Here is a 72089-nt window from a genome sequence, read left to right as displayed (position 1 = left end):
GAGAACACCACAAAGACATTCCTCAAGAAGAGCAACCCCAATTCACATAATCATCAGATTCACCAGGGTTGAAATGAAGGAGAAAATGCTAAGGGCAGCCAGAGAGAAAGGTTGGGTTACCCACAAAGGGAAGCCCATCAGACTCACAGCAGATCTCTCAGCAGAAACCCTATAAGCCAGAAGAGAGTGGGGGCCAACATTCAACATCCTCAAAGAAAAGAACTTTCAGCCTAGGATTTCATATCCAGCCCCTAGGATTTCATATCCAGCCAAACTAAGTTTCATAAGTGAAGGAGAAATAAAATCCTTTATGAACAAGCAATTATTCAGAGATTTCATCACCACCAGGCCTCCTTTACAAGAGCTCCAGAAAGAAGCACTAAGCATAGAAAGGAACAACCAGTACCAGCCACTCCCAAAACGTACCAAATGGTAAAGAGCATTGACACAATGAAGAAGCTGCATCAACTAACAGGCAAAACAGCCAGCTGGCATCAAAATGGCAGCATCAAATTCACACATAACAATACTAACCCTAAATGTAAATTGGCTAAATGCCCCAATCAAAAGACAGAGACTGGCAAATTGGATCAAAAGCCAAAACTCATCAGTGTGCTGTATCCAGGAAACCCATCTCACATGCAAGGATACATAAATACAAAATAAAGGGATGGAGGAAGATTTACCAAGCAAATGGAGAGCAAAAAAAAGCAGGAGTTGCAATCCTAGTCTCTGATAAAATGGACGTTAAGCCAACAAAGATCAAAAGAGACAAAAAAGGACATTACATAATGGTAAAAGGATCAATGCAACAAGAATTGCTAATGATCCTAAATATATACGCACCCAATACAGGAGCACCCAGATACATAAAGCAAGTTCTTAATGACTTACAAAGAGACTTAGACTCCCATACAATAATCGTGGGAGACTTTAACACCGCACTGTCAATATTAGACAGATCAACCAGACAGAAAATTAACAAGGATATCCAGGACTTGAACTCAGACCTGGAACAAGAAAACCTAATAGACATTTACAGAACTCTCCACCCCAAATCCACAGAATATACATCTTTCTCAGCACATCACACCTACTCTAAAATTGACCACATAATTGGAAGTAAATCACTCCTCAGCAAATGCAAAAGAAAGGAAATCATAACAGTCTCTCAGACCACAGTGCAATCAAGTTAGAATTCAGAATTCAGAAACTGACTCAGAACAACACAGCTTCATGGAAACTGAACAACTGGCTCTTGAATGTTGACTGGATAAACAATGAAATGAAGGCAGAAATAAAGATGTTCTTCAAAACCAACGAGAAGGAAGATGCAACATACCAGAATATCTGGGACACATTTAAAGCAGTGTCTAGAGGAAAATATAGAGCAATTAATGCCCACATGAGATGCAAGGAAAGATCTAAAATCGACACCCTGTCATCAAAATTAAAAGAGCTAGAGGACCAAGATTAAAAAAAAAAACAAAACTCAAAACCTAGCAGAAGAAAAGAAATAACTAAGATCAGAGCAGAACTGAAGGAGATAGAGACACAAAAAACCCTTCAAAATATTAATAAATCCATGAGCTGGTTTTTTGAAAGATCAACAAAATAGACAGACCGCTAGTCAGATTAATAAAAAAGAAAAGAGAGAAGAATCAAATTGATGCAATAAAAAATGATAAAGGGGGTATCACCACAGATTCCACAGAAATATAAACCACCATCAGAGATGACTACATACAACTGTATGCACATAAACCAGTAAACCTGGAAGAAATGGATAAATTGCTGGACACTTGCATCCACCCAAGCCTAAACCAGGAAGAAGCTGAAACCCTGAATAGACCAATAACAAGGGCTGAAGTTGAGGCAGCAATTAATGGCCTACCCACCAAAAAAAGCCCAGGTCCAGATGGGTTCACAGCCAACTTCTATCAGACATACAAAGAGGTGCTGGTACCACTCCTTCTGAAACTATTCCAAACAATCCAAAAAGAGGGAATCCTTCCCAAATCATTTTATGCTGCCAGCATCATCCTGATATCAAAACCTGGCAGAGACTCAACAAGAAAAGAAAACTTCAGGCCAATATCCATGATGAACATAGATGCAAAAATCTTCAATAAAATACTGGCAAGCCGATTGCAACAGCACATCAAAAAGCTTATCCGTCATGATCAAGTAGGCATCATCCTGGAGATGCAAGGCTGGTTCAACATACGCAAGTCTATAAATGTAATTCACCACATAAACAGAACCAAAGACAAAAACCACATAATTATCTCAATAGATGCAGAGAAGGCCTTCAACAAAATTCAACAGCCCTTTATGCTAAAAACCCTCAATAAGCTAGGTATTGATTGAATGTATCTCAAAATAATAAAAGCTATTTATGACAAACCTATAGCCAATATCATACTGAATGGGCAAAAACTGGAAGCATTCCCTTTGAAATCTGGCACTAGACAAGGATGCCCTCTCTCACCATTCCTATTCAATATAGTATTGGAAGTTCTAGCCAGAGCAATCAGGCAAGAAAAAGAAATAGAGGGTATTCAGTTAGAAAAGGAGGAAGTCAAATTGTCTCTATTTGCAGATGACATGATTGTATCTTCAGAAGATCCCATTGTCTCAGACCAAAATCTCCTGAAACTGATAAGCAACTTCAGCCAAGTCTCAGGATACAAAATTAATGTCCGAAAATCACAATCATTCCTATACACAAATAACAGACTTAAAGAGAACCAAATCAAGAACAAACTGCCATTCACAATTGCTACAAAGAGAATAAAATACCTCGAATACAATTAACAAAGGATGTAAAGGACCTCTTCAAGGAGAACTACAAACCACTGCTCAATGAAATAAGAGAGGACACAAACAGATGGAGAAATATTCCATGCTCATGGTTAGGAAGAATCAATATCATGAAAATGGCCATACTGCCCAAAGTAATTTATAGATTCAATGCTATCCCCATCAAGCTACTATTAACCTTCTTCAGAGAACTGGAAAAAACCACCTTAAACTTCATATGGAACCAAGAGAGAGCCCACATAGCCAAGTCAATTCTAAGCAAAAAGAACAAAGCTAGAGGCATCCTACCACCTGACTTAAAACTATACTACAAGGCTAGAGTAATCAAAACATCATGGTACTGGTACCAAAACAGAGATATAGACCAATGGAACAGAACAGAGGCCTCGGAGGCAACACCACACATCTACAACCATCTGATCTTTGACAAACCTGATAAAAACAAGCAATGGGCAAAGGATTCCGTGTTTAATAAATGGTGTTAGGAAAACTGGCTAGCCATGTGCAGAAAGCAGAAACTGGACCCCTTCCTTACACCTTACACTAAAATTCACTCCAGATGGATTAAAGACTTAAATGTAAGATCTAAAACCATAAAAACCCTAGGAGAAAACCTAGGCAAAACCATTCAGACACAGGCATAGGCAAGGACTTCTTGACTAAAACACCAAAAGCATTGGCAACAAAAGCCAAAATAGACAAATGGAATCTAATTAAACTCCAGAGCTTCTGCATAGCAAAAGAAAACAATCATTAAAGTGAACCAGCAACCAACAGAATAGGAAAAAATTTTTGCAATCTACCCATCTGACAAAGGGCTAATATCTAGAATCTACAAAAAACTAAAACAGATTTACAAGAAAAAAACAAGCCCATTCAAAAGTGGGCAAAGAATATGAACAGACACTTTACAAAGACATACATTAGGCCAACAAACATATGAAAAAATGCTCACCATCACTGGTTATTAGAGAAAGGCAAATCAAAACTACATTGAGATACCATCTCATGCCAGTTAGAATGGCGATCATTAAAAAATCTGGAGACAACAGATGCTGGAGAGGATGTGGAGAAATAGGAACGCTTTTACACTGTTGGTGGGAGTGTAAATTAGTTCAACCATTGTGGAAGACAGTGTGGTGATTCCTCAAGGTACCTAGAAATAGAAATTCCATTTGACCCAGCAATCCCATTACTGGGTATATATCCAAAGGATTGTAAATCATTCTACTATAAGGACACATGCACACGAATGTTCATTGCGGCACTGTTTACAATAGCAAAGACTTGGAACCAACCCAAATGCCCATCAATGATAGACTGAACAGGGAAAATATGGCACATATACACCATGGAATACTATGCAGTCATAAAAAATGATGAGTTTGTGTCCTTTGTAGGGACATGGATTAACCTGGAAACCATCATTCTCAGCAAACTGACACAAGAACAGAAAATCAAACACCACATATTCTCACTCATAGGCAGGTCTTGAACAATGAGAACACATGGACACAGAGGGGAGCATCACACACTGGAGTCTGTTGGGGGGAACTAGGGGAGGGACAGCAGGGGGTGGGGAGTTGGGGAGGGATAACATGGGGAGAAATGCCAGATGTAGGTGATGGGGAGGAAGGCAGCAAACCACATTACCATGTATGTACCTATGCAACAATCTTGCATGTTCTTCACACGTACCCCAAAATCTAAAATGCAATTATATACACACACACACACACACACACACACACACACACACACACACACATATATAAAGAGTATAGAGACTATGTTCAAAGCGATGTCTGATTAGAATACTGTCAGCACTAAACAGGTTCAACAAGATGGCCTGGACATCATGGGTTGATATTTTAATGTTCTTCAAGTCATCTTCTACCACATCAGAGAACCTACCCCAAGATGACATATAATGGCATATAAAAATTTAACTCCATGAATTTTATCAGTTATAGTTAGAACACATTATTGACCCAATGTGACAAACAGCTGAATGAAACACAGATCTTACTTGCATGACTGTCAGCTACCTCTCTACTAGGTTATACTGGTAAGCTAGGAAAATTTATCGTTTGGTTCCATAATGTAAGGATGAAGGAAGAATACTTTATTACAAGTTCAGAACTCCTGTTGAATTCTGATCTTTGCCTATTCTGAATTTTATTCAATACCATTTGTTAAGTATCCTATCTCCCAGTAAGATAAGCCTAAAGACAAAATGTGAGTAGCATGCTCGAGCATACAGAGTCCTGGGCAGATTCTAGACAACCTGGGTTTGAACTATGCTATATGCCATTTGCTTACTATATATTATTTTTAGCTAGTTATTTAACCTTCTGGTCTCAATCTGCTCTTCTGTAAAGTAGGGATCATTACCAACTTACTACTTTATGAGGACCCAATGAAAATATATGCAGGAAATTGACTACTCTAGTGGCTTTCATAAAGCACATACTAAATACATATTTACAATCCAGCTACTGCTAAGGGAGGAAAATACTGCATTAAGTATTTTGAACTGAAACTATATGGCAATACTGCCTTTTGTAAAGAACAAAAGATTCCTGGCTCCATTATCTGGCTTAGTTAGGGAATATGACACATGGTTAATATCGTCTTGATATTTAGATCAAGAAGTTAGCATAGATGGAACGCATGGGTTTAAAAATATTTTCTAAAGAATATAATGCATCGAATGCATTTCAAGGTTTTTAAGATTCAAAGGTTTTCTTACTAATGTCAGCCCTTCAGTTCTCTTTTGCCATTATGAATATCGATAGTTACCTATTTCCCTGATTTGTTCCAAAAAAGGAATTAGGGAGGATTCTATTAAATTCATGGAAGAATATGAACCAGTAAGAGTATAATAGATGGAGATATTTGGATATGGCCAAAAGAGTGGGATAAAAAAGAAAAGTAAGGTCAAGAGAGGGATTAGTATGCAAAATGCATTTTCTGAATAACAGATACCTTCATTGAATTTTTATAAATATAACCATTTTGATGAACTATGAGAGTTTTGTTAAAATTGTTAACAGAATTCTCTAATTATCAACATTTATCATCAAAACCACTTTTAATTTGTGTCACCTTGCTTTATTATGTTCCAAAATATATATGATGTGCATGTATATGTGTGTACAAGTCATATGTTTAATATGAGCAATTCATATTTAAGTACCATTAGTTTATTTTTAAAAAATTGAACAACAAATACAATTGCACCAGTAGTAATCACTTCTTAAATGTTCGTTACAGAATAAGACTAGTGCCTTCCATTTTATATTTAAATATGCAAATATGTCATATGGCTCTATGTTTTTAGAAAACCCAATTTAAAATTGATTAATGATAGTGCTCGCCTCAGCAGCACATATACTACAATTGGAACGATACAGAGAAGATTAGCATGGTCCCTGCGCAAGGATGACATACAAATTTATGAAGCATTCCATATTTTTATACTTAAGAGCTTCTGCAGAGCAAAAGAAACTATCAATAGAATGAACTGGCAACCAATCTACCCAACTGACAAAGGGCTAATATCCAGAATCTATGGAGAACTTAAACAAATTTACAAGAAAAAAATAATCCAATCAAAAAGTAGGCAAAGGATATGAACAGACACTTCACAAAAGAAGACATTTATGCAGCCAACAAACATATGAAAAAAACCTCATCATCACTGGTCATTAGAGAAATGCAAATCAAAACCACATTGAGATATCACCTCACACCAGTTAGAATGGCAATCATTAAAAAATCTGGAGACAACAGATGCTGGAGAGGTTGTGGAGAACTAGGAATGATTTTACACTGTTGGTAGAAGTGTAAATTAATTCAACCATTATGGAAGACAGAGTGGTGAATCCTCAAGGATCGGATCTAGAACTAGAAATACCATTTGATCCAGCAATCCCATTACTGGGTATATAGCCAAAGGATTAGAAATCATTCTATTATAAAGACACATGCACATGGATGTTTATTGTGGCACTGTTCACAATAGCAAACACTTGGAACCAACCCAAATGCCCTTCAGTGATAGACTGGATAAAGAAAATATGGCACATATACACCATGGAATACTATGCAGCCATAAAGAAGGATGAGTTCATGTCTTTTGCAGGGACATGGATGAAACTGGTAACCATCATTCTCAGCAAACTGACACAAGAACAGAAAACCAAACACTGCATGTTCTCACTCGTAAGTGGATGTTGAACAGTGAGAACACACGGACACAGGGAGAGGAACATCACACACCGGGGCCTGGTGGGTGGGGGAATAGGGGATGAGTAGCAGGGGATGGGGGGATTGGGGAGAAACAGCATTAGGAGAAATACCTAATGTAGATGACGGGGCGATGGATGCAGCAAATCGCTACCATGGCACATGTGTACCTACGTAACAACCCTGCACGATCTGCATGTGTACCCCAGAACTTAAAGTATAATAAAAAAATTGATTAACAATACCTTGGTGTTTCATATGAAGTTTTAAAAAGGCACATCTATACTCTTCCATCTCAAGTTAGCTTTGAATTTAGATCAGAAATATGACATACTTTAGCAATAATATCTACAAAATTGAATCTACGCTGAACAGTTATTCTGCATGGTACATCAAAGCTATGTATTCTTGGGGTCATACCTATAGAATTAGAGAAATTTTCACCTAGTGGGAATGATAAGTATGGTATTTGAGAAAAATCTGATGAATAATTGAGTAAGTAAAATAACATATTCACTGTTTTGTCTTTTTCTCCAGCTTCCCACCCACTGTGAGGGATAAGGCCTTGCCCTTATTTCATATTATGACTCAGGGCTTAGCGCAGTATCTGTATAATTTTATTAGGTACTAGATAAAATATTAATGTTTTGAAGACATGAATGAATTAAAGGAAAATGGTATAACTCATGTTCTGAAGCTGACTCCAGTAAAAAATACCTAAACTAAAACTCCACATATGTGTTGAATGTTTTCCAGTGTCAAAAACAAACCCCTTTAAAAAATGCATACCTAATGGCAACAAAAGCCAAAACAGACAAATGGTATCTAAATAAACTAAAGAGCTCTGCACAGCAAAAGAAACTATCATCACAGTGAAAACGCAACCTACAGAATGGGAGAAACATTTTGCAATCTATCCATCTGACAAAGGCCTAATATCCCAAATCTACAAAGAACTTAAATTTACAAGAAAATAACAAACAACCCTATCAAAAAGCGGGCAAAGAACATGAACAGACACTTCTCAAAAGAAGACATTTATGCAGCCAACAAACATATGAAAAATGCTCATCATCACTGGTCATTAGAGAAATGCAAATCAAAACCACATTGAGATACCATCTCACGCCGGTTAGAATGGCAATCATTAAAAAGTCAGGAAACAGCAGATGCTGGAGAGGATGTGGAGAACTAGGAACACTTCTACACTGTTGGTGGGAGTGTAAATTAGTTCAACCATTGTGGAAGACAGTGTGGCGATTCCTCAAGGATTCAGAAATAGAAATACCATTTAACCCAGCAATCCCACTACTAGGTATATACCCAAGGGATTATAAGTCATTCTACTGTAAAGACACATGTACATGTATGTTTACTGCAGCACTGTTCACAACAGCAAAGACTTGGAACCAACCCAAATACCCATTGGTGATAGACTGGATAAAGAAAATGTGGCACAAATACACTATGAAATACTATGCAGCCATAAGAAAGGATGAATTCATGTCTTTTGCAGGGACAGATGAAGCTGGAAACCATCATTCTTAGCAAACTAACACAAGAACAGAAAACCAATCACCACATGTTCTCATTCATATGTGGTTGTTGAACAACAAGAACACAGGGACACAGGAGGGGAACATCACACACTGGGGCCTGTCATGGGGTTGGGAGGCTAGGGCATGAATAGCATTAGGAAAAATACCTAATGTAGATGACAGGCTGGTGGCTGCAGCAAACCACCACGGCACATGTATACCTATGTAATAAACCTGCACGTTCTGCACATGTACCCCAGAACTTAAAGTATAATAAAAAAAAAAGTGCATACCTCGTGTTATAGTCAATGATTTCTTCATCTGGTTTCACAAATGTATCACAGACCAGCTGCAGTCTGGAATCAACCACTGTCACTGGAGTAAGTTCCAAGCTTTTGGTGGCATCACACTATCAAAGGAGAAATAACTGAACTTATATATCATACTGAGTAAACATACTTCAACATCTGGGCTCTTAAATGAATCTTTCTGTCTAGAATATATGACTTAATCATGTCATTCAGTTTACTAACAAAGGCCAGTGTTAATCTGATAATTAAGTAAAAGATGTTCCAAGCTTTAATTTTGTTTTTCTTTTTTCTTTTTTAGATAGAGTCTTGCTCCGTCGCCCAGGCTGGTGCCATCTCAGCTCACTGTAACCTCTGCCTCCTGGGTTCAGGTGATTCTCATGCCTCAGCCTCCCAAGTAGCTGGGATTACAGGTGTGTACCACCACGCCTGGTTAATTTTTATATTTTTAATAGAGATGGGGTTTCACCATGTTGGCCAGGTTGGTCTTGAACTTCTAACCTCAAGTGATCTGCCTGCCTCAGCCTCTCAAAGTGCTAGGATTACAGGCATGAGCCACTGCACCTGGCCTAATTTTTTTCTTTAATGTTGGTTGCTTTTCTGCTAATAAAATCATTTCATATTCTTGGCTTAGCCTTTACAATTGTTTTCATCACAGACCAGCACTATCCAATAAACCTTCTGCAATGATGAAATGTTCTATTTCTGTGCTGTCCAGGGTAGCCACTAGCCACGTGTAGCTATTGAGCGTTTGAAATATGGTTAGTGCAACTTGTGGAACAAAATTTTAAGTCTTATTTAATTTTAATTAAGTTAAATAGCCACACGTGGGTAGTGGCCGCTCTGTTGGACAATGCAGTGATAGACCTTGTTGAATGAAAAAAAGAAAATCTCTACCATAGCTATACAAACATGGCATCATAGAGGGTAATATAACAATATTTGATTTCTAAGCCAGAATCAGTATACATTGTTTCCAGTTAAAAATCTTAAGCTGGAAAACGGAATACTGTTCTCTACCTTTAGGATAAGGAAACGCCACAAATCTTCTTTCCAAATATACAACGGGGAATAAAAACTTAATTGTATACGTTTCGTTAAAGATGACTATTCATATGTTTGACATATACAACGCACTTTCCTCTATTTTAGCATATCTGACTTTCATAATCACTGTGGGGTTATTACTAACTCCGTAATTTATAGCTTAGAGAGCATCTAAGAGACTTGCTCAGGTCACAGCTGGTAGAACTTTCCAGGTCTTGTAATTCCAAATTCTGTTTTCCCCTCTTTTTAGCATTGATGCTCATATAAAGGAACATAAGTCCCTATAAAGATTTTACTGTCTCTATAAATGATTTTTCCAAAACTATTAAAGCCTTTATGCTGATTATTTTTCACTCACATAATTTTAGCAATTTAATGAGTAGAACTACCACTTACATATTTTAGAAATTTGACTGATAAAAAGATACTCATAGAATGGTTCCTGGCTCCATTACTCTAGGTGCATAAACTTAACCAATTCACTAACCCTTCTCAGCTTTAATGGCTTCATCTGAAAATGTGTAAACAACCAATGCAGCACTGTGTCATCAAAAATAAGGGCCTGGAAACCCTCATACCAGGTAGACTGCTGCACAATCATTCAGCCATAATAACCACAATAAAGTAAAATATAAAACCAACATACCACCTCCCAGTTTACTGCAAACACACCGTGATTACCATTGGTAGGTAGGACCTTGACAAAAGTCTTCACAAAGCCCTTTAGGTTTTCTTTCTGGTCATGAACGTGAAGCTGAAACAAATGTCAAATAAATGACTGTTTTTTCTAACTACAATGAGTCTCCTAAAATGTTATCAACTGAAAATTAATGTTTTCAAATGCTTAGTGATCACCAAGGCCTGTGCTGGTGGCTACAATTTGACTTCTGAAACAGGCAGCATTTGGGTGACAAGTCCTACCTTGGTAATCTGACTCCCAGGGGACCCAAGAAAACCTCCACAACAGCTCTATCAAGATTCAAAGCCACTGAGAACTGTAAACCAACCAAAAATAAAAATCCAAACAAGCTTTACAAGGCAGGGTGACTAACTCTCATGAACATGCATTTCCTTTGACCCTCAAAGATATTTAAGGACTCCACTGTACAAGTATTTTTAAGTTATCTCTCCGGTTACTTTTATAGATATTACATAATGAACAGAAAAAAAAATCTCCTCCTATAAGCAGAGTTCTCAAGGGCCATGCTCTGAAGGTGAATAACTGCTAATGTTGTAAACACCTTTCTTCCCCTCTTTCCATCATTCGCCCTGGTCCATCAGCTCCCCTCTGGCTTCCTTACTTTATCTTGCATTGACTGGTTTGACAGTCAAACCACTTCAATCATCCTCTCAACATCTACTCTTACTCCCTGACCGCTTCTCTCTGCTAGACCCCTCTGGATGACTCGCTCCAACTACCACCTTCTCCATTCCTGTATCCGAGATTTTTATCTGACCCAAGAAAAGTCAACCAGTTATGCAGACTGAGACCACAATAGAGGTGCTGGTTCCACCCCCGGTTGGCCCTCCAAAGTCCTGATGCCTTCAGCTCTTGCATTCTTGGCCAGGCACCTTGTACGTTTTTCACAGCAGTAATTCCAAGCCTTCACATTTCTTTCCTTAGCCAGCTCCCATCATTCAACTCCTCCATGTCGTGACCCTCTCTGAGCCCTCTGTCTGGCCCTAGGTAACATTCTCCCAGTTGCTCCCTAACAAGTCCCTCTGCCTCCATGGTTTTTGCACTAGTTTTTCTAGTAAAAACTGCCACACAAAGCCCTTTCTACAAACAGAGTAAGAAAAGCTCAGGGTGTAAAATAACTTGCCCAGGAAAGTAGGCAGCGAAACGACCCCAAATCTGAGCTCTGCTGGCTCCGAAGTCCCTGTTCTGCTCATTACGTTGTATAGTCCCATCAGCCCAACTAGTTTATATTTGCTACACTTATTCTTCCTCAGCATCTTCCCTCCTTGTTCTTATTCTTGCAATTCAGTCTCCCACTTTCCCAAACCAAGCCCTCCATACTTTAAAGATAGGTTGAACTTGTCTGACTTACAACATTATTTATTCACCTATTTTTTCTTCTCATGGTTCCCCTCTATTCCCTTTCCTTTGCTTTGTTTTTTTTCCACAGTGTTTATTACGATATTGTCCATAGTTATAGCCACACCCACATAAATAGTTTACCTTTTCACCCATCCAAATATTTATTGATGGCCTGTGTGTATCAGAAACTATGCTAAGTGCTGGAGGACAATGGGGAGGAAAAATGCTAGTTAGTCCCTCCAGAAGCTTGTCATTTTTTGAAGATGGCAGTCACATTGCTAACTTATTACAAAACGTAGTCAAGTGCAGTGGAAGAAAGAGACAGGGTGCTGCAGAAGAGAGAGGCCCTATGTAGAAAGTATGGTCGGGGGGCTGGGCACAGTGACTCGCGCCTGTAATCCTAGCACTTTGGGAGGCTGAGGCAGGTGGATCACGAGGTCAGGAGATCAAGAGCATCCTGGCCAACATGGTGAAACCCCATCTCTAAAAATTAGTTGGGCATGGTGGCACGCACCTGTAGCCCCAGCTACTCCGTAGGCTGCGGCAGGGGAACTGCTTGAACCCAGGCAGCGGAGGATGCCGTGAGTTGAGATTGTGCCACTGCACTATAGCCTAGGTGACAGAGCAAGACTCTGTCTCAAAAAAAAAAAAAAACAACCAAAATACAAAAAAAAGTACGGTCAGTAAAAGACCTTGAGGATGTGACAATTAAGCAGAGATCTCAAGGTTACAAAAGAACTAGCCATGTGAAATGTTGAGGGCGCAGCAGGCAAGAAGGCTCTAGAAAGGTGGGCAGTGTGGTGTAAAGACAGCAAGGGAAAGGGCAGAAGAGGGGGAGGGGCCAGACCAGAGAAGCAGCAGGTCTGGGATATGCTTGTGACATCGAACAGTGGGACTTGCACACTGTCCAGATGAAAGGGTGTGCAAAAAGGAGACAGTGAGGGTGACACCAGGTTTCTGGCTTCAGCAAGGGAACAAATACACCTAGACAGACCACAGGGAATTTAGTGTGGAGATGACTCCAGCGTGCGGAGAGGATCAAGAGCACATCTTCATGCAGGTGATGCTATGGTACCTGAGGGAAACCTGCATAAGCAGGCAGATGGATATTCAGCGAAGCCGGGAGTCCAGGGGAATTGCTTCTTTAGAGATACACATTTAGGGGCTAACAGCAGTTAGAGGCTGTTTAAAGCCATGGGAAAGAATGAGTTCATCTAGGGAGAAGGAGTAGATGAAGAGACAAGGCTCCCAGAAGCAAGCTCTGAGAATTTCTGCAACTAGAGGCTGGCGAGGAGGAATATTCCGCAGAGGAGGTCGAAAGGAAGTAGCTAGAAAGGGAGGAAGAAAGGCAGAAGTGTGTGTTGTTACAGAAACAGAGAGAAAATACCATAAAGTAGGACGGTACTGAAAAGATAAGTAAAGTGACTCACAAATGAGTCTATTAGATCCAGCAGCCTCAAGGTCACTGGTGTGAGCTTCAGTGGTGGGTGGAGAGAGTGAAGCCAGCTGGCATAGACAACCCTTCACTGTGCATCAACTGTATGCAACAGGGAGAGAAATGAGAGTAGCTATGCAGCAAGAGACCTGGGGCCATGGAGGCTTAGTTTGCTAAAACAAATGGGAGATAGCAGGACGGTGTGTTGAGGAACATGCTCATTTTACAGAGAAGGGGAGTCTGGTGAGTCTGTGAGTAGGTGCAGGAGGACAGGACGCAGATGCACATGCAGAGGAGCTGTGATGGAAACAGGGATGCTTCCTCCATCATGACTCCAGAGAGGAGCAGATGTTGGTGAATCCACTGGGAGGGAAGAGCAGGGCACTATTTCCCAAAGGCTTTGTTGTTCAGTAAAGCATAGGTCAAGGCCACCTGCAAGGAATTGGAACAATTAGCAAACAAACAAACAAAAAAGGCTGCAATGCTGGCATGGGGAAAGGGCAAGGTTAGGAGGCAGCTGACTGACTTGAGCCTTTTAAAAAAAGCAAAATTGTCATGCCCTGAGGCTTCTTGAGCCAATGAGCTATAAGGGTAAGATAGGTGGTGGTCAGAAGTAGATAACTGTAATAAAGGTTTTAGAGTTGATACAGTTTTTCTTTATTGGACTGCACTGAACAAACATACTGAACTTAACACTTCATTCCACTTTTCTCTGAATATCTGTGGCACTGCCTTGTCAAACCAAAGAAAACTACCAAATACTTACCTTCTTCTACCCTGCTGTGTCTACCTGAAGGAGTCACACCATGTATTTTTCCATATCAACAACAGATCATCTTAGACGCTGAAACAAAACATTAAGTAGGATTATTCCAGACTAGATGGGAGAGAAAAGGTAAATGAGCCAATGTGGAGACTTGCCTTTGCATGCTTGATCCTGTGGGAAGCACATAGCCAGTGTGATTAGAGAGTAACAAGGGAAGTTACAGGATTACTCAAAGGAGAATTTGCAAGGAGCCTGCCTACTGCACCAGGGCTGCTGCTGCTTAAACAGGCGATCCCCCGCCCCCCACCCCCACAAAAAAACAAAAACAAAAAACAAATCCAACAAACAAACAAAAAAACCTACCTCCACGGTCAGCCCAATGCCAGACAATTGCGGTTTTGGTGTTACAACTTGACTGTAACCAACTTGATCAATCACCTACTCTAGGACATAACAGCTCCCTGAAATAGGAGAGACTTGTTATGTCTTCTTTACGAGTTTATCCCTTCAAGAGTCTCCTACAATAATCTTTACGTTTGCTAAGTTATTAAGAATATATCTGAGTTTTTCATTAGAACCCATTCATGAATATTTTTATTAATAAACCTCAGGCTGGTTCTGACAGTGATAATGATGGTGATGAGAACAGCAATTCTTCTCTGAGTATCCATGATGAGATCAGATTATGAGGCAGGCTCTGTGTCAAGCACTCTATATGCATTATTTTAACGGATTTTTTTTTAACAACCTGACAGGGTAGTTAGCACTATCCTCATCATTCTGAATGAGAAAACGGAGGGCAGCAGAAAACTTATCCAGCATCTAAACCTTGACTAACACTTCAATGAGAAAACAAAGCCTTTAGGAAGCCTGACTTCCTCCTTCAGAGCCCAAATTCTTACGTGCCAAGTGCCTTCCACTGAGGGGATTTGAAAAAACAAAAAGAGAAAAGCGAATGGTGAAGATAATCCCAAGGGAGAAGTCCTAAAGATGCAGAAGATGACAAGTATTTTCAGGTCACTGTAAAATATTTGTGTAACCGTATTTCATATTCTGATCATCAACTTGAAGTTTGTCAGCTGTGATGTTTAGCACCTTCTTTCTCTCAGTGGGGATGAACATAATAACTAATTATGCCCAGTATTTGGAGAACATGCAAAATAAGACTAATTATAAATCTTTGTATACGAATTCACAGGGAGAATGTATACAGTGCTTAAAACATGGCATTGCATATGTAAAGGAAGAGTGAGTAAGAGTAGGAGCTCAGGAGTTGGCTACCTGGGCTTCAAATCCTGGCTCCCCCACTTATTTTCTGCGATCCTTGACAAGCTATTTGACCTCTCTGAATATCAGTTTCCTCATTTGTCTAATTAGGAGAATAACAATACTGACCTGAAATGGTTTTTGAGGACTTAATAAAGCAGATCACTCATAAAATAAAGCACTTAGATAATCGAAATTAAATGAAAAGGGAAATGAAATACAATACAAGAATGCTTTTATCAGTGGTAAAACTATGCTGGCCAAACATCTCATTTCCACTAAAAAAACAAAAAATACACACACACACACACACACACACACACACACACACACACACACACGTGAGAACACTGGGTGCCCTAGGTTTCAGTCTTAGCATGTAGAAAGGGTAATTTCTGAACCCATCCACTTACCATCATTTGCAAGAGTTTTTTTCATACCTGAATTTAGAAGAATACTTCCTGGTTGGTTGGGTTGTGGTCTAGGGTAGTTACTTTCATGCAGCTGTTCTTTGGTTAGCAGGTAGTCTTTAAGATGTCTACAGAGAGTAATTCCTGTGAGCACTAAGAAAAAAAAGAAAAGACATTCCATAAAATTTAGATAGTACTTTTTTCTTCATGTTGTGATAAGGTGAGAGTTTACTAACCCTTTCGGATATGAAATGCTAGGGTTCTGATTAATATTAAGTAAGGTAGTGGCCTAAAAGATTTCTAGGACTTCATATCCATCATCCAACAACAGCAACAAAACCAATATTGTTCCCTACACCATGTGACATCATATGCTTTGGGTGAGAGAAGGGAATAAGAATCATATCAATAATAGCTAGTGTGTATTAAGCATAGCACCTTTATTTAAATGTCACATTAACTTAGAAAGACAACTGTATTCATTTCATTTTTACAGATGAGAAAAATGAGGCTCAGAAAAATAAAGACACATGACTAAGGTTACACAGAACAACTGACACACAAACCCAGGTCTTCTGGCTCTAAATCATGTGAAGTTATTCTTAATATTCAGATAAGGATACTGCAAATGCTTATAAGCAAGGTCCATAAAGGGAAACATGACAAGTCTCTCATGGCAAAAGAGTTAAAGTTCAGGTTCCATTTTCAACATCATTAACCCAGACCAAGATCCCCTCATTCTTATGGATTCTTTTAAAATTTTATCTAATTTCTTATTTAAAACTTGAACAGAATTTTCTAGATATTCTTTGGTAAACCCTTTTGCAAAAGGAAAAATTATTTTGTGAGAAATATTAGGAGATTCAAAAAGCATCTATTTTGTTTTCATTCATACACACGCACACATTCACACACCCACACACACACGGCTTTATTAGAGAAGATGCACTACCATTTGGTTTTATTCAAAATACAGCCACATTCAAATTCTGTAGCTTCTTGCTCCTTGGAGCTTGTTATAAATTCAGGGTTTGAGGTTCTTCCCAGACCTACTGAACCAGATTTTGCATTTTAACAAGATTCCCGGGTAATTCAAATGCATGTAAAGTTTGAAGTTTGAGAGGCATTGCTCTTGCTGACTGGACATACATTAACCAAAAAATAAAATATATGTTAATCAAAAAAGAAAAATAGGTGAGAATTCAATCCAAATATAGCTTAAATTTAAATTCTTTCCCCTCATTTATACAATTTTTAATATTTCACTTGAAGTTCTGGGATACATGTACAATGTGCACGTTTGTTACATAGGTATATATGTGCCGTGATTGTTTGCTGCACCTGTCAACTCATCGTCTAGGTTTTAAGCCCTGCATGCATTAGGTATATGTCCTAATGTTCTCCCTCTCCTTGCCCCACACCCCCGACAGGCCTCTGGTGTGTGATGTTCCCCTCCCTGTGTCCATGTGTTCTCATTGTTCAATTCCCACTTATAAGTGAGAACATGTACTGTTTGGTTTTCTGTTCCTGTGTTGGTTTACTGAGAATGATGGCGTCCAGCATCATCCATGTCCCTGCAAAGAACATGAACTCATTCTTTTTTATGGCTGCCTAGTATTCCATAGTGTATTTAAACTGATTTTTTTAAAAGGATGGCAAATATGCATACTATGCAGTTGACCCTTCATAAACACAGTAATTTAATATTTGTGCTATACCAAGTTTACTTTCCCTTTAAGGTAACAATTACAGGGCTTATTACTATTATTACAGTAAACTTACCATTTTTCTGCTGATACTTTCTAAATCCAGTTGTCTTAAATGTCATTACTGCTTCTAGGCTGAATAAAAGATACAAGAAACTCTCTGAAAATAATGATTATTCTTGTCTGATCCATAAAAACACATAGCCCATTTAAAAAGTTATATAAGCTTAGTAAAACATTAATTTTTATCTTAAAACAAGTATCCAACATGTATGTCCAAATATCTTCACAACAAATTCCAAGCTGGGAAAAAATGAAATCTACTTAACTATTAACAAGGTCAAGAGCCACCGGCAAGATGGCTGAATAGGAAAAACTCCGGTCTGCAGCTCCCAGCAAGATCAATGCAGAAGGCAGGTGATTTCTGCATTTCCAACTGAGGTATCCAGTTCAACTCACTGAGACTGGTTAAACAGTGGGGTGCAGCCCACAGACAATGAGCCAAAGCAGGGTGGGGCATTGTGTTACCCAGGAAGCACAAGGAGTCAGGGGATTTCCCTCCCCCAGCCAAGGGCAGCCATGACAGACTGTAGCTGGAAGAACAGTGCATTATGGCCCAGATACCACGTTTTTCCCATGATCTTCTCAACTGGCACACCATAAGATTCTCTCCAGTGCCTACGCCACCAGGGCCCTGGGTTTGAAGCACAAAACTGGGTAACCATTTGAGCAGACACTGAGCTAGTGGCACGAGTTTTATGTTTTGTTTTTTTTTAATACCCCAGTGGCACCTGGAATGCCAGCAAGACAGAACTGTTCACTCTTCTAGGAAGGGGGCTGAAGCCAGGAAGCCAAGTGGTCTGGCTTGGTGGATCCTACCCCCACAGAGCCCAGCAAGCTAAGATTCACTGGCTTCAAATTCTTGCTGCCAGCACAGCAGTCTGAAGTCAACCTGAGATGCTTGAGCTTAACGGGGTTTGGGGGCATCTGCCACTGCTGAGGCTTGAGTAGGTGGTTTTACCCTGACACTGTAAACAAAACCTCTGGGAAGTTCAAACTGGGTGGAGCCCACATCAGCACAGCAAGGCTGCTGCGGTCAGACTGCCTCTAGATTCCTCCTCTCTGGGCAGGACATCTCTGATAAAAAGGCAGCACCCTCAGTCAGGGACTTATAGGTAAAACTCCTAACTCGCTGGGACAGAGCACCTGGGGGAAGGGGTGGCTGTAGCCTCAGCTTGAGCAGACTTAAACGTCCCTGCCTGACAGCTCTGAAGGGAGCAGGGGATCTCCCAGCACACTGCTGTAGCTCAGGTAAGGGACAGACTGCCTCCTCAAGTGGGTCCCTTACCCCGTGTATCCCAACTGGGAGACACCTCCCAGTAAAGGTCAACAGACCCTCATACAGGAAAGCTCTGGCTGGCATCTGGCAAGTGTCTTTCTGGGACAGAGCTTCCAGAGGAAGGAACAGACAGCAATCTTTGCTGTTCTGCAGCCTCCACTGGTGATACCCAGGCAAACAGGGTCTGGAGTGGACCTCCAGCAAACTGCAACAGACTGCAGCAGAGGGGACTGACTATAAGAAGGAAAACCAACAAACAGAAAGGAATAATATCAACATGAACAACAACAAAAAAATCCACTCAGAGACCCCATCCGAAGGTCACCAACATCAAAGATCAAAGGTAGATAAATCCATGAAGATGGGGAGAAACCAGTGCAAAAAGACTGAAAATTCCAAAAACCAGAATGCCTCTTCTCCCTTAAAGGATTACAACTCCTCGCCAGCAAGGGAGCAACATTAGATAGAGAATGAGTTTGACAAATTGACGGAAGTAGGCTTCAGAAGGTAGGTAATAACAAACTCTCCCGAGCTAAAGGAGCATATTCTAACTCAATGCAAGGAAGCTAAGAACATTGAAAAAAGGTTAGACAAATTGTTAACTAGAATAACTAGTTTAGAAAAGAACATAAATGACCTGATGGAGCTGAAAAACACAGTATGAGAACTTCGTGAAGCATACACAACTATCAATAGCCAAATCAATCAGTGGAAGAAAGGCTATCAGAAATTGAAGATACACTCAGTGGTGAGAAGACAAGACTAGAGAAAAAAGAGTGAAAAGAAACTAACAGTCTCCAAGAAATATGGGGCTGTATGAAAAGACCAAATCTACATTTGATTGGTGTACCTGAAAGTGATGAGGAGAATGGAACCAAGTTGGAAAACACTTTTCAGGATATTATCCAGGAGAGATTCCCCAACCTAACAAGGCAGGCCAACATTTAAATTCAAGAAATACAGGGAACACCACAAAGATATTCTGTGAGAAGAGCAACCCCAAGACACATAATTGCAGATTCACCAAGTTTGAAATGAAGGAAAAAATTTTAAGGACAGCCAGAGAGAAAGGCTGGGTTACCCACAAAAGGAAGTCCATCAGACTAACAGCAGATTTCTTGACAGAAACCCTACAAGTCAGAAGAAAGTGGGGCCCAATATTTAACATTCTTAAAGAAAAGAATTTTCAACCCAGAATTTCATATCAAGCCAAACCAAGCTTCATAAGTGAAGGAGAAATAAAATCCTTTATGTACAAGCAACTGCCGAGAGATTTTTTCACCACCAGGCCTGCCTTACAAGAGCTCCTGAAGGAAACACTAAACATAGAAGGAACAACCAGTACCAGCCACTGCAAAAACATAAAAAATTGTAAAGACCATCGATGCTATGAAGAAACTGCATCAACTAACAGGCAAAATAACCAGCTAGTATCATAATGACAGGATCACATTCACATATAACAATATTAACCTTAAATGTAAATAGCTAAATGCCACAATTAAAAGACACAGACTGGGAAATTGGATAGAGTCAAGACCCATCAGTGTGCTGTATTCAGGAGACCCATCTCACATGCAAAGACACACATATGCTCAAAATAAAGGGATGGAGTAATAGATACCAAGAAATGGAAAGCAAACAAACAAACAAACAGCATGGTTTACAATCCTAGTTTCTGATAAAACAGACTTTAAACCAATAAAGATCAAAAGACAGAAGGGCATTACATAATGGTAAAGGGATTAATGCAAAGAGAAGAGCTAACTGTCATAAATATATATGTACACAATACAGTAGCACCCAGATACATAACACAGGTTCTTAGAAACCTACAAAGAGACTCAGACTCCCACACAATAATAGTGGGAGACTAACACCCCACTGTCAATATTAGATCAACAAGACAGAAAATTAACATATTCAGGACTTGAACTCAGCTCAGGACCAAGAGGACCTAATAGACATCTTCAGAACTCTCCACCCCCAAATCAACAGAATATACATTCTTCTCAGCACCAAATCACACTTATTCTAAAATTGATGACATAATTGGAAGTAGAACACTCCTCAGCAAATGCAAAGAATGGAAATCATAACAAACAATCTCTGAGACCACAGTAAAATTACATTTAACTCAGGATTAAGAAACTCACTCAAAATAGAACAACTACATGGAAACTTAACAACTTGCTCCTGAATGACTACTGGGTAAATAACAAAATTAAGGCAGAAATAAAGAAGTTCTTTGAAACCAATGAGAACAAAGATGCCACATACCAGAATCTCTGGGACACAGCTAAAGCAGTGTTTAGAGGAAAATTTATAGCACTAAATGCCCACAAAAGGAAGCAGGAAAGATATAAAATCAAAACCTAATGTCACAATTAAAAGAACTAGAGAAGCATGAGCAAACAAATTCAAAAGCTAGCAGAAGACAAGAAACAACTAAAATCATAGTTCAACTGAAGGACACAGAGACGCGGAAAACCCTTCGAAAAAAAAAAAATAGATTAATCCAGGAGGTGGCTTTTTTTTCAAAAGATCAACTAAATAGGTAGACTGCTAGCCAGACTAATAAAAAACATATGAGAGAGGAATCAAATAGATGTAATAAAAAATGATAAAGAGAATATCACTACCAATCCCACAGAAATATAAACTACCATCAGAGAATATTATAAGTATCTCTAGACAAAAAAAATTAGAAGATCTAGAAGAAATGGATACATTACTAGACACATACACGCTACCAAGACTGAACCATGAAGAAGTCAAATTACTTAATAGACCAGCAACAAGTCCTCAAATTCAGGCAGCAATTAATTGAGTCAGCAATTAATTGAGGCAGTTAGTTACTTAATTAACCAACCAAAAAAACTCCAGGATCAGACGTATTCACAGCCAAATTCTACTACAGGTACAAAGAGGACTGGTACCATTCTTTCTGAAACTATCCAAATAGTAGAAAAAGAGGGAACCCTTCTTAACTCACTTAATGAGACCAGCATCATCCTGATACCAAAACTTGGCAAAGCCACAACTTAAAAAAAAAAAAAAAAAAAAAAAAAAAAAAAAAAAAAAAAAAAAAAAAGAAAAGAAAAGAAAAGAAAATTTCAGGTCAATATCCCTGATGAACATTGATAGAAAAATCCTGGCAATCCAAATCCAGCAGCACATCTAAAAGCTTATCCACCATAATCAAATCAGCTTCATCCCTGGGATGGATGCAATACTGGTTCAACATACACAAATCAATAAATGTAGTCCATCACATAAACAGAACCAATGTCAAAAACCACATGATTATCTCAGTAGATGTAGAAAAGGTCTTTGACAAAATTCAACACCCCTTCATGCTAAAAACTCTCAATCAACTAGATATTGATAGAACATATCTCATAATAAAAGCTATTTATGACAAACCCACAGCCAATATCATAGTGAATGGGCAAAAAACTGGAAGCATTAATTTGAAAACCAGCACCAGGCAAAGATGTCCTCTCTCACCACTCCTATTCAACACAGTATTGGAAGTTCTGGCCAGGGCAATCAGGCAAGAGAAAGAAATAAAGGTTATTCAAATAGGAAGGGAAGAAGTAAACTGTCTTTGTTTGCAGATGACATGATTCTGTATTTAGAAAATGCCATCATCTCAGCCCAAAATGTCTTTAAGCTGATAAGCAAATTCAGCAAGGTCTCAGGATACAAAATCAATGGGCAAAAATTACAAGAATTCCTATACACCAATAACAGACAAACAGTCAAATCATGAGTGAATTTCCATTCACAATTGCTACAAAGAGAATAAAATATCTAGGAATACAATTTACAAGGGATGTGAAGGATCTCCAAGGAGAACTACAAACCACTAGTCAAGGAAACAAGAGAGGACACAAACAGATAGAAAAACATCCCATGCTCATGGTTAGGAAGAATCAATATTGTGAAAATAGTCAGACTGCCCAAAGTATAGATTCAATGCCATCCCTATCAAGCTACCATTGACTTTCTTCACAGAATTGGAAAAATGACTTTAAATTTCATATGGAATCAAAAAACAGACTGGATAGCCAAGACAATCCTAAGCAAAAAGAACAAAGCTGGAGGCATCACACTACCTGACTTCAAGTTATACTACAAGGCTAAAGTAACAAAAACAGCATGGTACTGGTATTAAAACATATATAGACCAATAGAACAGAACGGAGGCCTCAGAAATAGCACCACACATCTACAACCATCTGATCTTTGACAAACCTGACAAATACAAGCAATGGGGGAAGGATTCCCTATTTAATAAAAGGTGTTGGGAAAACTGGCTAGCCATATGCAGAAAGCTGATATTGAATCCCTTCCTTACACCTTATACAAAAATTAACTCTAGATGGATTAAAGACTTAAACATAAGACCTAAAACTATAAAAACCCTAGAAGAAAACATACGCAATACCATTCAGGATATAGGCATGGGCAAAGACTTAATGACTAAAACACCAAAAGCAATGGGAACAAAAGCCAAACTTGACAAATGGGATCTAATGAAACTAAAGAGCTTCTGCACAGCAAAAGGAATCATCATCAGAGTGAACAGGCAACCTACAGAATGGGAGAAAATTTTTGCAATCTATCCATCTGACAAAGGGCTAATATCCAGAATCTACAAAAAACTTAAACAAATTTACAAGAAAGAAACAAACAACCCCATCAAAAAGTGGGTGAAGTATATGTCTTCAAAAGAAGACATTTATGCAGCCAACAGACATATGGAAAATGCCCATCATCACTGGTCATTAGAGAAACGCAAAACAAAAATACAATGAGGTACCATCTCACGCCAGTTAGAATGATGTTCATTAAAAAGTCAGAAAACAGTAGATGATGGAGAGGATGTGGAGAAATAGGAATGCTTTTACACTGTTGGTGGGTGCGTAAATTAGTTCAACCATTGTGGAAGACAGTGTGGTGATTCCTCAAGGATCTAGAACTAGAAATACCATTGGAACCAGCAATCTCATTACTGGGTATATACCCAAAGAATTATAAATTATTCTACTATAAAGACACATGCACATGTATGTTTATTGTGGCACTGTTTACAGTAGCAAAGAATTCGAACCAACCCAAATGCCCATCCATGATAGGCTGGATAAAGAAAATGTGGCACATATACACCACGGAATACTACACAGCTATAAAAAATGATGAGTTTATGTCCTTTGCAGAGACATGGATGAAGCTGGAAACCATTATTCTCAGCAAACTAACACAAGAACAGAAAACCCAACACTGCATGTTCTCACTCATTTGTGGGACTTGAACAAGGAGAACACATGCACACAGGGAGGGGATCATCACACACTGGGGCCTATTGGAAAGTAGGGGGCTAGGGGAGGGATAGCATTAGGAAAAATACCTAACATAGATGACGGGGTGATGGATGCAGCAAACCATCATGGCACACGTATACCTATGTAACAAACCTGCACGTTCTGCACATGTACCCCAGAACTTAAAGTATAATACAGGAGTGGTGGCTCACACCTGTAATCCCAGAACTTTGGGAGGCTGATGTGGGCAGATCATGAGGTAAGGAGTTTGAGAGCAGTCTACTCAACATAGTGAAGTCCTGTCTCTTCTAAAAATACAGAAATTAGCCATGGTGGTGGGCACCTGTAGTCCCAGCTACTCAGGAGGCTAAGTCAGGAGAATTGCTTGAACCCAGGAGGCGGAGGTAGCAGTGAGCTGAGATATCACCACTGCACTCTAGCCTAGGCAACAGAGCGAGACTCCATCTTAAAAAACAAGAAACAAACAAAAAACTCAAGCAAACGTGAAGAAGAACATGAAGAAGAATACATGTTTCCATTTAATAGTCCTACTATGTATATTCCTGCTAAGTGTATGGAAGAAGCAAAACTGTTTTAGGTAAGTTATATCAAAATTAAATTAAAAAGTAATTTCAAGTGTTAAGTTCATTAGAGGTAGAATAAACACAAAGTACAAAATGACCTACACTCACAAAAGGGACCAGTGAGACTGCCATGTCTGTGCCACTACCTGCATGTACACGGTGATAGCTAATCACTCATCTAATTGCAGTACTGTTTCCACATCCAGATTCCTAAAGCTGGGATTTACTCCTCTGAATCAAATATAGCAAAGTTTGGAGGCTGCCATCCTTCAACGAATTTCTGATAGCACATCATGAAGAAAAATTCTTGGACTTAAAATTTATGAAGGACTTGAGTATACTCAATATTCCAGTGAGAACACCGCATGTTCTCACTCATAAGTGGGTGTTTAGCAATGAGAACACATGGACACAGGGAGGGGACCATTACACACCAGGGCCTGTCGGGGGGTGGGGGGCTAGGGGAGGGATAGCAGGGAATTGGGGGATATGGGAGGGATAACATTAGGAGAAATACCAGATGTAGATGACAGGCTAATGGATGCAGCAAACCGCTATGGCACCTGTATACCTATGAAACCAACCTGCCCATTCTGCACATGTACCCCAGAACTTAAAGTATAACTAAAAAGCTGAAAAAATAAGATTAAAAAATTAAATGAATGTAAATAAATTACATTAAAAAATAAAGATTAACAGTAAAAAAAATTAAATCTCATACAAAAGTGATACTTTGCATGTAGATGGAAATGATAATAGAATAGCTAATAAGACATATCTACTAAAATTATTAGACTTCGAATTAAAGGAACAATCCTTTGGATAATGAGACAAAAGTATCAATCGACTCGAGGGTGAAACAGTAGGCAAGCATCAGACTTCTCCACAGCAACATTTGTCATAAGAGAATGGAACATGAAAGAATGTTTAGCTTCACTAGTAATTAAAGAAATGTAATGTAAGATAAGGCAATAAAATTTTAACCAGATTTGTAGGCTTTAAAAAAATAATGTGCATTGTTTAGGTAAGGGTTTATGGGAAGAGAATGCTGGAACACTGAGTAGGACTATAAATTTCAAAACCCTTTTGAAGGCAATAAATCAACATGCTTTAAAATTTTTAATATTCTTTATCTTACTTGGTCCAATTACTTCAACTTGTGAGAATTTTAAGGAAACAATTATTTGCAAAGCCAAAAATTATTTGCATACAAGAATTGGGGAGGGGAGTTACCTAGCACAATCAAATCAAAACTGTAAACACCACAACCTTTACAGTTAAAGGGAAATAATGCAGCCATGAAAAAACTTTCTAAGAAGTAAGAGGAAATTTTGAATTAATGATTAAACGTTATAAGAAATAAGAGGATTTATTAAGTACTTATATATTTGACTCTGGGGTAGGCACTCAATTTTCCTTTCATAGATAATGAAACTGAAGCTCAGAAAAATTAAGTAACTTGCCCAAGTACTTCCAACTATTCTATGAAAAATTGAAATTCAGGTTTTCATTTTGTGATTTGGAAATAGAAAGTCTTTTTCTGCCAAGCAGAATGGTTTTGTTAAATATCACTTTTTAAACACAAAAGTGTTAAAGGAATACTACTCACTGAACTCCTTCTTCAGTTTCTCTTTTGCATGTCGTAAAAGAACTTCAACATTTACAAATTACAAAAATTTCAAATCATTTTAAAAAACTAACGCCGATTCTTATTTGAGGTAGTAATACCCTATAAATCACCGCAAACTAAGAATTAGTGAATATTGAACTCTTTGCTCCTAAACAAAGAAATATGAAGTTAAGTTCAGGTAAATCTCCACTCACATTTTTTTTTTTGGTCTATCAATGTATGACCTTGCTTTATGTATGTATTATGTTTAAAGACATATCATTTAATACACTCGTGGCCAACAGCACTAAAACTTATGCCTGAACAAAGCTTAGCTACAACATATTTTCTCTGTAAGGCACATCACATCCTTTTTACGCTTCGAGGTACTAGACAGCCCTACAATGAGGGGCAATTTTCAGCACAAAATTGCTGAAAAGTACACCAACAAAAAGTGCACAGATGCAAAAAACCTGGCACTAAATAGGCTTCAAAAGGACATTTGTTTAGAGTCTGAGAGCTGAAGCAAGAAGGCTGTGGCCTTCTTCAGTCTTAACTGGGAATGTGCACGTGGGGCAATTCAAATGTGTTGCCACTCAATGTTGTCTGTGAATGACCTCATAAGCACAGCAAGACCCGATTTTTTAAAGGTTACAAATCAATTTTAGTGAGTGGGTGAATTCGCAAATTTGGAACCTGTAAATAATGAGGATCGACTATTAAAATTTATGATTAAGAGGCTATGCAATAATAATATAACTACTTTTAATGAAAATGTTAGATCTGTGGGTTGTGGGGGGAATGGACAGGAAAACGCTAACAAGTGGTAATCAATTTACTGACTGCCAGTAAATTGTGCCCCCTAGTGGACGAAAAGATTAAGTAGTCCTAGAATAACAAAACTGGAAATAACAAGGTATGCACTTCATATAATATTTTGGCCTGGGTGGACAAGAGGCACTAAATAACTCACATCACATTTGCCAGGGTGTGCAATTCTCTTTTCCGGTCCAGAAGTGTTTTTGTAACATAGCATATGTGTTCCGAAGCCTAGTGGAAAAAAAAAATTATGCAATTTCAGTATGGTAAAGACAAATTTAGCATGTTTCTTGAAAAGCCATGTGAATCTAAGCAACCAAGTCGTGGGCAAATTTTTTAATAAAAATTCACCAAAAAATTCAATTCGAACAGTTTTACATGTGTAGATTCCTATAAAAGAATCCTCTAGGCCAGGCACAGTGGCTGCCTGTAATTCCAACAGTTTGGGAGGCCAAGGCAGTTGGATCTCTTGAGGTCAGGAGTTCAAGACCAGCCTGGCCAACATAATGAAACCTCTATCTCTACTAAAAGTACAAAAATTAGCCAGATGTGGTGGCATGCGCCTGTAGTCCCAGCTACTTGGGAGGCTGAGGCAGGAGAATTGCTTGAACCCAGGAGGCAGAGGTTGCAGTGAGTCAAGATGGCACCACTGTGATCCAGGCTGAGTGACAGAGCAAGACTCCATCTCAAAAGAAACAAACAGGCAACAAAAAAAGAATCCTCTAATCTGAGAAATCAACTATAAGTTACCATATATACTACTATGGCCTCTGGAAACTGTCAACTCTACTAGACACTATGGCTGGCCATTTATCAAGGCTTTTGTCTTGTTATCCCAATACATTATTAATCAAAAACGATTAGAATATATGTATTACATACATATATATCATATATAATTTAGAATATGTATAAAACATGTATTTAAGCAAAACTCCCTTAGATTTAGGAAAACAAGAATAAAAGAAAAAAATGCTAACCTGTTTAGCAGTCTTTTCCTTATGAGATTCACTTTCTGTGAACTCATTAGAAACCTGAAGACATTCTTTTACAGTATCATCAGAATCAGAGGGGGTGTCATCTTCAGTAGACCTCTTATCAGATTTGATCTGAGGTGTGGCGTCAATTATATTGTTTATAACTCTGAATTTATTTTAGATAACCTACATGTGTCGTTAACACACACATGCTTCCTCTTCACACAATAAGCTTTCTCCCGGCTCAATAGCCTTTCAACTTAGCATTCCTTTCCTATTAAGAAATTAACATGATTGAAACCCGAATGAGTCTAGTGGAAATGTGACATTTTTATAGAGGAGGGGGAAGGAGAGGAGCATGCATAAGAATGAGAATTCTCTTAGGATCCAAAGATAAAGGACTGGATCTAATATCTCTTTAAATTAACTTGGAAAGGGCAGTAAACTCTAGAGAAGCAGGGCGGAAGGGCCTTTTGGCTTAAGCTGGGTTGTATTTGGTTGCAATGATTTAGGAACGGTTGTTAAATAGTGCTTTGGGGGCACTACTGAAAAAACATGATTATACTTTCCTTCCACGTCACGAACAGTTAACTTCGCCAGAAGCTAGATTTGGAGGGTTAATTTTGAAGTCTGAAGGCACACTTAACAATCTTTTCTCAGGCTAGAGCTGATTGGGAACAGCTCCTTTGATTGGTAATTACTCCTTGCCTTCACCAGAATTAACAGAGGCCTAGGAGCCAGTTTTGGTCCTTACCTCTCTTCCACCTGTCACAAGACCACAGAAAGCTCCTTACAGTAATTCCAAGTTGGGGATGAGTGACAGGGAGACAGGATACCTACCACCTCCTTGCACCTGTTTCTTAACCAGCAAATCTCGTGCACGCCATCCTAGGCGCCTTCCTAAGATCCTGCATTTCCAAGAAGTGGCATTTAGTGGTCCTTGCAAAGAGCTCAGACGCCTATGCAAGTCCCTGGCCCACGACTTCCTGACCTGGTGACTTTGGCCCCGCCCCCATCTGAGCAGCGCAAGGGTCCACCCACGTGGGGAACCGTGAAGCCCCGAGGGCCCAGCAGTTCTCTCGGTTACTGGGGAGCTGGTGCCCATTCCTCCTGAGGGATGGAAGCGGCGCTCTTGACGCCTGCCCAAGCCAATCGCCTTTCCTAACAGCTCTGGGACAGCTTCCCTCTACAAACGAGCGTTTCAGGAACTGAGGGACCACCCAAAAGGCCTGCAAAAAGCACCCCCAATCAGGACCCCTGTAGCACCCTCGCTGTTCGGCATGTTTAGGACACACTTGCGGCGGGAGGGAGGAAGAACGCGGGAATAGGGGCTAGAACCTAAGGCTGCCGATCACGGGTGTGTGAGGCTGGGAGACTTACTCCTGGGCACTTTAGGACTTGGTTGCCAGTTCTAGGGCGAGTGCTGCTGCGTCTCTCCAGTCACAGCCAGTCCACAGGAACGGATCCTAAGTTCCTCTGCAGCCGGGAGGTAGATCAGCAGGACTTGTTTTTCCGGCACCAGTAAGGCTCCTGCGGATCAAAAACGGGATGTAGCAGAGAAAGCTCTCGGAAACCAGAAGAGGGCAAGGAAAGCAACCTGTCTGCTCTCACTGGTCGTTATTAAAGACACTCCCGCCAGAGCTGAGGCCGTTTACAAGTGCCTTGGCAACGCCTGGAAGTTTCCTTGCATGGTTACAGGAACTCTCTGCCCCTTTTCTAGAAAATTTTCCAGAAAGACCCCTTAATTAGCATGTAAGTAAGAGTGAGCATAAACGCAGCAGCAAACCAGGCTGTGGCTCCCGCTGTGGCCTCTCCATTTTCACGCTGAGACGCTCCCGCCAGCACCGTGACAGTTTACAAATGCCATGGCAATGGCAGGAAGTTTGTGTGGTTCCACAAACTCCCTGACCCTTTTCCAGAAAGTGTGTGAACAAACTACTCCTTACTTAGCATGTAATCATAAGTAGGTATAAACAGAGCTAGCCGGCAGCCCACAAGTGCTGCTCTGCCTCCGGGTAGCCCTGCTCTATCTGTGGAGCCGCCACTTTTGCTGTGCAATGTCGCTGTGTAAAACCTTGCTTGCTTTCACTGTAGGCTGGCTCTTGAATTCTTTCCTGAGCAAAGCCAAGAACCCTCCCGAGCTGAGCCCCAGTTTGGGGGTTCACCTGCATCACTGTGAGTAGTTAACGCAGAAGAAAACACACAAAGCAGCAAAATACGCCTATGGGGATGAGGGAACAGAATTGAGAGTCCCTTTTGAGGTTTGGGGAAGAGGATGATTAGGGAGCATCAACTAAAGGAAATAAAGTTTCAGAATTGGGGAGGACACTGATAGGCTAAAAAGGAATTGGTTGTATGATGCCCTTCCAGGACAAATAGGTCAGAGGGCCAGAAAACCTGTTCAGAAAATGAAGGTTTAGCTATGGACGGCATAGAGGGTGAGCAGCGGACAAACAAGAAGTCCTTTCCCCAACCAGCACTGCTGTGAGACCTCTATCTCACTTTTAGAGCAGAAGAGGGAGGACAAGAAACCACAGACACCAGTACCTCCTGACATTCTTCATGTACCCACTCCCCTTGCAGCCCCCTCAAAACACCTTCATTGCACTTTACAAGACAAACTACGCCACCTGTCTGAGGATGACTACCGCCTTTAAAAATACATACTTTACACATCTCTTTTGGCCATTGTAGATATTGTAGATGGAGGAATGCCATACTCAACTTTCTACAATGCTCTACTTTAGTATCAAAGACAAGTATTACTACTAGAGACCTACAACTACTTTTTACATGACTAAAAAGGGGCTCTTCCACCTCTTTCCAATCAGGAAAATTCTTGGTACCTCCTAAGCCAGGGTGGAGAGAAAACGTGGAAATAGTTGGTTATCAACCTCTCTCCAAGCCCACCTGACATTCTCCTCGCGTCCCTTTCTCACCTGTGGACCCAGCGCAACTCTTTGCACCTGGAGCACCGCCAAGCAACTGCAACCACCTCCCTCGCTTTCCTGCCAGATCTGCAGGTGCCTGAACTGGCAGTACAAATGCTGGCTCCATCCCTGGGGCTGTCAAAAGGGCACAGAAAATGACAAAAGTAAGTGGCAGAGGGTAGCTTGGGTTGCGGCTCCAGGCCACCTCCTCTGGCTCAGAAACTGAGCACTGCTGGCAGAAGTCAGACAAAGGCGAGCGCCCGTCCTGCTGCCTTTTCCCTCAAGGGTGCTATCTGATATAGCCAATCACTACTCAAGGGCGGAGCTCGGTAGCTTTCCCAACCAATGGTGAGTGAGACTGGGCTAGGGTCTGGGGCGAAATTTGGGAGTGAAGGACTCTGAGAATGGGTAGTACGCGAAGTGGCAGGTGAGAGTAAAATGTGTGTTTATTCTCGCGGGGAAGAAGGATTATAGATAAATAATAAGCTAAAGGAAAGGAAAACAGTTTCCTGAGAGCCGAAAGAACACCTGAGTTAAGGAACCTTTTGTGTCTTGGGTACTGGGCCTAGGTTGTTCCTAAAGACATTTGCTGCAAGTGTGACTATTCACTTTCATGGATCATGGAGAGACCCTCAGATTGGAAGCATATCACAGCAGGTGATCTTAGGCAATTTATCTGACTTATCTGAACTTCTGTTTCTTGATCTGTAAAATAAACTCACCTTTCGTAGGGTAGATTTTAATGTGATAGAATGTTCTAAAGTGACTTACTTTATTTTTTGAGACGGAGTCTTGCTCTGTCGCCGAGTTCAGTGGCACTATCTCCACTCACTGCAACCTCCGCCTCCCATGTTCAAGCAATCCTCCTGCCTCAGCCTTCCGAGTAGCTGGGACTACAGGGGCACGCCGCCACACCCGGCTAACTTTTTGTATTTTAGTAGAAACGGGTTTCACTGTGTCTGTCGCCCAGGCTGATCGCGAACTCCTGAGCTCAGGCAATCCGTCGGCCTCCGCCTCTCAAAGTGCTGGGATTGCCGGCGTGAGCCACCGCACCTGGCCCTTAAAGTGCCTATTATAAAGTAGGTACTCAGTAGCTGAAAACTATTGGTATGGTAAGAATTGAAGAGGGCCATGAAACATGCCCTGAGTTCTTCTCCCATATCCATATATATCCAGAAAAGACATGATGCCTGTCCCTAAATTCCTCCACTTGAAACTAATTTCTAAAAAGGAAACATTATCCCTATTTTTGTCTTCTTTGTAAATCGAAATATTTTTGGTATGAATAGCCACAAAGGTCACTAATAAACTTGAATAAGTCTTTCAAAGGCATTGCTTTTCTTTCAATGGAACATAATAATCCTGGATACCTGGAAGAATAGAGAAAGAAGGGCACTTCAGCGCTGAAAGACTCAGAGTCTGTGAGTCCCCATCTGCTGGAATTCCCCTCTGCCTCTCTCTTCTTCTGGAACACCATGTTGTCTCAAACAATTATGGATACTTCAGAAATGGAAAAATTTTTATTGAATACATCCTTCTTTTAACACCAGAATCTTTGTCTCAGCGGAGTTTCAAAATCATGACATTAACAGAAGACATGAAGAAAGGTCTTTTGAGGACAAAAGAATTAAAGTTATCTATTCATCAGTATGATCTCTTCATCAGGTTCATTGATTTCTTCATCGGGTAACTCTATCACGTTGTTTACGTCCATAGATTTTGATATTCTTGTGCCTGATCTTCTCACATCTGAAGAAGTGGTGCCCCAAAATGTGCTGCTCTCTGCACTCTTGGAAAAGGATGTATCTGATACACCTTCTGATGGATGAAAGTAAGACATCGAGGCCAGCTCAGGATTGATGGAATATTGACTCTCACAACCTTTACGACTGAAAAGAAAGAATATATATCAAGAATTGATTTTAATTGTATACATTGTAACTCAGCTTAAGACGCATTCAAAAATTAAAAATTTATTAATATTGCCCAATGTATTACTTAGTAACATTATAGAAATGATATATAGTTTTTCTTTCATTGTAATTTGATTACATTTAACACTTTATGAATGAAGCATGTTTCAAATCTCTACTAGAATTTATAACCCAGTTTACTAAAACAGTAAAAGTTGCCTTAATAAAAGTTTAATAAGAAGAATGTGCAAGAAATTGAATGAAGGCGAATACATACCTAGGAACACAGTTTTAATGGACCAGAGAAATACACCATTCATCAAAAACACCATAATGAAAAGAATGGAATTAAGGATCATTGTGAACATTAAGCAACTCTGTTAGGATTTTTGAAGGTAATCTTCAAAATTTTACACTGTGTGAACATTTTAAATAATTCCCTCAATCAGGCTTGAGTTGAATTTAATATTTTTATAAGAAAGAGCACATGGACAGGCCTCACAGTTTAAAGGTGACAGGGATTGGCTGTTTTTAGAAAGTCTCAAGGCTTGCTTGAATGAAAAACATTAGACACTAAACAGATATGCTATTTATTACAGAATATATAGCCCTTTTGTTCCAGGGCTACATTAAGAAAAAAAAAAATCTAGATTCTCTATATCCTTTCCAATTGACTAAGGTTTTTTCTATCTCTGGTTGACTATTGGGAAAAAGTTCAAGTAGGATATTCCCTTAAAGACAGTCCCATCCTCCATCTGAATAGGGTAAATGGAATCAATTTGAATGCCGTATGGACAAATTTGGTGGTCGTACATTCCTAAGATCTGCTAAAGAGGAGAGGATGCGATACCATGCCTCTGTTGTAGACGGAGAGGTCTGCAGACTTACCCCAGGTACTTCAGTCTGTACAGTGTGGCACAACAGAATGCCAAGAGGACCACAAAGAGGAGGAGGGTCATCAACGAGATTCCCAGCATTAATTTTATCTTCAGATCCTCCAGATCGGGCCGATTTTCTTCCTTTGTAGCATTCACGTCGGATTCTGAAAAGAAAGAAAGAAAACCCAATGGAAAACAGGGTGTTCAGTGTGTTTTCCTTAAGGAGTAAAGATTACAAAGCAAATACAGAGAAGCAAGCCCTCCCCCATCCAGAGTATTAACTGCCCAGTCTCCCATCCTGCAGGCAATGCAAAAGAAAAAGCAACTCTCTAAAGCCAAGCGCTCTTATCTTTTCCCTTTAACCTTCGCAGCCATCCTGAAGGAGCTGTCCTTAGCTCCATTTTATAGTATTACAGAAGTTTCTGTATTTGCCCTTGGCACATAGTAAGTGGCAAAATCTGGTTTCAAACCCAGGTTACCAGATGTCAAAATGCATCTGCAGCAGATGTCTGAAGAGATTACTATTCAGAATAATTGACTTACACACCAGGGACCAGCCTTTCAGAGGGCAAAGGTGCATGCTCTGGTGTTGGGTCATGCACTGATTTTTCTTTTACGCTAAAAGGGTAGCATAGTGGATGCTTCCTCCATGAGGCTCAAGGGCTAGTTTTGCTGTTTTACTACTGAAAAGACTAATAAACCTAGTGCACTTCACATTATAAAAATAAATAGAATCAATGTATTTAACTTTCTAAAATAAGTTAAATATAAGATTATGTCTGGATCTAGAGATATCAAGAATTTTTTTTACTAAATCTATTAATAAAATGATAGCTTTACTGCCAAATTTTACATTTGCCTGAATATATATCTGACTTAAACATGGAATGATAACAATATGTTGTTATTCCCCCCCTTTCCACCAACTAACCCCCAGCCTCTGCCAACCCAAAAGGTCCAAGGGTTTTCAGTATTTTCTAGGTAATGATGTTGAGGTGATAAGCAGTGACAAGCTTCCATGTCTACGTTCTCTGATTTTTAAAAATTATAATTGTCAATGCATGATCTCAGACCATGAAATGTGTACAGTTGTCAATGACTCATTGAATGCTTTGAGGCCTATTATTTTGGGAATAATTAAACAAATTATGTTAAAATGGGCTGTGCTCCTGAACTGCTTTTCTGTCTCCTGAAAGGGTTTTTTATAGAGGGATGTGCTCATAGTACATTTTCTTTATCTAGGTGATGGTCAGAACTAGAGAAGGGCTTGGATTCATAATCACTGGAAATTACGGAAAAGCTAGTTACAAGTATGGGTGGCTTTTCTCTCTTAAGCCTCAGGTTTCTCAACTGTAAAATGAAGATAATACCAACCTCATGGAGTTGCCGTGAGGACTAATGTAATAATGTGTCTATAACATCTAACACGCAGTATGTGCTCAATAAATAATAAAATCAATCAAGCTCAATTTATTCACTTAAATATTAAATAAGAGCTTATTAAATATTAAATATTAAATAATTGGTCCATAAATCGTAACAAAGGTACCACACCCATGCAAGATGTAGGAGAAACTGAGGAGGGTGGAATATGGAAATTCTGTACTTTCTGCCAAAGTATTTATAAAATGAACAAGCATTTGTCATTCCTGTTTATATTTTTTTCTAAACAAAGAAGAATCACTCAATTTTCTTCCTTCCTCCCTTCCTTCCTTCCTCCCTCCCTCCCTCCCTCCCTCCCTTCCTTCCTTCCTTCCTTCCTTCTGCTTCTTTTTTTTTGTTTATTTTTTGATGGAGTCTCAATCTGTCGCCCAGCTAGAGTACAGTGACACAATCTTGGTTCACTGCAACCTCTGCCTCTCAACTTCAAGTGATTCTCCTGCCTCAGCCTCCCAAGCAGCTGAGATTACAGGTGCCTGTCACCATATCCAGCTAATTTTTTTGTATTTTTAATAGAGACGGGGGTTTCACCATGTTGGCCAGGCTGGTCTTGAACTCCTGACCTCAGGTGTTCCACCTGCCTCGGCTTCCCAAAGTGCTGGGATTACAGGTGTAAGCCACAGGACCCGTCCAAATCACTCAATTTTCTTGAAGCACCACAAGGCAAATGGCTACACTAATCAATCCAGTGCACAAATGAGGTGACAGGTCTAAGGTATATCATCAGATGCGCTTTTTCAATCATTTATTTATGGGACAGAGGTTTCTTTGGGGAAATTAATGTGATTTTTTTCATGAAATTTTGCATTCGAATCAGGGGTTTAGTCTTATTAATATAATTAGTCCATTAATGAAAACTGTATCCAGCAGCAGGAGCTCACATTCATTGCTGATGAAAATTCCAAAAATACTTTGGAAGATAGTTTGGTAGTTTGTTACAAAGATAAACACTCTCATCTTCCAACCTCACCCTCCCAAAGTGCTAGGATTACAAGCAAGCCATTGCACCTGAACATACTCCTATCAATATGATCTCGAAATCATATTCATAGATATTTACCAAAATGAGTCGAAAATTTATGTCCACATCAAAACCTGCGCACAAGTGTTTACAGCAGCTGTATTCATAATTGCCAAAAATTGGAGGCAACCAAGATGTCCTTCAACAGATGAATGAACTAGGGTATGTCCATACAATGGAATATCAGTGATAAAAATAAATAAGCTCTCAAGCTACAAGAAAACATGGAGGAATCTTAAATGTGTATTGCTAAGTGAAAGAAGCTAGTCTGAAAAGGTTACATACTATATGACTCCAACTATATGACATTCTAGAAAAGGCAAAACTATAGAGTTAGTAGAAAGATCAGCGGTTGTCAGGGGTTCAGAAGGAGAGAGGAATAAAGGGATGAACTGATGGGGGCAGAGAGGATTTTAGGGCAGTGAAATTTTTCTATGATACTGGGATGGTAGACACGTGACATTTTTCATTTGTTAAAACCTGTGTAATACAAAGAGTGAACTGTATTATACAGTTAAAGAGTTAAAGAGTTATTTGTATTATATAAGAACTGTGTAATACAAAGAGTGAGCCCTAATGTAAACTATGGACTTCAGTTAATAACGCATCATTATTGGTTCATAAATCTGTCACAAAGATACCACACCCATGCAAGACTCAGGAGAAACTGAGGAGGGTGGAATATGGAAATTCTGTACTTACTGCCAAATTTTTCTTTAAACCCAAAACTGCTCTAAAAATAAAGTCTACTTTTAAAAAAGGCTGCATTCTATATATTATTCACTTACCTCCTCCATTTGCTTTCTTACAAAACAGGAAGATGCTAATCGTCATCTGTAAATTATAACTAAAAAAGAAGGCTTAGAAACTATAACTCTCCTACACAGTAAATGTCCTCTCTGAGATGTCAGCCACCATGATACCCCCTTTCACACACCACACTTCACTAGGAAAAATAGTATCACCATGAAGACACTATGATGTGTAAGCATATTTATGTGTCTATTAATTAAAGTACATTGGTTTGTTTGTGTTTTGAGACAGGGTCTCATTTTGTCACCCAGGCTAGAGTACAATGGCATGCCACCATGCCCGACTAATTTTTGTATTTTTGTAGAGAAGGGGTTTTTGTGATGTTGCCCAGGTGGGTCTTGATCTCCTGGGCTCAAGTGATCCATCTGCCTCAGACTCCCAAAGTGCTGGGATTATAGGCATTAGCCATTGTGCCCAGCCAATTGAAGGATTTATTCTTACCTGGAATTGGGTGAAATAATTGATCTTTATCATCCATGGCCCCCATTGTTCCATTTATAGCTGTTAAAACAATAAATTGGTGTTATGGTAAACAACGTTCACTTACTAAAATTATTGCCTGTTTATCTGTGTGTGTGTATAATATATACAGTCTGTTCTCATTATTCACGGCACTATGTTCTATAAAGTGACGATAAACACTGTATTAGCAAGTACTGAACTGTTGCTCCCAGGGTAAATACAGAGTTAGATGCCTGCAAGTCTGGTCACAAGATTTTCATCAACTGATTAATATATAATCTTGTTTTATGTGTGTTTCTGTTTAAAGGTACTTCACTTAATACACATCTTTGATTCACTAACACTGAACCTATAGTAAACAGCACTGTAACTCTCGCCTGAACAAAGCTTCTCTAACACATGTTGTCTTCATAAGGAAACATCACAGCCTTCTTGCACTTAGGAACACTAACCAGCAATTTAGCACTACATTTAGGGGCCATTTTAAACACAAAATCATCAACAAAAAAAGCACAAAAAGTTCAAAAAATGACTTTTATTTACAGAACGAGAGCTGGAGAAAGAAGGCAGAATGATGCCTTGTTCTACTTCAGCTGGGAATGTGTGTGTCAGTCTATTAAAAATTTTCAAAGCTCTGCCAACGTCCATAAATGACTGTGAAGGTGCTGCAAATATTGATTTTGGTGTGACAAAGAAATATTAATGAGTAGTTAATACAGAATGCAAACACTAATCAATGGAATATGGTCTATATTTCACATATACAATGCATATATTTCTGTGTGATACATGCATTACCTTTATACGTGTGTACATCCATGTATGCATATTCATTTATACACAAATGCATAGAAATAATATGCACCTCATGCTATACATGCATGCTTATATATTTATGATACACTTTTATGCCTGCATATATTTTGATATATACTTTGCATTTATACATGCATCTCTCTGTGCTTTTGCACACACTGCTCCAAACACAAAGGTGGATGTTATTAAGCAAGAATCTTATTGAAAAATTTTAACCATGAATAAATTGAATAACGCTTAACATTAATAGGAGAATAAAACTTTTGTAGAGAGTGGGTAATCAGAAAATGTGTGACACTTTATCATTTTTCTGGGTTTGTTTTGCATTTTGCTGTCACATGTGGCAACAAAATGTTGACTTATTGACTCTTAGTATTAGAGGTATTTAGAATGATCTTAGCTTTAAGTAAGATTTTAGAAAACCAAAACATTTCCCAAGCTACCTAGCAGTAAGACTTTACCTTTAGCTAACAGTGTCCAAAATTCAGGCACATTTGGGGTTTGTTCTGTTTAAAAAAAAAAGACAACAACAGGATAACAAAATAATTTGGTTTGAGTAACATTCATTTGTTTGTTAGTCATTTAGCAGTTGAACTTTGAGCTCCTACCATGTGTCAGACCCTGCAGTTGGCACTAACTCATAGAAGTTAAACAAGGCACAGACATTACATTCAAGGAACCCACCTTAATTTTGGATGCAGACAAGAATCATTGCTGATTATGTAGCAGGATAGTGAAGGCTTTAATAGACATGCACAGGTGGTATGCACAGGGCTTAATTCTGTGAAGGCCAGAAACCCTTCAAAAGGGAGATGGTGTTCCAATATAAGCTTAGAGGACTAGGAATTGTTCACCAGGCAAACAAGGTGAGAGCGAGCTCATTCCAGCTGAGATCATCAGCAGGCTCAGTAAGCTCTGGGAGCTTGAGGTAAGTCTGGAATGAAGGGTGTGGATGGGGAATGTAACCAGAGATGAGAGTGGAAAATTTTCAGTGGCCAGATTGTTTCAGAATTGAATGCTTTGTTAAGGAGTTAAAACTTGATCCCAAACCTAGTAGTAAGTTACTAAAGACATTTAAGAAGAGGGATACCAGGATGATCGGGTTTTGATTTTTAAACATATCAAAAAAGATAGCTTTTTTTCCAGTAGTGTTAAAAATGCAAACTAATTCAGAGTAATTATATTAGAAACACATTACATGAACTGGAGAAAAAGATTGCATGAACTGGAGAAAATAGGGTTTCATATAATGACATGTAAGTATCCATTTTCTTCAATTAGACCACTCATTTAAGACTTTAGAGGAGAGCCATCCTGGGTGGTTAGGGCTCCACAATATAACGAACAATATTCTTGACAGGAAAGTAAAATGGTAATTTTGATTTTACAGACTCCCACTCCCAACCCACCTCAAATAATCTTAGGAAACACTAATAATTGACTCTAGATAATTTTATTCCTCAAGCAAGCAGAATATTTTCCATCACTAGCAAAATAAATTATATTTCAAATACATTTGATATATACTTATAAATATATACTAATTTAGAAATACCTATTTAATATAGACACAAATGTAATATATTTTATTAAAATAAAATTCTGTTTCTAAAAAAGCTCATTTCTATCCCTTGTCAGGTATACCTAAAGATTGACTCCTAGACATTCCCCATTTAAAAGATTTTAGTGACTTTAAATTGTAGCCGTATAAATTCTTTAGGCATGCTACGACTTTATGTAATGCTTAGAGTGGTGAAACTTAAATTTTTAAGTCACATAATGATATGCTCCAGGTATGAATACAGTGTAGTAATTTTAATACTTTGAATATTTTTATGAGAGGGTTCGTTAGTAGTTGTTTCTTCTTCATTGGAAGATTTTTCAGATGTAGTCGCATGGACGATTTTAACTAGGAAAAGAGAAAAAGGATTATCATCATGTAAAAATACTGAATAAACATCTGAGATTAGATATTTTTTAAACTAAAAATGGAACAAAGAAAAGGAGAGTAAAGAAATCGAAGAGAAAGACTAACATTTTCCTGAAATAAAGGAGAAAGAAGAAGATATTGAAGAATAAAGTTTTTGTAATCACGGGGTGCCTGAGGTGGGGTTAATATGACTATAACCTGTGAAAGAGAAAAAAAGGAACATGGGGCCACAGGCTTTCTTTAGAGGTAAAGAAGAGCTCTTGGAGGAGATAATTGACTCCAGATGGTTCCCTGCTCAGGGGGGGAAATGATCCTCTCTGTCCGGAGCAGCTTGGCTGCTGTTCAGTGAACGATGCAAGAAAGGGAAGGCCAAGTATTAAGGTGTGCATGTAAATTGGAAGCAGACATTTTGATATAAAGATTTTGGACTACAAATCAAGAATTTTCAGGTCTAATTTAGTATATATCTCCTTCTGTAATGGGTCCCTCTGGAGGTATGTCACTAAGGGAGTGTTTGGTAACAACTGTGACTGGAGAACCCTTTCTGCAAGTTGATGGATATTTCGGTTCACTGGTCAATACAGGAGGCAATAAAGTTCCATGAGGAGTACCGGGACCCATTGCAGGAGGACTTCCAGAGAGAGGCAGAAAAATTCACACTGAGCCCACGAACCCATGACAGGTGTCTTGTTGACAAGAAAGGTTGGGAAACGGAATCAGTTACTGGAGTTGATAGTGATTCAAGCAGAACTCAAAGAATTGGTAAGTCATCCTTAAATTCTGCTTTGCAACCCTTGTCCCCTGAAGAAAAGCATCTAGGTTGCCTCAGTTTATCCCTCTTGCCTTCAGAGTTTTAGGGACTCTACTTAAGCAAGCAACCTTTAGTCAAAGGTATCCACAGATCTCCATCTTCCTGAGGACTTGCTCCTCTAGAACGTCCCCACCCTGCTGGCAGGTCTCCTCTGTCAGAGCCCCATTCAAAATGGCAGGAATGTCTTATTCCAATCCCACTTTCCTTGACAATCCTCTGGGGCCTGGATTGTGGAAATGGAAGTGAGGGTTTTGCAGTCTCTTCCTTGGGGCCTGTGATCTGTCCTCAATAACTCCTATCCTACGGGAATCTGAGGTACCTGGTGCGCTTAAGAGCTGCCTCTCCATGTCTTGCCCCAGAGAACTCAAGAGGTTGTTTGTTGTGCACAAGCAAGATTGCCATGAGTGATTTATGGAATTAACATATGCCCTTGAAATGTCACTGTCTCATTTAAATTCCAAAGTCTGAAATTGCTCAAAATATTCCATTATTATCAAGTAGCTTTGTAAATAATTAGGCATTTCTGAGTTTCACTTTTCTCAATATTGACATTGCCATAGCTAGAAACATTCTCTCTTCCCCATTTAAAGCTGAAGATAAAAACCAGAAAGGCATTAAAAAAAATGTGGGTTTAAGAAAGACGTAAATTTCCTAGAATCCTAAATTTAGTTATTATTTAATTTTTCTTTCCACATAAATCAAAAGTATGAGGTTTAGAAATGCAAGCACCTCCCTGGCTTCTGAAATGATCAGGTAATGGATATGGAGCCTCAAGTGTATTCGTGTGGGAGGAAGTGTGAGAAAAGCAGAGAGAACAGCCACGACCTGAGCTGGATCCCAGTCATGGTATCTACTTTAGAGGGAAAATGTTAGTCTTGTTTAGGAATGAAGACTTCTTTTCTCCCCCACTTTCTAGTGCTGTTTGGAGATCCTGCTTTAATGGCTTTTACATGTACAAGGGTGCCTTTCAGTACTTACAGTTTTTTAGAGCAAAATTCAGATCAGTTGTGGCTCTCACAGTTATTTCAGACTCAGTGCCATTTGGATTTTCTGTTGTGAACACATCTAAAAACAAAAGCAAAAGTCTTCAGCAACTAGCTAGGTCACTGTTTTTATTTTACCTAGTTCTTCCTCTGAGTTTTTTCCTAAAACATATGCACTCATTAAAAAAAAAATACAGTCATTTTTCTATCTGTAAAATAAGAAAGTGGGGCAAGGGTAAAATCTAAAACTCATGGAAAAAAGCCAAACTAGTATCTTTATGCTAAATGACCCTTTCCAAGAAGCAATTATTGAGGAAATTCACAGAAACAAATATGTAAGCACATAACAGGTGCTGAAGTAGATTTGTAGATGTGCAATGTTATCACTGTTTGTACTGATATTATCAAAAAACGAAGTAAGAAGCATTTATCTGCCCTAGAACCGTTAATGTTTCATCATTTTTGAGCAATGCCTGAGACAGAGCTATGGAAAAATAAAAGGAAATCACAGTCCAACACTCATGCCATGAGTTATCAAAGTATAAAAGTTGAAACATTGGTACTTTTCTAGGAACAGACAGATTAAAAAAACAAGAAGTATAACAATTGGCCTAATTCCATCTTAGAGTTTTGACTACATTAAATGTGAGTTTCACATCAGTAGGGACTTGGTGTTTGACACTTGGCTATCATCCTTGAAAAATATAATGTTTTATCCCGACTTTATGCCATGTACAAAAATAATTGGATTTAAAGCTCAAGTTAAAAACAAAAGCGTATAATTATTTTTAAAAATCAAGAAAACAGTATTTTGGACTGGATAAGCCCTATTTAGGCAAGACACAAAATGCAGAGATTATAAAGAAATTAATAAACAAAATTGATATTATAAAACTTGAAATCTTCTCAGTTATTAAAGATACATAAACAGGCTTGGCCAGGAGTAGTGGCTTGCACCTGTAATCCCAGCACTTCGGTAGGCTGAGGTAGGTGGATTGCTTGAGCCCAGGAGTTTGGGACCAGCCTGAGCAGTATAATTAAACACCATTTCTACAAAAAATACAAAGATTAGCTGATGTGATGGCACGTGCCTGTGGTCCCAGCCACTTGGGAGGCTCAGGTGGGAGGACTGCTTGAACCCTGGGAGGTCAAGGCTGCAGTGAGCCATGGTAACGTCATTGCACTCCAGCTTGGGTGACAGAGTAAGACCTTGTCTCAAAAAATAAATAAGATACAATAAAATAAAATAAGCCTTAAAGATAAGCAACATGCTGGCAGAAAACATTTATTACTTTTACCATAAAAAGGGTTAATATATTCTACATAAGAAGGAGACCTTGAAAATAAATGAAAATACAATCTAACGGAAAAATTGGCAAGGATATGAACAGGCAAGTGACAAAAGTAGAACAAACACAGGGGAAAATGATGAAAGTTTAAAAAGGAGACTTAAGTCAAACCAACTTCTGCACATACATTTCTATTCACTTTAAGGATAATCAGCTTCTGCACATACGTTTCTATTCACTTTAAGGATAATCAGCTTCTGCACATACGTTTCTATTCACTTTAAGGATAATCAGCTTCTGCATATACGTTTCTATTCACTTTAAAGACTTACATTGTTTTATATCTTTATAATAATTGCCATTTTTCGCATTAGCAGGAGCATAATTTTGAATATGATCTTCATTCTTTTCTTCCTGTTTACTAACATCTTCATTTAAAGGCATCACATTAGGCAATGCTAAAAAAAAAGTATTATACATCATAGATCAGAAATATGTTGATTTCTTTTACTACTTTCTTTTTCTAATTGCATTTTTTCACAAAGGATTAGAGGCAGAGATTTAAGACCTAAAGCATACCATATCTCCAACAATAAAGTTTATATCATCTTTTAGAAAATGGCCACATGTCAATTGTTCATAATTATGGGTCATCCTTCTACCTACTATTTTTACAAAAGTTTTAAATGCTTTCTCACCTTCAATAGTAGGCTTCAAAGTGCTACTCTTTAGGGAAAAAACTCCAGGTATAAGAACAAACAATATAAAATTCATTGGGAAGCTGAAGTGATATATCCAGTAATCTAGTGCGTCTTCACAGAGCCTCCTTTCTGTGGCCCAGCAGGTCCTGTGTCTAACTAGGACTTTATGACATCACTGCCAGATGGGCATGAGAATGCTGGGAGGGGCCCCCATAGCTTTGTGACTCAGTCTGAAGACTGCTTTATCTCAGGTACTATAATGGTTTTTAGTTTTTTAAAAATAATAAGCCATTACAAGATTTTCTTTGAAAATTAATAAATGTGTTTTCATAAAAGAATGTTAATTACTTGGTTCTGGATTTTGAAGAACCATTAATATTGTTAATAGTAAAATGAGAACAGATTTTCCTGTTTCTCAAAGCATTGCAATATGATGTTTTTTTGGATAAATGCAATAAAAATATCTGTTAAAAACTAGTCAGAGGCTGGACGTAGTGGCTCACACCCATAATCCCATCACTTTGGGAGGCAGAGGCGGGCGGATGGAATTCAAGACCACCCTGGGCAACATGGTGAAATCCCGTCTCTATTAAAAATACGAAAATTAGCCAGACATGGTGGCCCACGTGCTTGAACCTGGGAGGCAGAGGTTGCAGTGAGCTGAAATCAAGCCTCTGCACTCCAGCCTGGGTGAGGAAGTGAGTCTCTGTCTCCAAAAACCAACCAACCAAACAAAACAAAATAAAACAGAACAAAAAAACTAGTCAGAAAAACCAAGTTTGGACACCAAATTCCCTATAAGTCTACAAGTTCTGGTTAATGGACTATTGTAACTGCAATTCTTTAAGTTTTCCAAAACTAGCCATATTTGGATTTTAAGACCTATGTGTATATATATGTAATTAATAATAACATATTATATATAAATGTTAGTTACATAAAAATATTCATGTAAATATTATATATTAATAATATAACGATATATATTAATCACATATATTAATAATACATAACATTATATATTAATCATGTATATTAATAACATATAACATTAATATATAATATAGGTCTTATATGTATTTATATTTCATATAGCTTTTGGGGTCCAAGTGGTTCTTGGTTACATTGATTAATTGTATAGTGGGGAAATGTGAGATTTTAGTCTGCCCATCACCCGAGTAGTGTATATTGCACCCAATATGTAGTTTTTTATCCTTCACCCCCCACCCATCTTCCCCGCTTCTGAGTCTCCAATGTCCATTATATCACTCTGTATGCTTTTGTGTACCCATAGCTTAGCTCTCACTTATAAGTAAGAGCATATGGTATTTGGTTTTTCATCCCTGAGTTATTTCTTGCTCCAATGTCTAGTTGTTGCAAAAGACATTATTTTGTTCTTTTTTATGGCTGAATAGTATTCCGTGATGTATATATACCACATTTTCTTTCTCCAGGCATCAGTTAATGGGCACTCACGTTGGTTTCCAATCTTTTCAATTGTGTGTTGGAATAAACATGTATGTAGGTGTCTTTTTGATATAATTACTTTTTTTCCTTTGAGTAGATACCCAGAAGTGGGATTGCAAATGGTAGATCTACTTTTAATTCTTTAAGAAATGTCCATACTGTTTTCCATAGGGGTTGTACTAATTTACTTTCCCATCAACAGTCTATAAGCATTTCGTTTTCTTCCTTTTCACCAATATCCATGGCAACATCTATTTTTTTTTACTTTTTAGCAATGGCCATTCTGGCTGGGATAAGGTGGTATTTCATGTGGCTTTAATTTGCACTTCTCTGATGATTAGCGATGTTGAGCATTTTCTCATGTTTCTTGGCCAGAAAACATATTTTTTTAGAAAATATAAAACATTTGCTGTTTTTAAAACATTTTTATCATGAAACTCATCTTTTACTTACATACAAGTGGAGAAAATAATCTAATATTTAATTAGTCACAAGAGGATGTAGGTATAGACAATATTATCCATGTATTAGTTATACAATAACTCAAGTAATAAAAAGTAAAGACAAGAAATCAAATGGGCAGCATTTCTCTTCCTGATAGGATCACCGAACTTCCCCACCCTCAACTGTGATTATTGTTGATGACAGCCTCTTAACATTAGAGAATATTCATAGTCAAAATGACACAATACATCAAGAAAAAAAGCATGACTTTAAAAGGATTTGATGATCTCTTCAAGTAACGAATGTTCACAAACGAAGTCCAACTTGTGACTCCCTACTGAACACACCTGGTAAACTGGAGATAGACTCATCAGGAGTCTAATTGCATAAGAGGATGAAGGAAGTTGAGAAGATTTATCTTCAGGGAAAAGATGGTCAGCAAACAAAGCTTAGCATCAAAGCTTTAGTCAGCCAAAGGGAAGTGGTCCTGTGTAGAGCTGTTTTTCTTTTAGATCTTAGCTTATTCTCATGTGAAAGCTGATAAGTGAAAAAAGATGTGAGTAAACAGCTGGTAGGCCTTGGGAGCCCTTTACTTTGTTCTCTCTCTAATGGGTGACACATAGAAAAGGAGAGAGACTTGAAGCAAGCATGCTCCATGTTGCCGCAAACCACCTCAGAGCTTTGAATGATGTAGCTCAGCCCTGGTGAAACTCGGAAGAAGTTGTTCCAGGGGAAGGTGGCAGCAATGGAATTACCCCTGCCCCTGGTAATAAAGAGGAAGTCAGAGCCAGCTGGAGAAACATGCTTACTACTGAGTGCCCCAAATGTGACACACTGTGTGGCCCATAACAGGTGCTTGATAAATGAGGGAATGAAACACTTTATTTAGTTCAGAAAGCACTTAAGTGCCAAAAAGTCAGCTTACCATTTTCTAATGACAGGAATGGAATTTTCTTTACCATAAAGCTTCTCTCCTATATTCTTCTCCTATATTCCTAGGATTGTTAGTTTTTAATGTGACTAATGCTCTTCCCAGGTAATTGAATTGGTAGAGTGCAGATATGGTAGGTTTTATTAAAGAGCATTAGATTTAATGAAACTAAGTTTGTTTAAAAATTGACTTTAGGCAGGGTGTGGTGGTTTGTGCCTATAATCTCAGCAGTTTGGGAGGCCAAGGAGGATCACCTGAGCCCAGGAGTTTGAGACCAGCCTGGATGTCACAGAGAGACCTACTACTAAAATAAATAAATAAATAAATAAAAATAAAAAAAATAAAAGATGTTAACCTTTCTTTGTCCTATGATTAGTATTCTTTTTAGAACATATTACTGGATGTGTTACGGGTTGAATCGTATGCCCCAAATTTCATATGTTGAAATCCTAATCCCCAGAACCTCAAAACGTAACCATGTTTGGAGACAGAGTTGCTACAGATGTAATTAGTTAAGAAGAGGTCATACTGGAGTAGGATGAAATGCCAATACAACACGACTGGTGTTTTTATGAAAAGGAGGAGAGTTGGACACAGAGACACAGAAATAAATGCTATGTGGAGATCAAGGCAGAGATCAGGGAGATACAGTAGAGGCCAAGGAACATCAAAGATTGTCAGTAAGCCACCAGAATCCCATTATTGGGTCTATACCCAAAGGATTATAAATCATTCTATTATAAACACATAAGCACATGTATATTTACTGCAGCACTGTTCATAGTAGCAGAGCTTTGGAACCAACCCAAATGCCCACCAATGACAGACTGGACAAATAAAATGTGGCACATATATACCATGGAATACTATGCAGCCATAAAAAAGGATGAGTTCACGTCCTTCGCAGGGACATGGATGAAGCTGGAAACCATCATTCTCAGCCAACTGACACAAGAACAGAGAACCAAACACTGCATGTTCTCACTCATAAGTGGTTGTTGAACAATGAGAACACATGGACGCAGGGACGGAAACATCACACGCTGGGGCCTGTTGGGGAGTGGGGGACTAAGAGAGGGATATCAGGGGGTGGGGGGGATAGTGGAGGGGTAGCATTGAAATATCTAATGTAGATGACGGGGTGATGGATGTAGCAAAGCACCATGGCACATGTATACCTATGTAACGAACCTGCACATTCTGCACATGTACTCCAGAACCTAAAATATAATTTTAAAAAATGAAAAAATTTAAAAAAGTAATCTAAACTTAAAAAAAAGAGAGGAATATTTAGACGGAAATGCAGACTATGGCTTGCACACAAACAAATCTCTATTGCTGCCTGTCTTCCTCCTGAGACCACCCAATTGGAGAGAAAGGGAAGGATCCTGAGCCAAAGAAGAGACTTAATGGTTCCAGTTTCCCTGTATTTTAAGCAGGGTTGGGCAAGAAGAGAGAGAAGTGGGTGTGAGGAAATCTCACGGCCTGAAGTAAAGAGAAGAAACTCCCCTCTATTGGGGAAGTTGCAGGAGTTACCACCAAGTCACCTCTGGGGCAGCGGAGGCAGCAGCACAGACTGGGTGTGTGTCTCTCCCTGCCCTCCCTCTAGGGGGCTGGCTGACTCACTGGGGGTTCAGGGGACAGGGGCTGGAAGCAGGATCACACTGAGAATGACCAGGCATTTAAGGGCTGGGCTGCACAAGCAAATCAAGTGCTTCTAGGCAGTAAGAATGCCCCAGGGAGAAAACAACAGCAACAACCAACAACAAAAATAGCTCCCCTCCTGAAACAGCAAATCCGTTTCAACAACTGTATTACAACCAAATAGCATCAGCCAGTGTTCTCCCTAAGACACAGAAGCTTTAGGGAAACCTAAAAGACTTTTTTAGTCTTACTTTTTCTACTCTTTGGGTGTTAAAATGTTTTCTTCTATGGAATAAGGGTGGTAATAGACAATTGCATCTGTAAGTCACTCTTCGTTGTTTAATTTTAAACTTTTAGCCCACAGAATTAAAAAAATCTAGGAGTCCATGAGCGAAAGGACTGTTGGTCATGTTCTTTTTTTCTTTCCTTTTTTTTGAAACGGAGTCTCACTCTGTCACCCAGGCTGGAGTGCAGTGGTGCAATCTTGGTGCATTGCAACCTCCACCTCCTCGGTTCAAGTGATTATCCTGCCTTAGTTTCCCAAGTGGCTGGGATTACAGGTGCACGCCACCATGCAGGGCTAATTGTTGTATTTTTACAACAGGGTTTCACCATATTGGTCAGGCTGGTCTCGAACTCCTAACCTCAGGTAATTTGCCCACCTCAGCCTCCCAAAGTTCTGGGATAATAGATGTGAGCTGTCATGCCTGGTCCTGTTGGTCATTTTGTATAATCTATGAAAATGCTAACTTGGGTCTCCTGGAGGGAGGAGTTTAGGTTATTCAGGTGGGGATAAGCAGACACTGAAGGATTACGAGGAAGTATAGTGAAGGAAAAGTGTCATCACCAGGTCTTGGATTTAGAAAGAGCAGTCTGGTTTCAGTTTGTGAAAACTAGAAGATCAGAGAAGAGCCTGGAGATTTGTAGAGTAATTGGCAGGAGGTAAAGGAGAGGCCAGAAAAATAAATGCAGAGATCACGAAAATGCAGAAAGGGAGCCTGTCTGACTTTGGAGCTAATTTTCTAAAAATAATTTGCACAAATCTTTATTCTCAATTGCTGGAGCTAATCAGCTGTTTGGTCTTTCCAGAATCCCATTAAACGAGGGAGTCTGCCTTTCAGGACAATCTTTCTATGAAAGGTAGAGACAAAAAAAGGGATGCAATTTATTTTACATTTTTTCTAAATAAAAGGTTTTTTCTTCTTTTATCAGCCAGACTAATCTGTTTTGGCAAGCTTTCCACTGGCAATTGCTGCTTTCTCCAGTCTGTATTCCCTGATTGGCTGCATTTGAACTCTTGTAATTATCATGTGTCTTCTTTGTGTCAATAGATTCCTGCATCTGGCCCCAATGCAAATCACATCTCTGTAATTACCAGACATGATTGGTATAAGAATGGATGCTGGAGATTTGCACATAAATGGGCAAAATCATTCTTTTCAAAAAGCTTCTAAACCTAGAGATGAGATCAAGTACAGACATGTTATGCCTCTGCTCTACCTGGCTCTGTGCCCATTTCTGGCCCTTCCTCATCTGCATATACATCAGCTTCCTCTCTCAACTTTCCAACCCCGCAGGCTGGAAGAGAAAGTATCATAGGTGACTTTTCTTAATCCCTTGCTTCTTACTCCACAGCTAATTAGATGGTTTCCCTTCTCTGAGACATGCTTATATCCACCGCTTCCTTTTCATTACTACTTCTACCAGAGTTAGGTCATTATCTTCTCAGGACATGAAGATTATACTGTTTCTTTCTAAGAAACTTTATTGGTCAGCCTCTTTCTGCAGCCTCTCAGCTTCATCAGACTTTGGGGTAGGCTTTCACAGGCCTGCCCACGGTGAAACGCCTGTGTAGGAGCTGGGCCTCTGCTTGTGTCCAGGCAAGCCCTCAGGTTCATAGTTGCAGATGTTTCTAGTAAAGAGTCTTTTGTACTCACAGAATGGAGTGTCAAGGGGATAAAAGTGGGGCACGACAGTGTCTGCTACACTCAAGCCCTTAGCTGCTCAGATACACACAAGCTCCACATTAAGTTCCCTCTGTCTTGTTGCTGATTTCTTTTAAAATTTTTACTCAAAATTAAATGTGCATCCAATTTAAGGAGACAAGTATTTCATTAAATTTTGCTACCAAAAACAGTTGTGTTCCAGGTACCCCTCGTAAGGCCGGTTGCCTCGCCGGGAGGCTGAACACACCCACCTCTGCACTCAGCACCTGACTCTGCACTTGGCACCTAGCTCTGCGCATGGCTCACCTGGAAGGCTCCGGCTAATGCAACCCTGGGCGGCTCTTGCACCGGAAAAACCTGCCCGAATACCTGACAACCAATAGCGGCCCGCCCCGTCCCAATCCCACCAATCAGAGCACCCAGCTGTTGCTCGTTCCTCCTAGCCATAAAAAAAACCCGCTCCAGGAAGTCAGTGCGACTTCTCTGGCCCCGTTTCGCGGGACCATAGAACCTCACCCAGGAGCTGAATAAATTGGCATTTTATTTTCTTATACTGGCCTCAGTTTCCTCATTTTAAACTTGGCAATAACCCTTACACCCCTCATTTATACTTTCCAGAAAAATCTTCAGTGCTTCAGCTTATTCTTTGGTTATCTGCATCCAGATCTCTCCTAACATGCCGATATAATAGCTTTGGGTTTTCAGAATTAAGTGATGCCTACTAAATCCCATTATGAAAGAGGAAGACAGCTCTCTTTCACAAGACCCACAGTAAGGCCTGCAAGGACCATCCTCATTCACTACCCTGGATCCTAAAACACAATGACATCATTATTGCAGCTTGATCAGTGTTCAGAGTTTACTTCAGTGCTGTCAGTGACCCTTAAAGGTGTTACCAGTCACAGTTTCTGAAAAGGGACCTACAACAGAAGGGGCAGTGGTAAGCTGTAGTCCCTGATGCTGCAGTTGGACCTGAGTCCACATTTGACCTATTTCAGCTCCTTATCACACATTATAGATTCCCTTACTGTTTGCCATCACATCTGCTGGTCTAAGGAGAAGCGCTAAGTATAAAAAAGGACTGAGTCAAAGTGGAGAAGAGTTCCTTAGTTAAGCGCCCCTGATGAGGAGGCCTACAAATAGTGACACCTGCACTGGGACTGAAAGTATTCATTTGTGTTTAGCCCCCAGAGGATGAGTGAGTCCTTTACAACTCCCTCCAGAAAACTGCAAAGCTCTTGCTGTGTGCTAGGTTTGGCGTGAGGGGTGAAGCTTGCTAGGCAAAGCCTTGTAAGTACCTAGGGTGGGACCTGAAAGATCACACATAGGAAGTAGGCCTGAAACTAAACTCAATTAATTCACTTTACATTCCATGGAAAGTTAATGACCAGGAGCACTTCTTGAAAATCTGCCATTGGGATGCCACTCCCTCCCCCATCACTGCCTTCCAGGGTCACACTGGGTGGATCGATAGGGAAACAGTGGAGCTCCAGGGAATTTTTGGCTTGCACATTATTGATCTGACACGTCTGTGAATGAGGCTTGAATTGTTTTTTTTTTGAGACAGAATCTTGCTTTGTTGCCCAGGCTGGAGTGCAGTGGTGCAATCTCGGCTCACTGCAACCTCCGCCTACCCAGTTCAAGTGATTCTCCTGCCTCAGCCTCCTGAGTAGCTGAGATTTATAGGTGTGCACCACCACGCCTGGCTAATTTTTGTATTTTTAGTAGAGACGGGGTTTCACCATGTTGGTCGGGCAGATCTCGAACTCCTGACCTCATGATCTGCCTGCCTCGGCCTCCTAAAGTGCTGGGATCGAAGGCATGAGCCACTGCATCTGGCTGAATGTTTTTCTCCTTATTTGTTTGTAGAGAGCCCTGGACAAGATCATAAGCGTCAGCTGAGGGAGAGGCATTGGGGCAACAGAACTAGGTGACATGGGTCTGGGCCCATTCTTGGTTTAACTTACTTGTGGCACACAGACCTTCTTTGTTTCAATCCATAATGCGCATTTCCTTTGCATTATGGATTGTTCCTAGGCCCATTCATTTTCAAGAGTCAATAGCCCACAGAGGAATAGTAAATTCCTCCTGAAGGATATGGACAGGACAACAACAGCATCTACTGTTACCTGGTACTTAGAGATGGCTGGTGCTGGTCACTAAATAAAAAGTGTATCCTTGAATACCTGTTCATCCCATGTGAATTACTACAGCTCTTTGATCTGCAGCAGCAGCATATTAGGATTAACAAAGAAGAAAACCACATCTCCATCTTTTCCTTTGGAGTAAACCTAAGACACTAGCTCCTAGGGTTCTATAAGATTGAAAGGAGGTAATTACGGAAAGTTGTTATCTCAGGGCTCACCATTCAGTAAATGTCACTTCCCATTAAAAGTGTTGGTGCAGAAAGACAAATACTGCTATGTGCAATCCTAAAAAGTCAAACTCACAGAAGCAGAGAATGGAATGTTGGTTATCAGGGGCTTGTGGTGGGGGATGGTACTGGGGAAATGCTGGTCAAAGGACACAAAATTTCAGCTAGAGAGAAGCAACAATTTCAAGAGCTCTGCTTTACACTATGTTGTATACTTAATAATAATATATATTAAATACTTGAAAATTACTGAGAGATTTTTAAGTGTTCTCACCACAAAGAAGTGCTATGTGAGGCAATATACATGTTAATTAGCTTGATTTAGCCATTCTACGATGTATACATATTATCATCAAACCATCATATTGTACCACACAAATACTACAACATCAATTAAAAGCATTTTTTAATTTTAAAAAGAAGCCAGCTTAACATTAAAAAAGGGTGTGTTAGTGAGTGTTTGGCTGTCCACTTAAAGAAAAAAACAACACAAAAAAAGAAAAGTTTTGATGTGCAGCATTTACCAATTTTCATGTTGTGAGTATCTCCACCATAACTGATTCTGGGCTACATTACATTAACATGTAACGTAATGCCTACTGATATCTAAATTTAGTTAATGGAATGTAGGCATTAATAAATCTTACAACCACACATTGCTCTAGCCTTTCAGTTGCATGTTTCTAACTATTCATGTGCTCAGATATTTTACGTTATGGCTGAATAATGTCCACTCAAAATAAACAGAAAGAAAACGTTTTGATCTATAGCATTTACCAATTTTCATGTTGTAAATACCTCCACCATATCCGATTCTGGGCTACCAACATAATGTCACTGAATCCGGAATTGGAAAAAAATGAGCAGTAACACAGCATTATATAACGTTTCTAGCACATATACATAATAGATGTAAGTAAGCTTCAGCATATTTGTAAAATAATTAGGAAATGCCAACTTTTGAGTATTTACCTGTATTTTAAAATATACTTTATTTAATTGTATATTTATATAATTTAATTTTTAATAATGGCTGTGTTTAACACCTGGCTTACAGAATTCTTGCTAATGTATTAATCAGCTCTCGGGAGTGCAAGCTAGTTCCCGCACACCACTGCTTCCCGACCTCCCCTAACCTCCCCTAGGGGAGACTCTGAGGACTCCTTCAAAGACCTTGTCTTCTCTCACAGTCACCAGTGCCTGAAGGCAGCTTTCTTATCTCACTTTTGAGAACAGTGCACATTTTCTTTCTGCCCTCGGCATGCTGTTTAAAACTAGGACAAGGCCCTATTCTGGGCTCAGTCCTCTTATCCCTGGATGGTTATTCTGGAGACTTCCCTTTTGTGTACTCTAGAAGCTGTTCCCAACTTTTGTTTTCTTTGCTGAGGTAGAGTGTTGAACCCCAGCTTGTGACTAGAATAATGGAAAGCAGTGCAAATATTTCTCTTGTCCTAGGACCCCTTATCTGGAGATGCATTTTAATAATGTAAATCCCTGAAATCATTCACTGACTCTAAAACAAACAGACTCTGAGAGTTCCCAATACTCCTCTCCTCCTCGTATATGCCTTTGTATAATTGCCTCTCCAAATATGAATAGGACCTGTGACTTGCTTCTAACCCATAGAACATGGCAAGGGTAATGGAATGCCACTTTCATGATTACATTACATAAGATTAGAACTTCCATCTTGCTAGAAGGCTGTCTCCTTTCCTGGCTTTGATGAAGCAAGCTGCCATTTGGAAATATCCATATGGCAAGACACTGAAAGTGGCCTCTTGCCGGTAGGTAATGAGGAACTGAGTCCTCCACCCCGTAGCTCTCAAGGAACCAAATACTGACAGCAGTCTCACGAGCTCAGAAGTGGATTCTTTCTGTCAAGCTATCAGTTAAGACTTAGCCCTAGATGATACTTTCCTTGTAGCCTTTGTGAGAGATTCTGAAACATAGGACACAGATAAGCCTTGCCCAGATTCCTAACCTACAGGTTTTGAGCTGCTAAATTTGTTGTAACTTGTTACAAAACAATAGAAAACTAATAAAGTGGCACTCAGAAGTTGATGAAGATAAGGCCTTGAGCAGTTGTTCTCAAAGTTAAGGGTACATAACAATTATTCTATGTGCTCGATTAAATTCAATTTCCTTGGTCCCTCTCCCAGAAATTCTGATTTCGTAGTTCTTGCATGAGGCCCAGCAACCTGCCTCTTTAACCAGCACCTCTGTGATTTTCAGACAGGTAGCCAGCCTTCTCAACACATCTTGAGAAAACTCGCATAATTACAATGGTTAGTATTTGGAACTGAGCAGTTTGTAAACAGATATTCCTAAAAGCCAAGAGTCACTTTTGGGACCCTTCTATTCCCGAGGGTAAGATCCATCATTTATGATTTTACTAAGACCTAATAAAGACCTATGTCCAAATATGTTACATCAAACTGCAATGCCACAAATGATTTATAAAAAACTCCCATCATCAGCTGCCTTTGCATAAAACATCATGTTACATTCCTCTTTTAGACAGTCATGGTGCATGTTAGCCTGAAGGCTCCTAGAGTCCTATAGAAAAAGCCCTTTTTAAATGTTTTACCTGGTATTTTCCAAATGTATTTGGCCATGGAAATTGTGAAGTCCAATGATAGCATTTGCAGATTAACTACTGTATGGACTGAGAGACTGCTACACTGATTAAGATCCTGATAACACTATATTGCCTAAGAGTGCCCTGCCATAGTAGTGACACAAATATTTACTGAATTAGATTGAATCTCCCTACGTGCTTCCCAGTCTTGCATAGTTCCATTGGCCAAAAATGAGGAGACAGCATTTATTTCCTCCCCTGAGGATATACTAGTCTTCCCTGGAAGACAGTGGTCTATGGAACTGTTTGTGGGAAGTGGGATGATGTGATCCCTCTGACCGGAATCAAGGGATGAGAGCGCCCCTGGACTCCTGACTGCTCTTACCAAGCTCGTGAAGGTTAAGCTTCCCTTATCAGTCTTTCTTCCCTTTTCTTCTGCAGGCAAGGCCAGGTCAGCAACATCTGTAGCAGGGGCAGTAAGCCCACATATTCCTCTCCCTTGATAACCTCAACTTCTAATGACATTTTTTTCATGAGAACCACCCTTTCTGTACTGTGAAGGAGGCATTTATTTCATCCTGTGTGACTTCGTCATTACTTCTCCAGGTCCTTCAAGCTTTTGAGCAGGGGCCGGGGATGGGTAGCTAATTTTATGATCCTCATGATGAAAGAAGCTTTGTTAACCAATTTAGCAAGTGAACAATCTAAAATTAGGAATATATATATATATGTTTTAATAAAGTGTGTTTGTGTGTATGTGTTGGGGCGGGGGGTGGGGGAGATGTAACATCGTGATTAAGAGCAGGAGCTCTGGGTTCCAATCCCAGCCCCACCACTAACCAGCTGCATGATCTGACCTGCAAAATGAGAATGATAACCATATTACCTGCCTCATAATCTTACGGTGAGGATTAATTCAGATGATCTAAGTAAAATGCTTGGCACAATGCCTACCTCTATATGAGAGCAGGGATTGTCCCTGCGTGAGCTCACCGCTGCTCCCAGCATGCAATCAGCGTGCAGTCTCTGTATCTGCACAGACTACAGAACATTTGCTGTCACTAATGCTTCCCTCAGTGGACAACTGCAAAAATGGGACGAGGGACTATACATCAAGTACCAAGCACAGTGCTTGGCACAAAGCGGACCCTCAGTAAATAAATTCCAGGTATCTCTTTCCCTTAGAATATCTTCCTTAGTTCCTCAAAAAGCACTTTGCATACCCACCTGCTCTGCTCCTAGTCCTTTCTAACACAGTAACTCAGGAATCTACGAACCGCAAAGGATGTTCACTTAAAAATCACTTGTCCATCATCTCTTTTTGCAGTCATGGAGGGACTCAAGTACCTCCCTGTTTATGTTTCTCTATCCAAGTCACACAATAGTCTTTTTCCAGTCACTTAGAAGAGAGAATTCCAATTCCAATTAAATATCCTGAGGCCAAAGGCAACACATTCTTCCTTCTGAACGCAGATGATATATATTAACCATTTTATGGTTGTTAGTGACTTTCTGGACTTGACATTTTTTGTTTTCTTTATTTCAGACCTATACATTCACAAGGTTTTGCTGAATTCATTGTCCAGATAATGCCCTGCCGGTACTTACTACCACAACTGCACCTGATGCTATCTGTACAACCTCAGGCAGCTCCTGCTAAGGTTTGAGCTACAAATTGTTCCTGGAAGTACGAAACGAGCTTGCTTTTTGCATAAATTTTCTTTAACTTCTGTGGTTAAGACATGACTGAATCTAAAGATTTAGTAGTAAAAAAACTCACTCACCACAGGCTCATCTCTTATTGAACTGCTTCCTTCTGTATTCTGCAGTTGAACTGTTTGCAGATAAAGCCCTAGGAATGGGAAGGTAAAAGACATTCATTTCATCACAGCATATTTCATCCAGCTTTAAAACATAGGCCTGAATTACATCGTAACATATTAAAGGTCTCCTGATGGAACCAGGAACCAGAGAACATTTATGGTCTGCATAACATTTATGGTCTACATAACTTCCAGTGACCTCAAAGGAAGCTGCACAAGTCAGGTTAATAGAATAGACGCTGCTTTTAACATGTAATGTAACCCCTACTGATTTCTAAATTAAGTTAATGGAATATAGGCATTAATAAGTCTTATAACCACACATTGCTCTAGCCTTTCAGTTGCATGTTTCTAATTATTCATGTGCTCAGATTTTTTACATTATGGCTGAATAATGAATGCCAGTTAGTTTCTTTAGTAGAGAAGGAAAATTAGCAAAAATTAACTGTGATAAGTTTGGCAACTATTAACTAGAAATTAACTAGAAGACAATATCTTCTGCTTTGAGTATTTCTGTTTATCAATTCTTAAAAGTCTGCTTATACTCCTGTGAGTGAAATGCATGCTTCATTTCTATTTCACAGCAGGGAGCTAGACCTAGAAATTTCCTGTGTCCCCTTTCAAGTGATCATAGGAACACCCTGCTCTCACCCTGAATAATTCCTTCAGACTTCAGAATGTCTTTCTGTCTCTTGCCAATTTAACTTTCTGTCAGTCAACACTGTGTGGACTGGCCATTCTGATCTTTCCGGTGTCCTCCTGTGAGATCCTTTGCCTCACCTAATCTCTGACTCAGCGTACCCTCTGTTACCTGAACGTACAGCTTTGGAAAAGAAATACATGATGATCTCAGCTGGACTGATCATGAGAAGCACTAATGAAACTACAGTAGTAAATGGCCAGAAAAGATTGCTAAGCCACATGGGGCTTTAGTCTAGAGAGACGGAGACAATCTGAAAAAGTGTCCAGTGCCAAAAGGGTGAAGGCATCTACTCCACAGTGAAGAGTGTGACCTCTGGGACACACTTGCATGGCATTAAATCTTGCTCCATCACTTTCTTGCTTATGACTTTGGACAAATTAATTAGTAACCTGGACTGTAAGATGGGGATAAATATAGATGAAAAACCTCATGGGGTTGCCATGAATATTACATGAGATTATTCATGTGGAACACTTAGTATGTGCTTAGTGTATACTAAGCACTCAATAGCATTTAGTTGATATGAAAGCTTTGGGAGTTAATATCATCAAACTAATATTGTTATATATTCCTTCAAATTAGTATTTCCCTGGTAGTAGACCTTAATTAGGCACCCATCTGCCATGTTTATTCATTCATCCACCAATTATTTATTGATCATCTACTATGAGCCAGACCCTATGTTTTACGTGCCTGGGATACGTCGATAAACAAAATAGACAGATTCCTGATCTCATGGGGTTTATTTTCTAGTTGGGGGTGACAGACAGTAAATTATAAACCTAATGAAGAAATAAAATCTGTAAGTGTCATTGGAAAAAGAAAAGCAGAGTAAAGAAAGAGGCACCGTGAGTTCTGGTGGGCAGGTGTGATCATAGAGGCCTTACTGAAAAGGTGACATGCTTCTCTTGAAAAAGAGACAGAGCTGGACATGTGGCTATCTGGGAGGACAGCATCCAAAGGCAGGAAACAGCCACTGCACATGCCCAGCATGTTCAAGGCCAGCCAGGAGGCCAGGGGGCTGGAGGGAAAGGGGAAGAGCAGCGGAAACCCAGGCTTTTAGTGTGAGCAAAAGAGTAGTACAGAAGGCTCCTGTGAGTGAAGTGGGTTGTGAATGGAAAAGAGGCTCATCCACACACGGCTGAGTAGCTCATTCCTCATTTTCCAGCCAACATGAACCTTTCTTGCTAAACTTCATCTTGACTAAAACTAAGCATCTTTTCCAAGCTTTTGACTTCACAAGACTCATGTGGGCCTAACATCGCTGTTGTATCTTAATGTGATAATGCTTCCAACTAAGACAGCCGTAAGTGAGATAATTCGCCTCTAGACAAATAGACAAGTCACAGTTTAGGAATTTCCTAAATGCTGCTGCCTCTACGAATATCAGTGGACATGCAGTTTTCAGCAATACCAAATAATATGTTGTAGAGACATACATATACACAGTCATGGAAAATACCCATAATATTGTTTGTGATTTAATAAACAGGATTGTTGATATCTGTCTTCCTCCATTTTTACATATTTCTTGAAAATGCTTAGACTTTTATTCTTTGCTGATTTGATAATACAAAGTCAAATCTTAATCGTATGACTTCCTCTGGAGTATATATTCAACTTAATTTGGTATGCAGTAATACAGCAGCAAACAAAATCAGTGTTTAATTAGATTGAATTTGACTTTCTTATTTAGTTTTTAATCTGTCAAATTGGGGATTTTTGCTTGGTTTTCATCTTCATGAAAACTCAATTAGATGATGAGTATTGCATTAAAACAATGAGAAGTTTTAGTTAAAATAACATCCTTTGCTAAAATCTATTACACAATGAAAGAGAAGTAAAACCAGATAAAATACATAATTGTGACAATGTTACCATTGCTTTTCAATGACATTTATAATTTTTTATCAAATAAGTTTACTTGGAAAAAGAGTTGAAGCTTATGTATTTAGTATAATTAAAAGATTGGATGGATTTAATTATCATCTTAATTTCTATAGAGGAAGTAAGCTTCTTATGAAAATGGAAATTTTTGTTGTTGGGTAGGGAGTTGAAGACATCTGGTTTAAATTTATTGTCTCCTAAGACTATTTTTCATTTATCATCATTAACACAATGTTGGTTACTAGAAAAAAATAACAGAATATAGCAGATATTCAATGTGTGTGTGGGTAAATTTGAAAATTGATAGAGTGGCTTCCTTGGTGGCCTATCTAGAAATGTTGTGACAGGGGCTACAACCTGAAAAGCCTCCAGGGAAGAGGTAAAAAATGTGTATGAGTGAAGCATCTCAGTGGAAGAAGATAAATGGTAGCTAACGTTCAGCCGTGTGTCTGGAAGGCAATGGGGACCGGTGAGGACAGCAAAGCTATGTCCCGTCTGAGTGGGTCAGCCACTTCTCAGCCAGTTCCAGCCACAGGGTAGCAAAAGCTTGGTTTTGCCAATTCTGATTTTGTAAGAAAAGCCAAGATTCCTGATTTTTATGTGTCAAATTTCCCAAACATAAATGGTAGCTACCTTAAAAAAAAAAAAAAAAAAAAAAAAAGTCTATTTGGGACAAAACTGCATAGGTCCAATGAAACATGCCTGTTGGCCAAAGTCAGTTCCTAGTCCACTTCTGTGTCACATTTTGGTGTACATTTCACACAGTGAAACTGAATCGGGGAACTCCTTATATGCGTGATTCATAGAAGCCTCATTCCCCACTGCCCTTTGTCTATAAACACCTTGTGTCATTTTATCGGATAAAAAAGCTTTTATCAGATACCATATCCTATTATTGCTATTAGCTCTAGTGGCTGTTATTAGAATCAACTGTATTATAGAGTAACTGTAAATACACTATTAATTTAGATGAATTAAACACAGATTTATATATACATCTGTTGTTTCAAATATGTTATCTTCTTCTCCCAAAATGATTATGTTATACAGAAATAAATTGATAAGGCCAGTTTGCAGTTCTAAAATTGGAGGTGTGAGACAATTTGATAAGCTACCCAACGTGATACATTTATGGTATTGGCAAACCAGAGAGTAAAACTCAGGTTTATTTACTCTGATAAATGAGGTTTTTCTATGATCCAGTTTTATTATCTTTATATGCCAGGTTATCATTAAACTTAATATTGAATCCTACTGCAGGGAAAAAGGATGTACAACATTAATCTGTTGAGAAGCTAAACTCTAAGCCTGATGATTTCCTGGAAAATTCTTTAATAGGATAAAGGAATTTCTGTTAAAATGTGAATGTGTGCATGTGTATTTTCTTTTCTCTTTGCCCATTTGTATTTATTTATTACTATACTTTAAGTTCAGGGATACACGTGCAGAACATGCAAGTTTGTTACATAGGTATACATGTGCCATGGTGGTTTGCTGCACCCATCAACCTGTCATCTACATTAGGTATTTCTCCTAATGCTATTCATCCCCTAGCCCCCCAACCCCCCAACAGGCTCTGATGTGTGATATTCCCCTCCCTGTGTCCATGTGTTCTCATTGTTTAGCTCCCACTTATGAGTGAGAACATGCAGTGTTTGGTTTTCTATTCCTGTGTTAGTTTGCTGAGAATAATGTTTTCCAGCTTCATCCACATCCCTGCAAAGGACATGAACTCATCCTTTTTTATTGCTGCATAGTATTCCATGGTGTATATGTGCCACATTTTCTTTATCCAGTCTATCATTGATGGCATTTGGGTGGGTTCCAAGTCTTTGCTATTGTAAACAGTGCTGCAATTAACATACATGTGCATATGTCTTTATAGTAGAATGACTTATAATCCTTTGGCTATATACCCAGTAATGGGATTGCTGGGTCAAATGGTATTTCTGGTTTTAGATCCTTGAGGAATCACCACGCTGTCTTCCACAGTGGTTGAACTAATTTACACTTTCACCAACAGTGTAAGTGTTCCTAGTTCTCCATGTCCTCTCCAGCATCTGTTGTCTCCTGACTTTTTTTTAGATGGATGCTTGCTCTGTCACCAGATGAGTACAGTGATGTGATCTCAGTTCACTGCAATCTCTACCTCCTGGGTTAAAGCGATCCTCCTGCCTCAGCCTCCCTAGTAGCTGGGATTACAAGTGCGTGCCACCACATCCAGCTAATTTTTGTATTTTTAGTAGAGTTGGGGTTTTAGCATGTTGGCCAGGATGGTCTCGATCTCCTGACCTCATGAACTGCCTGCCTTGGCCTCCCAAAGTGCTGGGATTACAGGTGTGAGGCACTGCACCTGGGCTGTTTCCTTACTTTTTAACGATTGCCATTCTAACTGGCCTGAGATGGTATCTCATTGTGGTTTTGATTTGGATTTCTCTAATGACCAGTGATGATAAGCTTTTTTTTTTTTCATATGTTTATTGGCCACATAAATGCCTTCTTTTGAGAAGTGTCTCTTCACTTTTTGATGTTTTTTTTTTTTTTTCTTGTAAATTTGTTTAAGTTCCTTGTAGATTCTGGATATTAGCCCTTTGTCAGATGGGTACATTGTAAACATTTTCTCTCATTCTGTAGGTTGCCTGTTCACTCTCATGATAGTTTCTTTTGCTGTGCAGAAGCTCTTTAGTTTAATTAGATCTGACTTGTCAATTTTGGCTTTTGTTGACGTTGCTTTTGGTGTTTCAGTCATAAGACTTTGCCCATACCTATGTCCTGAATGGTATTGCTTAGGTTTTCTTCTAGGGTTTTTATGGTTTTAAGTCTTACATTTAAGTCTTTAATCCATCTTGAGTTAATTTTTGTATAAGGTGTAAGAAAGGGGTCCAGTTTCAGATTGCTGCATATGGCTAGCCAGTTTTCCCAACACCATTTATTAAGTAGGGAATCCTTTCCCCATTGCTTGTTTTTATCAGGTTTGTCAAAGATCAGATGGTTGTAGATGTGTGGTGTTATTTCTGAGGGCTGTGTTCTGTTCTATTCATCTATATATGTTTTAATACCAGTACCATGCTGTTTTTGTTACTGTAGCCTTGTAGTATAGTTTGAAGTCAGGTAGCGTGATGCCTCCAGCTTTGTTCTTTTTAAAATAGGCTCCTTTAGTTTGGAGGAGTTTGTTATTACCAACCTTCTGAAGCCTACTTCAGTCAATTCATCAAACTCATTCTCTGTCCAGTTTTGTTCCCCTGCTGGTGAGGAGTTGTGATCCTTTAAAGAAGAAGAGGCATTCTTGTTTCTGGAATTTTCGGTCTTTTTGTGCTTGCTTTTCCTCATCTTCATGGATTTATCTATCTTTGGTCTTTGATGCTGGTGACCTTCAGATAGGGTTTATGTGTAGACATCCTTTTTGTTGATGTTGATGCTGTTCCTTTCTGTTTGTTAGTTTTCTTCTAAGAGTCAGGCCCCTGTGCTGCAGTCTGCCGGAGTTTGCTGGAGGTCCACTCCAGACCCTGTTTACCTGGGTATCACCAGTGGAGGCTGCAGAACAGCAAAGATTTCTGCCTGTTCCTTGTTCTGGAAGCTTTGTCCCAGAGGGGCACCCACCAGATGCCAGCCAGAGCTCTTCTGTATGAGGTGTCTGTTGATCCCTGCTGGGAGGTGTCTCCCAGTCAAGAGGCACAGGGGTCAGGACCCACTTGCAAAGGCAGAGCTCTGTCCCTTAGCAGAGCTTGAGCACTGTGCTGGGAGATCCACTGCTCTCTTCAGAGCTGGCAGGCAGGAATGTTTAAGTCTGCTGCAGCTCCACCAACGGCCACCCCGTCCCCCAGGTGCTCTGTCCCAGGGAAATGGGAGTTTTATCTATAAGCCCCTCACTGGAGCTGCTGCCTTTCTTTCAGAGCTGCCCCTCCCAGAGAGGAGGAATCTAGAGATGCAGTCTGGCTATAGTGGCTTTGGTGAGCTGCAGTGGGCTCTGCCCAGTTCAAACTCCCTGGAGGCTTTGTTTCCACTGTGAGGGGAAAACCACCTACTCAAGCCCCAGTAGTGGCTGATGTCCCTCCCCCCACCAACTTCAAGCATCCCTGGTTGACTTCAGACTGCTGTGCTGGCAGTGACAATTTCAGGTCAGTGGATTTTAGCTTGCTGGTCTCCATGGGGTAGGATCTGCTGAGCTAGACAACTTGGCTCCCTGGCTTCAGCCACCTTTCCAGGGGCGTGAACAGTTCTATCTCACTAGCATTCCAGGCGGCACTGGGGTATGAAAAAAAAAAATTGCAGCTAGCTTGGTGTCTGCCCAAATGGCTACCCAGTTTTGTGCTTGAAATCCAGGGCCCTGGTGGCGTAGGCACCTGAGGGAATCTCCTGGTCTGTGGGTTGCGAAAACTGTGGGAAAAGCGTAGTACGTGGGCCGGAACGCACCATTCCTCACAGCATGGTCTCTCATGGCTTCCCTTGGCTAGGAGCGGGAGTTCCCCCACCCTTTGCGCGTCCCAGGTAAGGCAACGCCTCACGCTGCTTTGGCTCACCCGTCGTGGGCTGCACCCACTGTTTAACCAGTCCCAATGAGATGATCTGGGCACCTCAGTCGGAAATGCAGAAATCACCTGCCTTCTGCGTTTATCTTGCTGGGAGCTGCAGACTGGAGCTGTTCCTATTTGGCCATCTTGCCAGCCACCCGTGTGTTTTCAAATTAACTTTGAATTAGTTTTTGTAGAATTAACAGTTTTCCTGTTCCAGGACCATTGCAAGACAACCTATTTATTAAAAGAAATAAACCAAGCATTAAAAGAAGACAGACTAGATAACGGTTTTATGCCTTTTATTTGCGACATTTGAATCCCCAAGCTCACATATAACTGATTTCATAAATATCCTTTAGTTTTATGTTGCTTTTCTAATTGATTTGTTAGTTTTCCTTATAGTCAAACGCTTAATACAATCATAAATGGAACTAAAAATGTAGTAAACATTTCTTTTTCTGATGTATGTAAAAAAGGTACAGGAAAACTCTGAAATCAGATCACTAGAAGCTAGTAAAACAGCTTAATTATCTGATTAGAAATGGATTCTTCATTCATAAGTTACAGAAAATCTTATGTAGTCATTGAAAAAATTCTTAGAATTAATAATACCTGCCCAGAGGGAAATAGCCTGTTATAAAAGCTTTTTGATAATATACTTCTTAAAGCAGGAAAACAATCACTATTTCCAAACACATTTTGTTTGTCTAATTCTAGGAGAGAATCACCAATTTCTTCAAGGCCCAAAACGATCAGATCAAGAATGACAGTGTTAACCAAGTGATGCCTCCAACGCCTTTTAGTGATTGTGCCTTGGTACACATTTCTTCAAAGATGATGGCCATCCTTTTCCTACAGTGTTTTCGTTTTTCTCACAGTGTGACACTCATGGGGTATGGAAAGGACACAAGTTTAAGAGACTATAAGAAGCAATGTGCTTCCATCAATCAGAATGATGGCTTGGCATGAATCAGCAAAAAAAGATAAGAGTAATTCTATTGAAGTCCCTTAATGTTTTGCCAACTATAGGGATGGCTTAAACAAACAAACAACAGTGTAATCTTTAACAGGGATGTTAAAGGCAAGAAGTCAGGCAGATAAACCAAAATGATTGAATGTGGTAAAGAATTTTTCATGGTGATTAAAATAGAAAACCCATAACGTGTACAAAGCAAGTCAGGACTTAGCAAAGATACAAGGCAGTTTGGAGAAGGCATGAAATAAGTTCTCTTCATGCTCACTGCTGGTCACATCCATAACATAGAGTCATGTGGAGAGCTTTGAGAAGGTTTCACATTGAGTTACTTCAATGGTCAACAATGGAGCAACAAGATTGCAGAGGACACCATCCTGGGAGAACTGGAAGGAAAAGGAGGCTGCCGCACATGGAAAATAGCCTTCAGATACTTCATAGATATGCAGATAAAGCTCTGATTCATTACATTTTCAATTATTCTATTATATATCATCTTTGTACCTTTCTAAAAGTGGGACACTAGAAAAGATATACTGAAACTCAAAGATAATATTTCAGCTTGAGTTGAATGGAACTCTAGATGTTGTGGAGTGTTCAGTGGATCGGTTATACCGAAAAATGCTGTAGATTTTCCATGCCTGAAGATCTGTGAGAGGAGAATACATTTTTTTCACTGGGGATGTTACTGGCATGGTTTGAGAGATAAAAGGAACGGATTAAGAAATCTCTCGGCTGGGTGAGGTGGCTCATGCCTGTAACCCTAACACTTTGGAAGGCCGAGGTGGGTGGATCACGAGGTGAGGAGTTTGAGACCAGCCTGGCCAATATGGTGAAACCCCATCTCTACTAAAAAATGCAAAAATTAGCCAGGCGTGGTGGTGCACACCTGTAGTCCTGGCTGCTCTGGAGGTGAGGCAGAAGAATCACTTAAATGAGGGAGATCGAGGTTGCAGTGAGCCGAGATTGTACCACTGCACTCCAGCCTGGGCGACAGAGTAAGACTCCATCTCAAAAAAAAAAAAAAAAAAAAAAAAAGTAAATAAATAAATAAACAAATAAAAAAGAAAAAAGAAATCGAAGTTTTTTCCACTTAACCTGGCTCTGAGACTCTGCACTTTTAGAAATGAAAAAATACCCAGGGAAGAACAAATGAACAACTTATGAAGCAGGAAATGACTCCAGATCAGTATTTCCCAATTATACCATTTAAGACATTTTCTTCCTAGTCATCTCTTCCTTGTACCATCGCCATGAAATTTTAATACCACATAAATACTTTGTATCTGTTTATGTACTTGTGGTCCTTTGGAGGGTCATAACCCATTGTACTGTCTAAGGGTTTTCCCCAAAAAACCAGCTGACAGTTACAGGGTGTGTGCTCTCTATAAATAAACTATGGGTCCAAATGGGAGGTCACTGAGGATTGGAGGAGAAGTAAAAGGGTTGAATATTTCACCTCTGGCTACAGGGACCGTACAAATTCCCACCTGCCCACGCGGTCACGTATTGCCTGCACATGGAAACTTCCTTCTTCTCCTCCCTCCTGTTACATGGAAAGGGATGAATTCTTTGCTACTGCTATATCATCTGACTGCAATGGTCATCATATTTTGGGGATCCTTGACCTCCTTGAGAACATTAAGAAATCAATGTATGTATGCACAGCCTCATGCTCTATAAATGTACGTGTACTGAATTTCGGAGCTTAATAATTATGGAACTTGAAAATGATTGGATCAGGCAGACAACACCTGATCAGTCTTAATATCAGAAAAGAGACAAGTAGACATTATGTGCCTCCTGATGGGAAGCGTTAGGAAGGAAACAACATCACATATGTAGTAGTCTTGGAAAAAAAATTTAACCTGTATCTCATAATGAGGCAACAATAAGTAAAAAAGTCTAGGCTGTGGGACATGCCACAAACTTGCCTGAACGCTTTAATAATGTGTTATCGAAAGACACATCACACACACACCCCCACCAAACACCATACACAAATACCACCCCACCACTCAGACACACACGAAAGGGGAACTCTAATCAATTAAAGGAAACAAAAGAGAATGACAGATACATATAATTCTTGATTGGATCCTGGATAATAAAACAAACAGCTATAAAGAATATTTTGAGGACAACTGGAGAATTTTGAATATGGATCACATATTCGATTTATACAGTAGCAGTGTTCAATTTCATGGGTGTGAAAATATTGCAGATTTATAGGACAATGTGCTTATTAAAAGGAAGAACATGATGAAGTATTTTACATTTTCATGATGCCTGCAACTTATTTTCAGATGATTCAAGAATAAGAATGTGTCTTTACAGTGAGAAAGAAAATGAGAGGCAGGCGTGGTGGCACAAGCCAGAGTCCTGGCTGCTCAGGAGCTAAGGTGGAAGGATTGCTTGAGGCAAGGGGTTCACGGCCAGCTGGGGTAACACAGGGAGAGACCCGTTCTCTTAAAAAAAGGAAGAAAGGAAAACAAGGCAAAATGTTAACTGATGCACTGAAGGACATAAGGTACTCACTATCATCTTGCAACTTTGAAACTTTTACTTTAAAATTTTCCAAAATTAAAACAAAAGTAGAGACCAGGCAAGTGGCTCACGCCTGTACTTTGGGAGGCCAAGGCAGGTGGATCACGAGGTCAGGAGATCGAGACCATTCTCGCCATCATGGTGAAACCCCATCTCTACTAAAATACAGAAGACTACCCGGCATGGTGGCAAGTGCCTGTACTCCCAGCTACTCGGATGGCTGAGGCAGGGAATCCCTTGAACCTGGGAGGTGGAGGTTGCAGTGTGCCAAGATCATGCCACTGCACTCCAGCCTGGTCACATAGCAAGATTCCATCTCAAAAAAAAAAAAAATGTAGAAAAAGGAGAGGAGGCCAGGTTAGGAAGAAGAAGGGGAGTTGTCAGTCTCTGGCTCAGAGGGCTGAAGCTCCATTTATAACAGAGATGAACAGTTAGATGCAGCCAAGCCAAGGCGATAAAAATTGACTGCAGAGATTGTCTTCAGAATTTGCCAAAGTTCTGTGGGAATGGGAACATTCTGTAATTAAAAAAAAAAAAAAAAAAAAAAAAAGAGTAGTTTGCCAGAATTTACCCTAGAAGAGTTGATTAGTGCAATTAACAATATAAGCAGGATAAAACTGTTCCAAGAAGCTTAAAGACATTTGGATTTTTAAATTGAGTGGAAATTTCATTTGCACAATTAATAGAAAATAACCTTAAAAAGAATGAATCACAGAGGTCTCCAGATTCCAGCTTCCTGCTTGATTATACCTTGCTGAAATGCAGGAACATATTCAACTTTTTTAATGCAAAAATCCCGTGGCGTTCCGTGGTGCACTGCTGCAGCGTCCCTCCGGGTCCTGGGTTCCAGAGCCACCTCTCTGTCCCACTGCTCTGCATTCCCATCTGGTAACTGCATATTGTACAGGCCGGGAATTAGGGGCTCTTGTTGCTGTTCCTGGATCTCTATGATGGTCAGATATTCTTTCAGCCAAAGGTGATGTGGGGAAAAAACGTGGCCTATCTTGTCCTCTCCAAATTACTTAGGAAGGGGGAGAAAAGTATGTTTATTGTTGACCAGGGCACAGCAACATGGTGAGGTTGCAGCAATTGGATTCCATGAGATGACCTTTACGAGACACAAAGCAAGGTTCAGCCGGCTTGGTTAGGGCAACAGCGAATGCCACTGTACCCACAGAGGCAGCCTTTCTCAGCCTGGACAAAGATTTCATGATTCTAGGCTTTTGCGGCAGCCACAGAAGGCTTTAACACATGTATAATAAAACAAAATCAGAGTTGTTTAGTTATTGTTTAATCGTTATTACATTAACATACACTAATACATTCTTATCTACTTCCCTCCACCAGCAAACATTTTGCTAAATTCAAAGGATCACTGGAAGCATTATGACCCCCTCATCACAGGTAGTCAGAACCACCACAGTTTTTTGAATGAATCAGAGAAGGCAACATTTCATCAACGAAAACTCATTTAGGTTTCCAAAGGCAGGACGTAGTACAGAATGCATTATTCTGACTGTCTTCTGGAACAGAAAAATTGGAAAGGATGAAAGAAGGAAGTTAGCTCCGGCTCCACTGTCACCTTGACAACCGTGGCACAATCACAGGGGCGGAAATTAATTTTGTGCTGTAACATAACATGGCAGAGGAGGGGAGGGTGTGGAGTGGGGAGAGAACGTGGGCTGGGTTTAAATGCTCAGAAGGCCAGTGGGGAAGGTTACCAGTCAGCCGTCTGGGTGTTAAATCTACATGTACCAAATAACCAATTGTACTTTTGTTTTTTCACTGAAATGTTAGTGTTACGTAGAGACAGCTGCGGCTCCCTGCCCTTTAATAAAGAACAAACGCTGTAGTAATTGGGACCAAAGCTCCTGCTGATCATTCTCAGTCATTTAGGACTTTTATTTCCCTCTTCTGGGAAACAGGAAAGAATCTCTTCAACTGAAGAGGCAAGGAATGATGGTGGTTATAAAAAATACATTCTGATCAGGTGACCTGGTAACTTGTCAGCTTTATGCTAGTAACCAGTCTCTTCCCTGGAGTTAGAATGTGAAGACCCTGTTTGGGGCAGAGACGAGCCACCCCATGGCGTGTCCCTGATAAAACTACTTATTAGGGAAATGCTATGGAAGCTATGGCAGGGAAAGTAGGCGGGTGTGGGGGGTGGGGGTTCAGGTCTCTCTGAGCTCCACGGTCCTGCACAGTGTTAAATCACAGCATCAGAGCAGGAGCTCTCAGAGACCTGCAAGGAAGGCTTATTGCATAAAAACTCACTGCACATCCAGAGGTCCAAAATTCACCCGGCACTTAGAAAACCAATCACAGAGAAGTTGGCCAGCTGACAAGACAGATAAGTGGAAAAATACAAACAAGCATCCCAGTCTCAAAACCTGAATTCCAGTAAAGCTTAGGCGGCAGGTCATAGGCAGAACGATGCCATGTGTGGAAGTGCAGAGGCTTCCTCTCGGATATCTTCCAGCCAGAAGGGTCAAAGGGCTGGTCCTTCTTCCATGTTGGGTCTGCCTGGTCCACGGGTCTGGGCTAGCAGCACTCAGAAGGTTAACGGCACACAAAGTGAGTGGGGAACGTCTCTCAGGAGTCACCGCTTGCCTCCACTTCTGCAGCTCCTGGAAGTAGGTGTGTCATTTCAGCCAGGGTGGTCCACTTCCTGCCCATGCAGGGCTCCAGGAGGAAACCGCTTTCCTTTCTTCCAGAGGGTGAGGTGGAACATCAGTGACACATCCTGCTCGTCATCTCTTTCTGGAAAGCAAGGGGAAAGGATGGTTAGGAGAAACTATAAGCAGAGCAACGATTTGATGAAGGATCCTGAAAATGCTCTTGGAATCTCTGGAGCCTGTAAATGAGAGGTCTCAAGCACAGTCCATGACTAAGGCTTAGCATGAGGATGTGTTCCGTTTGGTCTGCAGACTTTTTTTTTTTTTTTTCTTTTCATTAAGGCACTGTGTAAAAATTTGACTCTCTTATCAAAATCCACGTTGCTTGCTTTTTCTTAGAAATTGCAAGATTGGGAGCTTCTGAACAGCTGGAGTTGAAGAATGGCTGCCCTCTTCAGCAGGAGCACTTGCTCTCCAGTTTGTCCCAGTCCCTGCCACTTCCACCTGACTCCCCCAGAGGAGCCATGTGTCACTTACAAACTGATTCAGTAAATGGATTTGGACTGCTAGTTTTCTTCGAGTAGGGAAAGATTTCTCTTGAGCTAAGTTTCAATCAAAGATGAAGAAATAATGGATAACTTAAGTGGGTATAAGTCAAGAAAAGCTGGAAGGAGGACATTTTTAAAAATAGAAATGAATGATACACCCAAGTGTCGACAAGCATCACCTGCATCACCTGCCTGGCTCTTGCAGGTATTTATGGATCCCGAATGAGCCATCCTTTCTCTTTCCCTGGGGCTCTGCACAGGTTGAGTCCCATGCTCCTACCACATCCTGCGCCCGCCCCTCTTCACTTATCAAATTGCCATTCATTTCTCCAACTCAGGTAAGGTGACTTCTACCTGTCGGGAGACCTTTCCACACTCCCGCACCACTTGCTGTGGAGGTAGCCACTCTCTCCTCCTGTGCACACATTGATTCTTCTATGCAGTGTATGGATTTGTACGTGTGTGTGTGTGTGTGTGTCTATGTGTGTGTGTGTGTCCGTGTGTGTGTGTTGGGGCTCTGGGCATATCTGTTGGCCCTGCTAGACTGAGAGCTACTAAATGCCAGGAAAAAGAAGCACTCATTGAATCACCCCATGTGCTTTCATCTTTGTGTCCCTTGCCGCTGGCACTGTGCCAGGGTAGTGGCGCCTCTTTCATCTCCAAGGATGGTCTGAGGAGCAGGCTAGTAATGAGCCCTGTGCCATTTAGCATCTTGGGAAGACAAGTTGAATGTCATTTTAATTAGATGAATGATCTCCTTCCAAGTTCCACCTGCCGCAAAGCCGGCTGCAGCTGCCACATCTCTTGCGCACTGCCCTGGACTGCCACACCTTATATAATAGGAAACATTGGGAAAAAG

General features: G+C 39.8%; 2 protein-coding genes and 1 non-coding gene across 4 annotated transcripts in view; 1 reads left to right on the top strand and 2 right to left on the bottom strand.

Annotated features, from left to right (window-relative positions):
• The first annotated feature begins 6195 nt into the window (after nt 1-6195).
• LOC116566179 lies at nt 6196-6302 on the top strand. The gene has a single exon (XR_004275778.1). It is a non-coding gene; the product is annotated as a U6 spliceosomal RNA (small nuclear RNA).
• Nucleotides 6303-32789: 26487 nt separating this feature from the next.
• On the bottom strand, nt 32790-44428 carry EQTN (equatorin). Its single transcript, XM_032300008.1, has 8 exons — nt 44234-44428; nt 43868-43993; nt 42242-42328; nt 40345-40431; nt 38984-39028; nt 37686-37745; nt 33981-34134; nt 32790-33068 (listed from the first exon to the last, which is right to left on the bottom strand). The coding sequence occupies exons 1-8, from the start codon at nt 44307-44309 to the stop codon at nt 32813-32815; spliced, it is 891 nt and encodes a 296-aa protein (XP_032155899.1). The 5' UTR covers nt 44310-44428; the 3' UTR covers nt 32790-32812.
• A 24908-nt stretch (nt 44429-69336) lies between these two features.
• The window catches only part of MOB3B (MOB kinase activator 3B), a 206350-nt gene continuing 203597 nt past the window's right edge, over nt 69337-72089 (bottom strand). For both annotated transcript variants that reach the window (XM_032300004.1, XM_032300005.1), the window contains exon 4: nt 69337-70827. In XM_032300004.1, coding sequence (XP_032155895.1) covers nt 70798-70827 — 30 coding nt within the window. In that variant the 3' untranslated portion in view covers nt 69337-70797. The remainder of the gene's footprint in view (nt 70828-72089) is intronic.

Source organism: Sapajus apella, unplaced genomic scaffold (assembly GCF_009761245.1).
Source record: "Sapajus apella isolate SASKATOON/1434 unplaced genomic scaffold, GSC_monkey_1.0 scaffold42, whole genome shotgun sequence".
NCBI lineage: Eukaryota > Metazoa > Chordata > Mammalia > Primates > Cebidae > Sapajus > Sapajus apella.
The sequence above is the reverse complement of the archived record's forward strand: the minus strand, read 5'-3'. Positions and strand labels throughout refer to the sequence as shown.

What these genes read in the sequence shown, in the direction of transcription:
- EQTN (XM_032300008.1), bottom strand. Translation starts at nt 44,309, where the DNA reads ATGAATTTTATATTGTTTGTTCTTATACCTGGAGTTTTTTCCCTAAAG. An exon ending in TTATAAAGATATAAAACAAT is followed by an intron (nt 42,329 to 43,867) that starts GTAAGTCTTTAA and finishes TTTTGTTTTTAG; the next exon opens with ATGTGTTCACAACAGAAAAT. An exon ending in ATTATTTCACCCAATTCCAG is followed by an intron (nt 34,135 to 37,685) that starts GTAAGAATAAAT and finishes CTTTCTTTTCAG; the next exon opens with AATCCGACGTGAATGCTACA.